General features: G+C 43.7%; 1 protein-coding gene and 1 long non-coding RNA gene across 6 annotated transcripts in view; both read left to right on the top strand.

Annotated features, from left to right (window-relative positions):
- LOC142576102 (calcium/calmodulin-dependent protein kinase kinase 1) overlaps positions 1-4,370 on the top strand; it is a 254,529-nt gene extending 250,159 nt beyond the window's left edge. For all 5 annotated transcript variants that reach the window (XM_075686047.1, XM_075686052.1, XM_075686051.1 and 2 more), the window contains one exon: positions 1-4,370. This exon is cut by the window's left edge and continues 187 nt beyond it. The gene's annotated coding sequence lies outside the window, so the exon portion shown is untranslated.
- A 31,547-nt stretch (positions 4,371-35,917) lies between these two features.
- LOC142574062 (uncharacterized) lies at positions 35,918-48,760 on the top strand. The gene is made up of 3 exons (XR_012826406.1): positions 35,918-36,033; positions 41,081-41,141; positions 48,599-48,760. It is a non-coding gene; the product is annotated as an uncharacterized LOC142574062 (long non-coding RNA).
- Positions 48,761-72,089: the final 23,329 nt, after the last annotated feature.

Raw genomic sequence — 72,089 nt, 5'->3', positions numbered from 1 at the left:
CGATGAAGCAAGGCTTCACGTCATGCGCGACTCTCTGGTGCAAACGCAGCCGCGACAAACAGACTGCGCGTTGCGACTGCCCGGTGCCCATACCTCCGTCAGCAGCATTACGCCTCACTCCGTGCATCACCCGCGGTTCGCCCGACTCTAGCGTGAGCTCTCTTCAGATCCGCGCCGGAACCACAAGACTCTCTGCACCGTGTCACATGTTCAACCCTCGCCCTGCACTCGACCATAGTGCAGTAGCTTCATACCATTGCCCCATCTTTTTTGATACCCTTCTCTTTATCGATAGACTCTGCGCAGCTGTGATGTCGCAGGATCCAGCATTGGTACAGCTACACACACACACACATATATATATATATATATATATATATATATATATATGTATACGTAGCGCTTTCGTGTGATTTCGATGAAAATCTTGCCGGGTCGTTCTCGAGCTGTCATTAGTCATGCGCCCGCAAGAGACCGCTGCAGTTTGCGAAACGACAGTGTTGATGCTTTCAATGACCTGCGTACGATTGCCTTTGCAATACGTGGCTGATTTGCGTTTCCTTTTAATGCAAGCCAGCGACGTGTAATTACCTAACCTACTTTCTGCCTTACTGGCACGAATAAATGGAAGCACCATGGATTTATATTTATATACCAGATGATATACCTGAGAACCGATCGCTAAATGACTCACCTGAACTGCTTGAATGCACCGAGGAAACGCTCCCTGTTATGTTGTGTTGAGCGAAAATTCCAATGACGAAACTGAAGACTGCAACCTAGTTGCTGTTAAGTGGGAAGTAATAATACGAAGACTGGAATCACGGACTGGTTTAAGAGAGCAGTTAGCAGGAGTAATTTTTTTCACTCCTTACAATGTACATACAGCGGACACCCTTCTCCTTGCAGGGGTTGCTCGGAAGTTTTATTAGCTCAACTATACCAAATTTCATCCCTAACTTCTAACGAAGCACACTTAACGCGAAACACATTAAACCGCACTCAACATTGCACAACCATTAATCTGTTCACTTGTACATAATCCGCTACGGTGTCTTGTGTCGAATAAGTGTTTCTGAAGCATTTTCTACTCGAGGGTATTTCCACTTATATACGGCAGTCTGTCACTCTCAAGTAACCTTTCGGTCCGTCGCATTCCGTGCGACTAGCGCTGCTCGTACCATGTGGCCCCACGTTCCCTTGAAAATTGGCGCTTTATTATAATATGCATACTAGCCTTCTGTCCTTCCCGACGTTCTAGCGCCTCGCTAGACAATACTATTCGTACTAAGGTATCATGAGTTTCATGCTTTCTCTGATGTGTCGCACCACAACAAAGCTTCGAACGAACAAAGAAAAAAAAAACAACTCGCCGTGTCCCCACAGCAGTTCAACACAATACAAGAATTTTACATTCGAGATCCGTTTCTGGGAAACGGTGCTTATATTCCTCTTTCCATTTTATGCACTTGGGTAAAAAATTTCCACGAATTTGCTTTCACACGTCTTGCGCCGTCTCCAAGAAAGATGCTGCTGCTACACAATAGGCGAAATGCGTGCGCAATAGCAGAGCATCCGTCGGTTCTTATCCTTAGTCTCTTAAGTCGAGTCACTGTCTCCTTCGGCGTCCAACACAGTTCATATTAACGTATACTGAAATGCATAGTACATGGCGGTATAGAACGCAGGTGGTTGAGGGAACAATATGCATGTACAGTCTTTTCGTACGCCTTGCACAATCCCAGCTCTCACAGATAAGTAGTTTTAAGTGTGAAGTGCTTTGGCCTGTTCACCTTTTGTAGGAATAAGCGAGGTTACCCAAATCTACTGCATAGCCCAACGTATCTTTCTGTATTGGTAATTTCGATCCTATACTAAACGGCACTGTAGAAACTTCCCGCTTGCGCCAAATGCAGATCCAATCAACACTTCACTGTGGTAATAGCGCCTCGCTAATTATAACACTAAATAAATCGCTAGCATAGCTGTGCTGTTTAGATATAGATTTTATGTGAAAGCGCACAAGTTCGGAGCAGTAAGTTTCAACATTATTGCACGGCATTGCAGCAGGTTTTTGCAGAGCAATAATGCATCGGTAGACGCAGGGTCGATATGTGCATACCTCGTGTATTTGTCAGCCTCTTAGCCTGTACATATGCTGTTGCGCTGACTAAGCCGTTACGAGTAATTCGAGGTTGCTGTATTCCTTTAGTGTCGGATGTACTTCGTCGTATCTAATGGAGAAGCTTCACTTCAGGTGCATGAAGGGTGCCCTTCTGTTGCTCCTAGCTTTCGTGGCTAAAAAAAATTACTTTCACTAAGGCAGGTGTAAAGGAAACACCAAAGTGCTATCTTGCCTGCAAAAAAAAAAAATGCTCTCCCGGTTTTCGCATTCACTAATCTTCCTTTTGAAATATCAAAATTGTCGTTTAGTCTATTCGCATATTCTCATTAGGCACTGGAATGACTATTGCTATATTGCGCTGTTTGGTAAGCTTTTACTCATCAAGAACTCCGTGATCAATGTTGCAACACAGCTTCTTGCTCTGTCCATATACCAGAGCTTCGTTTGTAGCTAATGCACGCCTGATTTATTCGGAGAACGTGGCTCTCCTATTATGCAAGTCGCCAATCCTTAGGCAGTTGGCTCTGCCATTCATGTAGACTTCTAATGGTTTTAAAACGTTCCCGTGTGTTTTTACCAATGTTAGGCACAGGTATTTTCCATAACCGCAGGCAGTTTCTTTCGCAACCCTGAGTAACGAACTCTACCGCTTGCTATGGAATGCGTTACGGCAAAGATTTGCATTGCAATTACCCAACGCTACTTGTTCTCGGGTATGCTCGGACCCCTCTATAATTTCATGTTTTTCTTCATCGTTTTTGTGTCGTGAACTGTGTCATGTCGGAGAACAATCTGTGCACTGTAGCTAGAATTTGCATATTAAGCACGCCATATAGTTATTAGGAGCACGTGTGTATCTCTACGCCACTTGTCACCGACGAGACGAAAACTACACTCGAACATGTCTTGTTCTATACGGAACCCTTCACTTATGGTGCTACAAGTAGAGTCAGTTTGATGTCACGTCCCACGTTCATCTCGCATCTTTGGGCACAACTTCTCAACCGTTCGCCTTCACGTTAGCGTTTTGTATTTATATGCGTAGCGCTCACTCCTGAAGTATCACTTTCTTGTCATATGGTCGAGGAGGTGAGGACACCCGTCACAGGCACAGTGGAGATTAAAGAAATAGTTGTAAGTACACGTTACCAGTTACAAAAAAAAGTTTTTTCGTAACACTACGTTCAGTTGGGGCGTGTTTTTCACATGACTTCGAATTTCGCTTTAGAAATGCAGGCAGGCATTTATTTTATATTGTCTGTCGTCTTGGAAACCAATAATACCCAGAATTTTGTTACTAGCCTCTCGCAGTATGCTCGGATTACGAGTACGCGTGACGGTAAGTTTTACTCTTTACGACCTTGGAGCACAAGTGATTCACGTGAAACACACTTTATCACTTGATCCTGAGCGTCTTTCACTTGCATTGCGTTAAGGTCTTTCGTGATTTGTTTACGTTTCAATGTTAACAAGGCTATGAAACTTTCTTTTAAACGCACAGTATTTTGAAACATTGACTGAATATCTGCAAATATTTGTGTCTAAAAGGTGCAGCATCTTCCCTATACATGCAAGGCAGGAGCAATAGCTGCACACGTTACGAGCACGTCGGCAATAGTCAAGTTTTTTTTTTTAATTTATTCCCGGCTAACACCTACTTAGCATTCTTGATTTAAAAACAAATATGTCATTCTGCTCGCTCAGCGTCACCCATGAATGTCTGTGCGTGCGAGTTGCGGGCAAAGTAATACGGTGAACAATTTTCGCTTTACTAACCCCTTTTCATTAGGTCAACCAAAAGACACGGCACTACTCAGTTTCCGGGAGTGCGCGTAGTTGAAACTGAAGTGTGAGCTGCGTATAGCATTCCTGTGTGTTCTTTCTTGCAGAAAGAAGCTTGGCTTGCCGAGAATTATGTTCATCCTGGCTGCTCGTGTCTCTCTTACCATCAATTATTTATGCGGATAGTTATTTATGCATTGCAAGAAAGTGAATGTGAATACATTCAATGTTTTTGTTGCTCGCGAAATTTCACCACTCTTTTATTTGGAGCACTTTTATACTAGACGTGTTCTTGCCGAGCTGTCGTTAGGTTTCCGAGAGAGGCGTCTCCAAGATTAAACATGTTGCACCTTCGCCCGACATTACTGCGTGATAAACTCGCGCGCTTTGTTAAGCCACCCTGTGCCTCCTGCTCTATTGTCGGATCCATTCAGACATGAAATAAAGTGAGGTTGCAATCATGTGTCCGATTTCGTGTGTGCTACCTAAGGCGGAACTTCGCAACGTCACTCAACCGACGCGAGTGGCGGCTTTCATAGCCTTCGCTCGGGGACCACGGAGATTGTCTTGTTCGGAGGAATTTGAAGAACACAAACGATATCGAGAGACAAACACTCATCTTACTGAATGGCATTGATCACATTTGAACTGAAGCCGATATTTAGTTGCTGATATATCTTGAATGTCGCTTTGCAAACTCAAGTATTTACAAGCATTGACTCCGGGTATCATAAGCGCTGAACAACCGTAGACATTGCAATTTTGCAAGCTGTTTACTAACAACAGGAAAGCGATAAATTTCATGTACTAGACGTCATCTTAACCTACTTCGACATTTTGAGATGTAAAATTTAGAAAGCTCGTACAACTGGAAAAGTAAGCCGACGCAAAGCGGCAGTTTCTTACGATGACTTTATACTCAGAACTCACTTGCAGTAATACTTGACATAATAGCATCTGTTTCCTTGGAGGAGTTCGAGAGCTGTAAGGTGTCTGTTCGAGCTCATATATTTAAACGAAATATGACGGATATTACTGATTATATGCAGTGAAATGTGGAAGTGCGTATGTCAATTAGCGAATAAAGGAAAATTGCCATACCGTCATTTACGGCCCATTTAGGGGCGTAATACGAAACACATATAAAGGTTCCTAGCTTTTCTTGGAGTAGCATAAAGGGCGAAACTATCACATTCACAGGAAATAGAGGCAACTATATCTGGAATGAGCACCCAAATTTTGACATTTGAATTCATCTTTAATGTTGAACTAATTGCGAAACAGTAGTCGTTTACAAATTTTTAGGCTTTATACGAAGGATGCAGTTGTTCTTCCCCGACCTCCTCTGTCAATCGTACAAGGCACGGTGCTTATATTTTGTTCAACAAGGAAGCATACTGTGAATGGCAAACGGTAAATTCTTAGTCCGTGTAGGTTAGTGGTAATCTTTCTAGAATGTTTCTCATTCAAACGCTCTGGAGTTTTATGGTGTCATTAACCGCAATGTTCCGTAGACTCCTAAACTACTGTACAAGAACCCTAATTATAATTTATTATTATTATTAGTAGTAGTAGTAGTAGTATTTGTTTTGAACACATATATACACAGTTTACAGGAAAGGGAAAGCGACGAGCAGGCTGGCAACTGCAACCGGAAGGGGCACAACGCCTGCCTACTCTTCACACTAAACATTTTAACACCCTTAAGGGTGTAAATCAGTTTGTCGCCAGACGAACACCCTAAGGGTGCTGTTGTCTACACCCTACAGTTGGGGTGCCACTATAGCACCCTAAAGGAAGGGTGTCCAGCAAAATAAATTTAGGGTGTAAGGGTGCTCGTCCAAATTAACACCCATCTGTGTGGGTGTTGGAAGGGTGTACACCCTTTTATTTCTAGCGTGTATGGAAGGCAGATTCGGCAGTACACGCCTTCAATTACTACTATGTACAGCGATCCACGTGCAACTATTGCGTGTGCCAGAAGGTTCAAGTTCGGCTACCAAACGCACTGTCGAACAGCCGGCCTTGAAGCTTCGATAGGCATACACAACACCTATACGTGTGGATCACATTACATATTAGTAATTCATGGTGTATATTGGAAAACCTGTCTTCACTGCACAAATACAACCTAGCAAACTTGACACTTTTGAGCATGTATATCAACACCAAGGCTATCACGATTTCCATATCCAAATAACATGCAACACAGACTGGTAAGATAAATGCTGCATTTTCAAGAAAACGCAAATATATTTATTGCATGCTGCAATACAGAGTACAACACATACATAAATCACATGAAATATAAACATCCACAATCACCAAACACATCAGTAAGTACAAGAACATGTACATTCCCCACAAAGGTACCTAAAATATATGTATTGATCAAATCTGTTATTAGAGAAGAAACTATGTATAGCGGCACTGAAAGAGCCTGGGTTGATTCGCAGTGTTTTGGGCCACATAAAGGAATAAATTTTTAGTATTAGGCTCCAGTGAACGAAAATTCAAGTTTTGATGCCTTAAAAACAGGCATATTGCAAAGGTGAATTAGGGAAGCAATTGAAATGCAGAGCAAACGCACAAGAAAGACACCTGTTATTTTGTACACTAATGTAATCGCAAAGCATTATGAAAAGTTTGGAAAGTCGATGTAAAGCATAACTGGCCAACATTTTTTAGACTGAAACAATACTTTCCAAGCACAGACATGCTTTAAGTGAGGTTTATGCCAGGAGCCTTATTGCTAATTTTCTATTTCCAACAAGATTACTTGAGCACAAAAGATACGTAGAATTTTTTAGTGCCTACATTGTTTGTCCTCTTTTGTGAAACGAGTTCTCTGGGCTAAAGGTGCTGTGTAGCGGTTTTTCTAACTACAATACCAGTTTCTATAAATTTTTGTTTTGTAACTCTAAGGCACTGGTACATATACAATATGTAGTTTGAAAATAGGTTCTTTTCTTACTATAAATCAAAAGAGTGCATATTCCACATCTACTAGTGCCTGGGTGCAAAGTGCAGTAGGAGGCCTGATAAAAACAAACCACTGTTGATTAAACGATTTTGCTGAGCACAAAATGTGGACAGTGTTTTAAAATACATAGTAAATTTCTAAATTATTTGCACTTAGATGCAGTAATTCAAGATTAAGGTATAGCATGTGAGCATGCAAATTAGCAAATATGGTTTAATAAATTAGCCATACTCTGGTTACTAAAAGAACACAGGCATAGGCAGTCATGCAAAAGTTCAAGTTAAATATCACACTGTTAACGTTTGCCAGCAAATGGTCGTATCAAACATTATAATTATACTGAACAAGGGTAGTTTCTTGGGATAGTTTCAATTATTGAGATAAAATTACGTACAGCTTGAATGACAAGAACTGCGAGAGATGACAGACTGCGCTGACTTCCAAGAATATTTAATTACGTTGCCACATCATGTGTATTTGTACAAAAGCGGGCATGCGCAGAATATGAGTCAAAAGGGGTGTCTAACAGCAAGTGACTGTACTAAGAACATCGTCCTTTGAAAAAAATAAACATTAGAATTTCTGTCTGTTGAGATACAAGACTTCACTAGGGGGTCAGCACGATAGAGGGGTCACTAACGCACACACTAACCAGTTTTCTAGTGAAATCTGCTTCTATAGTTTCCCGGATGACCTGTGTCTCGCTAAAGCTTCCGTACCTTCAAAGAGGGGCACGCAGCCGCAGTCGCAGCAATGGATGCCGAAGTGGCCTTGAACAGTGTTATGGACGTTGTTATTGTGCTCTCCTAAATGATTGTTTAGGCGCCTGCCTGTCTGTCCAACAAAGTCAAATGAGATATTGTAAAGCTTTGCCTCCTTAACAGCCTCAATAAATCTTGCTCCCACGAGATGCAACATAGCGTTGCTGCACAGGCTGATTGCCTTTCTTGGGTTGGCTACCCTTTGGCCTTAATTTGAGCCATAGCGGAACAGCTTCTGAAGTGCACAAAACATGATGAGCGCACTCGGTCAAGGAACCAGCCGGTTGAAAGACACAGGTTTGCAGTGCTACCGTATGTTCATGATGTCTCCCATAGGCTAAAAAAGATTAGGGAACCTGCAGAAATCAATCCTTTTCTCAGCCCCAGAAAAGCTGGCAAGGCTCTGTAAGTGTGTAAACGCGCCTAAATCACGTCAGAGTTGTTGCTCTGCCGGGCACAGAAAACGTTTTGCGATGTGTGCAACGAATGTGGTTTCCCAAATTCCCATTTTGAGGCAGTAAATATATTGGACAGATAGGCAGGCGCCTAAATGATCGTTTAAGAGAGCACTATAACAACATCAATAACACTGTTCAAGGCCACTTGGGCATTCATTGCCGGGACAGCGGCTGCATGCCCCTCTTTAAGATACGGAAGTTTTAGCGACACACAGCTCACCCAGTAAATTATTGAAGCTGATTTCACCAGAAAACTGGGTAGTGTGTGCGTTAGTGCCCCCTCTATCACGCTGACCCCTAGTGAAATTTTGTATCTAAACAGATAGAAATTGTGATGTTTTTTTTTTTCAAGTGACCATGTTCTTTTTACAATGACTTGCTGTTAGAACACCCCTTGTGACTGGCTTTCATTTTCTGCGCATGACCCCTGTGTGTATACACACACGATGTGGCAACGCAATAAAATATTGTTGAAAGTCAGTGGAGTGTGTCTCTCACAGTCCTTGTCCTTCACGCTGTACGGCATTTTTTATACTGAACAGCCTATATTGATTCAAAATTAGAAAAATATAGTACACATCTGAGCTGCAAAAATGCAAGTGATGCAGCAAATGGCCTTTAGCTTTCCAAAAGAAAAAGAAATGTTCACGGTTAACCACGAGGTGCAGGGACTTCATTCTCTGAGCATCTTGACCAATAAATGCAGCGCATGGCATTGCTGGAATCTTGAATCCTGCATTAGCAAAATAAGAAGAGAATCATGAGAATTCAGTCCGTGCAATTACACATGTACTTAGCGGAAAATTTGATAATGCAACAAGCTCCTCAAAGTAACAAACTTAATTAATGTGACTGGGCAGAATGCACCGCTCAGGCAACTGGGCAAGACAAGTGAAAGATAGAAGTTTCTATTTTGCAAATTAAGGAATTGCATGTTACTGTGAATGCTAAACCACTATGTCATTGTGAACACAAGGCACATACAGCAGCAAAAACATAAATTTACAGTAGCCTTTTACCATAGAAAATAAGAGTGAATAAAGTTTAAAGACTACCAATGACATCTCTCAACAACAGACATTTGTCCAAGAGTGTGTATGTGACCTTAATACAAAATTGCCATTATGAAATCTGCAATATATCTATCTGCATTACACTTTATATATAAGTACTGCAGGTGAGAAACTTATGGGATATGGCACATTAAGAGTGAAATGCACAAGGCATTAAAAAATGACTGTTTTTACACAACATTATCACACTAGGAGACAAAGAGAACTGTTTTACAGAGAGTGCACACAAAATGAAAATGAGGGAATCCCCACTGGCATTCTCATTTGCCCTGCAATACATGCATCCAGCCCAACAATATCCAACTCTCCAATGCAGTTTATTACACTTTCTGCATCCTAAAATTTATCGTGTATTTCTTATTTACTAATTTAGTAAGAATGGGCATTTTGGCATACTTTCCTCGAAAATTTAGCATGTGTTGTCAACTATTTTTCTTAGAGCACGCCCCCTTCTTTCAATGGCTTAGCTTGGCAATGCACTGACAAGTAGTATTCCCTTATTTAAACTTATGATCCTTCCTCATGCTCTAAACTGTGATGCCACTCCGATGCAGTTTATGTTAATCTGCGACTATTTACATGGTCCTTCTTTCTGTAGCCTCTCAACTAGAGCCTGAAATTTTTTGTCTCCTATAACAATCGTCTTTCTTGCCCAAAACATATTGCACGGTTACCCCTCATAGGGGGGGGTACTGTATATGAGTTTTCACATAATCGATGAACCTCAGAGACACAACCATTTCTCATCCTGTGTTGCTACTACGCGCATGAGTCACAATGGTTGTAAATTGGCTACCTGCCCTCTCTCGCTTAAAAGTACATTTTGCATGTGGAAAATAACCACAAGCATCACATTTCATTGAATGAGTGCTCCTGTGCATGTTTTTTTTTTCCGTCCTGTAATGGCTAAGTTCAACATGGTCAAGTTGATTGAAAACTGTCCAGCCTCAACCAATACTTTGTGTAGTTTAAAAATGATACATTCATTTTTCAAAACTTGTCCCAAATTAAGCATGAGACATTTTCATGATGCAAATGAGGTAAGGTTGTGCTCAGAGACTATGATAGGCCTGCTATATCCTGCAAAACTATGTGAAATGAAATATGCTTGCAATTTTCGTGAGCAGCTAGCTAGCTCAGTACAATTAGGCACATTACCTGCAGAAACGTTTTTTTAACGCTCCCGAGAGGTCCTGGTTTCTTGTAATTTCTTCAAATCCCTTGCAGTCTAGATTGCGATCCGGTGCATTTTGATTTTGATATTACATTCAAAATAAAACCAGCTGAAATTTTAAGGTTTTAATAATTATATGGGAACAAATTAAAGGTAGAAGAGTGTAATGCAATGAGCAAATAACAAGATCATTGCAGAGAGTAAACAAATATTCCTTTCCTGCAAATAAATTGGTAGCAGGAAGTCATACGAAATTAGCAGTGAATGCACAAGAATATGATGCTACAATGCCCCGGCATTCTGTGAATATTCTTGCACAAAGAAAATCCTCATTATGAAAGACCATCAAGAAAATGCCAATCTATACTTCAGCATACCTGCAGTCATACCTGCAGTATGCACTGTACCATCGGCAATATTTACAACCACAGACAACTGCACATCATATCAAGCTTAGGCGGCCAAGGAGCCTGAGTTTTAAATTATAACTTGAGTTATTATATTACACTACACAACTATATCTACTTACAATGTTGTCTTCTCAACCGCTTTCAAGAAGACATTAACCATCTGTCTGAAGGCGAACGCAAGTGGCTTGCTCTTGATGGGGGGCGCCAAGGCTGGGCATTGTGAAATTGCTGCTACTATCTGCATGACCTGCGAGAAAGGACGCTCTAAGTACAAGATAAACAAATGCTATTAGAACAAAAGGACAAGATCATTGGCAATGAGCCTCGTTTTGGTTTGCACGAGAAAAGCCAAGAATATGGACTTTGTGCTGCTTACTGAAGAAGCAAGCCTCCTTCCAGATGTTGCAGTCATGCATTAAGATTGTCACACAGCTGCACGCTTGTATGCTGCTGTTGCCAGTACGCCAGTATGCTTTGAAGTTTATAATTTCAAGTTAAATTGATTATTGTGTTTTCTTGCCAATTCTTGGCAAACAGACCAGCAATGAAATAGCTCTCTTACACACATACTCCCTTTTGAGGAGAGAATTCACACACACGCACGCATGCATGGGCGCACACACACACACGCACACACATGCTTCTACCACATGAGCAGCTTCCTGTGCTTGACACACATACATTTTTTTTATCCTGTGTCCCTCCTACTGCTAAGGCATAAAAAATGCTTTGTGTTACCAACCCCAAACTCCTCAACCTACACCTCCAGCTTAAACACTTTCTCGAGAGCCAGGACAAGCCTTCTAGCTTCCCCAGTGCTCCAAACTGTAGTTACGAATTTCAATAGGGCTATAGGCGACAGCTCTCGAAGGGCATGCAAATTACCCGGAGACCTAAAGCTTGTATATGATACCTCTAAAGCACAACACTTCAAATTTTCAAAATTCATTAAAGCTCCTGAAGACAATTGCTATATACGTAGAACGTCTCGAATAACCTGCCGCTAACAATTTCAGCGGTTGTCTGCATCACAAGAAATGTGGGCTAATGGGAAATCCACGTCTTTAAGATCGGAATTATTGTAATATTATTGTAATGGCGGAACACACTACCAGATTTCTTAATCATTTATTTATGCTCTGGATGTAACGTTCCTTTCACAATAAAAAACAAGGATATCGATTCATCAGGGCATGGGAGCAATTGGACGAAGCGTATACTTGGCGCCTTCCCACTGGTCCTCCCGAGAAACGACGCCTCATACAGCAGTTGTCCAGGTAGGCTTGAAACCAAACTCGGCTTTCAGGCGGGAACACTCGCTGCACCAAATCGGAAGAGTTTTATTGCGAGTAAAACTCTACCGGCCTCATGCAATACATACGCACGCACACAAAACGCACCCACAAGTATACGCACTCTCAAAGCGCAGACACAAAAGCGCGCACGCGCACATTGATGAACACAAACAAGCACACACACATGCATGCAGGCAGACACGCTAACACGTGCACGCACACACAGCGACCCACAGACAACACACTCACAAAACACGTACGCACTAGACACGCGCAAACACGCCGGCCCATACAAACCGGCATGTACTGAACGCAAGCGCGCGCGCACGCACGCACGCACGCACACACACACACACACACACAAACACAAACACACAGCGAGCCGAGCGCACGCACGCACACACACAAAGCGAGCTGAGCTGAGCGCACACACACACGCACGCACACACAAATCAAGCCGAGCGCGAGCACGCGCACACGCACAGACAAAGCGAGCCGAAAAAATGCGGAAGGCGTCCGGCAAGCAGCAAGAGCAGCACGCGACCGCATCAGGGAGAACCAATACCGCGCCGGTTCCTTCGAAAGGTGGCTAAGCCAGTCCTTTTTCTACGCGACGCAAAAGTGGTCGACCACATTTAACTGAAGTGCGAACGACCGTATTACAAGCAGCCGCGCTGAACGCACAAGAGAATCACATCAATGAACGTTCAAGCGCTGAGAAACAAAGCGTAACTATGCAGGCGCACCACGCCCGATGTAGATTTGACAAACATTAGTCACACGGGACGCGATCGAGGTAGTTAACTTGCCCTAGTAGGAGTGCAGCTGCTCTTGCTCTTACATTAGCGAATTATGAATTATGCTACGAAATCACAGTGATATATTTCTAAAGCGAACAAAACAAATACCAAATAAACGGGCACTTGCCTGAAAGTTTCGATCATGCCAGTACTACCGACCGGGCACGTTGCAACTTCTCGTTTCAGCCTTCGTGGATCCATCTTCCAGTGCGTACGAACGCTTTGCTTTGAAGTGGGGCACGAGTAATACACAAAGCATGGGCCACATCTTTTTCTACCCCGCGCGCAAAACTAATCACACGTTTAAAATTACTTCGCATAGCGCGCGACGCGAACGCACGCGAAAACGAGCATGATGGCGCAGCTTCCGCCTTCCCGTCCTGCCGCGCGCCGAAGTGATGGTACAGCGTTGGCCATCACTTCCGGTCGCTTTTCATTGGGCATGGAGCGGCCGCGCAAATTGAACGTTTATTCTGACAGGTTTGCATGCTCGCATGGCCGCCTGTTTGCTGCTGCTTCGTTGTGGTCTCTAACTAGAGCGGTGAGGCGGGTAGTTGCTACTACGTTTCGTGCCGGGCATTTTATTTTGGGGTGGGGGGCGCAGTCTGTGCTGCATCACTGAGGGTACAGTACACAAATCGGGACCGTGAGCGAGACGATCGGCGCTCTTCTGCTGGTGCGATTAGATTATTCGCTGCGTCCGAACGAAGCAACTTTGCGAGGTCACAGCGTAGTTTCAGCGATATCATGGCTCGATAAAGACGCTCACATCTTGGTCGTGTGACAGCGACGCGTAAACATTCATGAGGAGACTGAAGACTGCGTTTGCAAGTGCGTATGCTCTGGATAAGAAATTACAGCTTTGACGACACCAGCCCTTAATATATAGGCTCAGCCTTACAAGCTGTATTTGAGGATGCACTTAGAAAGGAGATCAGTAGCTTAGTAAACCTCTGAATGAATTAGGCAAGGTACGTGGAAATTCGGGTTTGAGAACTTCCAACGTGATCTCGCCTCTATAAGTCTTCTTTATGGATTCACCATGCAAATTGTACGTTGATGCCACTGTACAGCAGAGGCTCGTCCAACAGCACGTCCCTGTTTGTTCAGCAATGAATCCAAACAGCTTCTTCCATTTCACCACTTGTTGTTGGGCTAATAAGGGCACCGAAATATTAGTGCAGAATTGCGCAAGTTGCTCTCGTGTTTTCGCTCTGCTACTGCAGTTTTTCTAGAAGTGTTTAATTGCATGTTAATATTCCTGAGAGCACGAAAAATAATGATAATGGAATTTTAAGCGAAAGGGCGTTCTTTTTCTGGATGATACATTTTTGGAGTGGCCGTCATGCCAGTAACATCAGAATCCTTGAAGAAATATCGACAGTCACTTAGGAATGGGAAAACTTAATCGCTTCACGCATCTACACTTGGAATTGTCACGTGACCATGATACGTTAGTTCATACATTGTCGCGTGTTCTTGACAATTCTACCATAATCTCCCGTAATGCACCGTGCTACAGTTTGTACGAACCTTAATGCAATTTATTCCACCCTTATTCACATTATTTCACATTATTTACCCATAATCGCTCATACTTAACGTAGTTGTATTTACTACCTTCTGTATCACTACTGACGTCATCCAAGACGGTGATGACTTCACATTTTATTTATTTATTATATACATTCGAGGCCTAGTAGGCACAACAGAAAGAAGTGGTGAAAATATGCAATAATTGCAATGCAGCGCAAAAATAGAAAATCAAACCATAAGATAATTTGAACGGCGACCTTGAATTAGTGGTGTCACAAATTGAGACTGTGGAGGCGGGAAGGCGGTTGCATTCAGTGGCTGTTCTTGGCAAAAAGGAAGAATGGCACATCAATTTTGTGTTGATGGTCGATGCGAGACGAGAACTTGGTGTGGTGAAAAGATTTTCTTTACGAGAAGGGTTAAATTAGCATATTCTATGAAAAAGACAGAGACGAAAGTATTTTTGACGTAACCAAAGGTCAGGTTCACCTAGTGTTTTTTTCACGGACGTGACGCTAGAATGAAGTGAATAATTTGAGAGAATAAAACGGGCGGCGCGGTTCTAAATGCTTTCTGAATGCTTTCAAGGGAAATGACAAGATTGGCATGAGCAGGGTCCCGTATGGATTGTTGTTGCGGAGAACGCCACCTTTCCTACCTGAAAGGCCATGAAACGCTTTCGCATTAAAAATGCAATACATACACACATTGCTGAATGCGTGGACGTGTACACGTTACTCAGATTTATGCATCAATACGTTCAACACCCTTCAGGCTTCGACTTAACACCCTTCTTTGAGCAAAGTCACACCTTATGTGTGGTATCCACCCTTGTGATAGGGTGCTTTGGCCGAAAAGGGTGCTAGAAGGGTGTGAGCATGGGTGTAAATGCCGAAAGCACCCCTACTAACACCCATAAGGGTGTAAAAATGTTTAGTGTGTGAAGGGAGGTGACAGCAACACAGAAATGGAAGATAGGAAGGAGGGGAGGAGAGAGGAAAGGAAGAGCAACAAGACAAATCTAAAGTAGAACCCTAATTGAACCCCTATAAAAATGAGGGACATGTTAGATTTATTGTTTGACGAAAGTTTCATGTTAAAAATATTAAATTATGGGGTTGTACTTGCCAAAACCACTTTCTGATTATGAGGCACGCCGTAGTGGACTCCGGAAATTTCCACCACCTGGGGTTCTTTAATGTGCACCTAAATCTAAGCACACGGGTGTTTTCGCATTTCGCCCCCATCGAAATGCGGCCGCCGTAGCCGGGATTCGATCCCGCGACCTCGTGCTCAGCAGCCCAACACCGCAGCCACTGGGCAACCACGGTGGGTGAAGGTTTCACGTTCCTCGTTTATTTGGAAGCGTTGCAAATATTTACTGAACCATCGTGTTTTTCTATTTTCATACGTGATAAGGCATTCTTAGTTTCTTCCTTGTCGGTGAACTAAGCAAAGAATTTTGATAATATTTCGCAGAAATAAGGGCCACGTTGTGCGTAATGCGTACTCAAAATTCGTGCGTGAGACAAATGTGGCATTTGAAATAAATTACGTGTTGAGGTGCTTGTGTGGTTCTTTTGCAAGCAGCGCGAGATTCAACCTATACTGCACTGGCGTTGCTACATAACCCACCGGCATCAAATTTAAAGAACAGAAGAAGAATGCTATGGCAAGGTTGTGTGGGCATTTAGATAAATGTGAATCAAATACAGCATCTGTAAAAACAAGTTCTTCTACCAAGTGGACGAAAGTGACATGTGGCCATTTTACGCTCTTTGCAGGTGTCACGCGGAAACGCTGCGTTAGACAAAGCTTATATTTGGCCAAAATGAGCAAGTTATGGGTTAATTGCAGGAAAAATTCAAATGTTTGGATTATTCGTGGTCTGTCCAATGAGTTGTGTATTCGATCGCTAGCTTATATGGGACGCTGTAACGTAAAGCTATTCCAAACTCTTTCCATTCCATTTCTGTAGTCTGTCCTCCACGATTGGTCAATAATTTTTCGTGCGGGCCCCACTTCGCGTTGGTGTCACGTGGCGTTGCGAAAACCGGGACAGAATCATTCTAAAGGCAGTGCACTTCTTTATACATGGACGAACACTAAATCACACAAACACGTCAGTGCTCGCGCAAGTGTGCTTTACAGTTCGGCCATGTATCAACTAATGTGCGGCCTTTAGAAGGATTATTGCCGACCAACCAGCCCACCAACATCTCCTGATCAAAAGTGGGCATACCTTCACTCCACTCACAGTGCTATCGAAAAGAAAGTGCGGCTACGAGAAATTTATTTGCAGCTCAAGCCGTTCGAGTACGCCATTTACCTACTATTAACAGTCATAATTCCTGTAAGGCATCCCAGTTCACCTCGCGGTGACATCAAAATGCCTGACTCTGGCTTCGTTTTCACTATGACCTGGATTCTGCGTACTTAATCTGCAAAATTAACCTGAAGTGGCGTGGTACTTGCTTGAAGTAACTGTTTTCTTAATTAGGTAATTTCAGAAAGAAAGGGCACGTTGCTAGCACTCGCCTGCTTGTTTTCAAAGACGCTCACGTTACAGATATTTATGCAGACTATTTTTGCTGGCAGTATGACGTGAAACTATACTTTTTTTGTCAATGGCGATTTCAGAGAATCATAGGTCAAGTGCTGAATTCACGAAGCTTGTTTTCGTAAGTGTTCTTTGTCATTGGCTGGTTGCCCACCGCTACCAATGTGTCTAGCAACAAGATTGGCTGCAACTCACTTTGACGAACAGTTCTAGCCCAAGAACTTTTTCCTGAATACGGGCCCAGGATCCGCTTTCCCCAAAAGTTTCTTAGAATATAACTAATCGCATGAGAAGCAGCCAAACAATCGTCATGTTAAACTTTATTTAACGGAGGCGGCTAGTCAATTCCAGACAGCTGTTATGCGCGAAAAGTTGAGACCTTGGTCGGAGTTTTGTAGCGACTTTGTATACATCCCACTCTGATCCGTTTGAAGAGCCAGCGCTCAGGTAAGTTTAGCAAGGCGACAGATATACATGGATGCGTGCGGCGCACATATGTGAACAGGGTCGTTCTGTTTAGACGGGGGTATCACATGATGAGATTTCAAGTGCCTATATTATCTTCAACTTGAAGGCAACAGTAGCAGGCCCGTCAGTCACTTTTATGCACCCTTTTCACAGCGATCGTCTGGGCGCCACCCTCTTTGATCACATGTTGACGCGTCCATTCCTTGCCTCAACTGCCTCCATTTCCCCCGTGTTTACAATGGGTGCGCATGGCGCCCGGTGCAGCTCAGCAGACCTGCTTTTCGGCGGATTTCGTAGACAGTGATTGGTTGAACAACACGAAGTTTCGGCCACAGCTTCAGAAGACATGTAAGCACTTTGGGTGCTCATTACGCCATATCCAAACAGCGCGAGCCGCGTATACGATGCTTGTACTAAAAGCAGGTCTAGAAATGTATTTCAAGCTGTCCAAACTTTCCGCTTATGAAATTAATCAGGATAAGTGCGCTTCCCACTTCGTTCTTTATGAGAAAATTGCCTCGAAGAGGCGACTTGTCATGTTTCTGACTCAGTAATGTTCCTCGGTGTGGTCCCTACTTGACTGTTTATTTTTCTGCCTAATCGTTCGCAGCTAGGTGGGCTTAGTTGCGATAGATTTGTTTTTGATGTGCACAGGTACTCGCAACGTAGATGTCCTGTACGTTTTAACAGTGCGCAGCAAATATCAATAATCGCTGGTCTCTTCCTTACTTTGTGCGCCGTCAGGAAACGTTAAGCTTCGGACTTTCCTTTGTTGTCGGAATAGTCGCAGTCACCCATGCTTCAGCTCACTGATTCAAGAGGTGGCCCATTCACTTATTTTTTATACGTGGGTGATATAGTGGGCGTATGTGCGCGGTAGAGTTTCCGTGGATGTGTTTAGAAAAAAAGCGGCTAATTACTATCTCAGGAATCGGTGGTACCCCCTTTGTCAATGTGCTATGAGCGGTGCTCACTCTTGCCAGTGTTCCTGGGTTCAAGTCCTTTGTTTGGAGGTTGACGGAAGAGATTATTTTATTTTATCCTCGAGGAAACGTGTGCATCGCAAAGGGTGAAAAACATCACATCTAGCCCTAATGTAGCAGCGGTCAGTGCACTTAGTCACACAGATTCATTCCATTTCTTACTATGCCAGTCACTATTCAAGCGACCAATCACCGCACACATCTTCGCTCTACCGCTCCACATTTTGCAGTCTGTATGGAATGCACTGCATTAGCGAAAACCCAGTTGCTTCTCCGACAACTGATGGCACAGAAGCAGGGCAGAAGCGGTAAGGGTTTCCTCTTCGCGCGCTTTCGCTGAGGCAACGTGTGGGGTACCGCCGAAAGCGCCATCTCGTATCTCTGCAGCAAACTGCTCCGCGAAAAGAGTGTATACCTACATATAATACATATTCATTAGGCGTGCCGTGTACCACTGTCCTTCCATAAACTAGAAAAATATGTTTTAGCTAATGTAACTTTAGCATCACTACTGTTTCTTCTCTGAGAGCGGGTCGCTCAGCAGTTTATGGGCTGTAAGGGGCCTATACTGTGTTTTACTAATGTGTATCTTTTCAATAGGTTTACACGTGATTTAGGTCGCGCTTACTAACACAATCTGCAATAGATCCAGAAGTTCTCAGTAAATTTCAAGCCAGCCTGAACACGTTGTCTCGGTGTTCGTGAGAGCAATTGCGTTTGGCGGACCTTGTCGTGCTTAAGCAATTAAGCAAGGAAGCGGTCGCGCTGTCCTGCAGATCGATGCGGTACTTGCATTAATTACGGACACGCTGCCGCCCTCGGGACATATCAGGCCGTGCTGTGAGCTATGTCTCCAGAGTTTCCTTCTAAATCTGATGACAAACACACCAGCATTGTTGATAATGACTTCGTCAGTGCCGCCTGACAAAGCAGACGAACTTGTAATGAGTGGCATCGAATATTTATACAAACAAACCATAGACCTTCTACAGGATTTTGTTCTCATAGTCAAGAAGCGGACAATTAACGTTTAGCGCTTGGCCCGTGCATTCCCTGCCTAGCTAATCAAAGATATTAGGGTCTACTACAGGATTATGTGCCCATTGTCAGGAAGCAAACATAATGCGCCGCGTGCGTAGCATGCATAATAGCAATCCGCAAGTGTCTGTTTCTGTTTGAAGAAAGAATAAAGAGGTAAGAAGGAGGATTTAGAATAAAGCTAAAAATGCGAGCAGTTTTCTATGAATAGGGCGATCTTGATAGAAAAGTTGTTGCAAATAGTTTTTTATGGCCACAGTCCGCAAGAACAACAATCGCAAAACAATTCTTTGAAGGTAAGTCACTTAATTGTAGGCTTGACACACAAAAACATAGCCGAAGACACGCTAACTAAACAAAGACAAAACAAAACGCAAGCAAGTGCTTCTTCTTTTCATACTTTCAATATCGAGGCTTTTTGTTTAAGAATACCTAATTGAGGAGGGAGAACAAAGGTTTGTACATTTATAAGTAGGCGAGTTCAAGCAGCCATATTGCTCGCTATATCGGCATGGTAGCTTGTTCATTACCTGTTTTTTGCGAGAGCATTATTTGCAAACTGATGGTAGCGGAACGCGCCGTTTTCTTTTTTAGAAAAATGTATCCTCTCCCAGTAAGAGCTAGTGTTCATTCAGGACATCCTGTAGGAATACTATAAATTTTATTATTAGCGGTAACACGTAACGAAGGGACTCTAGCGATTGCCCTGGTGCGTTTCAAGCACAAAAAAAAATTACAGAGTTTTACGCGCCAGCACGAAGATATCAATAAGAGGGACACCGTAGTGCGGGACTCGGGAGTAATTTTGACCACCTGAGGCTCTTTAATGCAAAGAGTTGAGCAGCCTTGTCTTGAACGTGCCGCCGGGGCTCGGCTGAGCAAGGCAGCGCCGTGTAACGTTAGCCCTGGGTTCGAGGTAAGTGTCCATTGGGCGCTCGCGGCAAAAAGAGCCGAGTGCCTGTTCATTGCTTCCTTATTCCGGTTCCCACCTTGTGCGTTCGCTTCCCGCCACCAGGGCCGCGCTGCATGCCTATGTAGCGTTAAGGTGACGTTTCCACGGCGGCGAGTGCATGGCCATGCCGCCGTGTTTTGCACGTGTAACCAGGCGGACAAGGAAACAAGCGCGAGTGACAGCGGGTGAGCGCGCGTTTTCGTATACGCACCACGCTGCCCGGCCGTGCTGTCTGTTCGCCTGTCATTGTGCTGCGCCTCAGCAACGACGGATGGCGCATTTTGTATCTCTACAAGGCGGCGAACTTGGCCGCTTTGCAACAACGTGTGCTCACCCGCCATCACTCGCGCTTGCTTGCCTGGTAGACCCGTTTCACGCGTAAAACACGGCTGCAAGGTGTTCCACTGGCCGCCGCGGCAACGCCACATTAAAGCCAGATAGGCATGCAGTGCGGCCTTTGCGGCGGGTAGTGAACGCACAAGGTGGGATCTAGAACAAGGAAGCAATGAGCAGGCACCCGGCTCTTTTTGCTGCGCATGGGCAGTGGACACTTGTCGCGAACCCAACGGCTAACCTTAGACGGCGCTGCCTTGCTCCGCAGAGCACTGGCGGCGCATTCTAGACAAGCCTGCTCACCTCTGTGAACCCAGTGCAAGGTGCACGTGTGTTCTTGCATTCACCCGCCTCGAAATGGGGCCGCCGCGGCTAGGATTCGATCACGCGCCCTTGGGCTTAATAGCGTAATGCCATGGCTAGTTTTGATTTCCAGGTAATATAGATGCAATATAGATAACTACCGGTCGTTCGTAGTGATCCTCAAGTTCCCGTCGCCATCTAAGATGCAACACACTCGTTGGAGGACGTGGTGTCCGACCAGTTGCTTACCGCAATTCGCAGATTGATTGTAACGCACTACGCCACACTTATGGAGATCTTCGTTAGTAGACAGATTTTGAGCCGATTGAAGCCGTTTTGCGGCATTGTTGCGCAGGCTGAAGGGTTAGGATATATATATATATATATATATATATATACATATGTATATATATATATATATATATATATATATATATATATATATATATATATATATATATAATTTGTGCCGATTGAAGCCGTTCTGCGGCATATATATATATATATATATATATATATATATATATATATATATATATATATCCTAACCCTTCAGCCTGCGCAACAATGCCGCAAAACGGCTTCAATCGGCTCAAATTCTGTCTACTAACGAAGATCTCCATAAGTGTGGCGCAGTATATATATATATATATATATATATATATATATATATATATATATATATATATATATATCTATATATTTAACAGAACGTCAGTAAAAAGAAAATGTTCATTTATTTGCTCAAGCTTGCGGCATTAACAGCACACTATGCCAGTCTTGCCTTCCAACTATTCTACAAGAATCCCTTCATTCAGTATGCTCAAAACTATTTAATAAAAAGGAATTGTAAAATCCAGAAGAAAACGCCATTTCTATGCATATTTACTAACAGCAAAGGTGGGAGTCATGAAGAACAGCGCTAAAAACAGCTTTCACTGCTTGTATATTGGGTGCACTTCTCACAGTTATATGCAGCCCGAAGTTCGCGAGCGTCATCATCAAGAAAAGTTGCGTGGTAACAACTTAAGCGCATTCTTGCACTAATTGGTTGTTATACTGCTATCTGTTACCGCTGCTTGAAACGTATAATTTGAACACTCCTTGGTAGATGTAAGTAAGGAGAAATAATTATTAGGCGTGTCCGAGCATTAGAAACTTCTGAATAAGGAATAGAATAGTGCCCTATTCGATTCGAAAACCGACTCATATAGTCACTATATGTAAATGCAACTATTTTTTGAATGCTTTTCGAATATTTGCAAACGTCAACTGCGCCAAAGTAAACACAAAATTGGAGCAATAGTATGGTTAATTTTCACCTCCGTGGGCATAGTATAAACATTATACACGAGAAGTTGTGTAGTGACGCATTCTACGTCGCTTAGGTAGCAGCTGTTTACAGGATATACAGGGATCATTCGCATTCTCTGTAGAGTCCTCTGCATGCAAATAAACTGTTTGTTTGTTCGTGATGCTCAATTTGTGCTTTTAATACTACGATTCATAACGTACTCTTTAATGAGAGAAAGTTGCTAACTTAAGAATACGCGGATGTGAACATCGTTTTACAGTAATATCGATAACGGCTCTTCATTATTAGAAAACTACTACATATTCGATTCGCTTTTGGCACTATTTGATTGGTAATTGATTCAGTATAAATAATTACTAGCCAACCACGCCTAATAAGTATGACAAACAATCTTTGGTTGTCGAAATAGTTCTGTATAAAATTATACTGATCAAATTATGTCCTCTAAAAAAACGGGCGTTGTTAATAGAAAATTGGGCAACATAAGTGCTACTATAATATAAGGTCGAAATATTCCATATAAGGGCTTATTGCACACTTTCATTACACATGGGATTCCCCACCAACCTTTTTTTTTTAATGAATGACAGCCAGATGCTATTTTTACCTCTCTGGCTTTCATGCTATGCAAAAGAAATAAATCGAACATAATCTCACATAATCTCACTAGTATGAAAATGACTGCTGTAAATTTTTTTGGTATCACATACCTTAAATATAGTATGTTCTTAAATATATTCTCACCCATATATAAAATTTTCATTAACAGTTATTGCTGCGCAGAAGAATCTAACTAAAAGTATAAACGTACTTGTAAAACTGTTCTGCCCTTCCAAGTGCCATGGCTGGTCTCCTTTGTTTCTTAGAAGAAACAATTGGTTCAATGATTGATGCAATCTTCCTAGTAATAGAATAAAAAAAAGTCGAGGTTGTGAGAGGAAAGCTTTATTTATTCAAGTTACAGGTGTCTTCAGCGCATAGCAATAATTTGTAATTTGAATTTCGTTTATTGCAGTTTGCCTGACGCAAATTCCAACTTGCTCTACAGCGAAGACACATAAGCGTCTGGAACGAGAGAGGTGCATTAGTGCAAAGGCGTGAAGGGGAAACAGCGGCACATATGGTTTGCTACTCTGAACTGAGGAAAGAGGATATAAGGACTAAATAGGCAGAAGGAAAGAAGTAAGAGCAGGAGTTGCCCGCGCCCGTAAAGATAACTAGCAAGTCTATAAATGTTTAACTTCGAAGACCTTAAAAAAAGTAACAAATAGTGGTCGAATCCCGTCCCTACACATTGACTGTGCGCCCAGGCAGGCATCATTTGCAAGAAACACGAAAGTACTTCTAACACTTATTGAACTAATGATAATAATTAGATTACCAGACAGAAGCCTTATTGCGCACACTTATAGAGGAAAGTTGAAGGAAATCGCCTTGATGGTCTTGTTTCGCGTTCGAACATTTGAAAACGGTCATGCAAACCGAAATAATAGGCCTCAAATTACTAGTTGAGTTGATCTGATTAAGCAGGCGGCATTTCGAAGCGCTGCTAGCAATTCAACTCTCCTGTTATGCGGCAGGGCGGTGTAGAATGAAGTTGCCGTCGCTTTGCCATCTTCTTGCCATTGGCGCCGTGTGCAATTCCCGACTGAATGCATAATCACTTTAGCAGGAAAGGCATGATGGACCACTCTATCGATCCGTGCTGCACAGCTCCATTTTCGAACATACTTCACAGGAGAGTTGCACCACCAGCAGCGTATCGTAGTGCCGCCTGCGTAATCGAGTAAATTCAACAATTATGGCGATGCCAAGGATCTTTATTTTAATTCTAGTGTTGAACTTGCCAATACCATGATCATGTTATGAGGCACGCCGTAGAGGAGGACTCGAATAATTTTGAACACGTCGGTCTGTTTAATTTGAAACCATTGCACGGTACAGTGGCGTCTTTAAATTTCACCCTCATTGAAATGCCGCTGCCAGGACCGGGATTTGACCCCCTACTCCGTGTTTAACAGCGCAACGCCCTAGCCACGAAGCAACCACTGCGGATCGACGATTAATTCGGTTGACAGGACCGTTTTGAAGAGTTGAAGCACAAAACTAGACTTTTGTGACGATTTTCACCAACTTCCCAATATAACCCTGGGCCGAAATAATTATAACTAAGAAGTTATTAATGTAAATAATTGGTCTAGTAAAGCAATTCCTTCAGTTTTTCTAGCAAATTGTGCCCGCTGGGGACATAATTATTGTGTGGAGACGTGATTCGAGTAACTTTCATGGGCTTTCTAAAGAAAGTGTTTGTTCTTTAGAAACCGTTTTTAGCAGTCGGTTCTGGCGGTATCCTCAGTCAACCAAGCAAGGTATCTTGTTGATATTTGGCGAATATAAGGGCAATATTACGGGTAACGTGTAGGCAAAATTCAAAGTCCGTGAATGAATTGCGGTTATTCTGCAATACATTATGTATGCAAGTGCTCCAGAGTGGTATGAGTGTGTTTTCGAAACCGCGCAAAATTTACGCTAGTGCGCTTGTTTAACTAGATATGCCACAGTGTTCCCATGCAGCGAACACGAGATAAACGCTATGAGGAATACGTAGGCGAACTTAAATGGGTGCGGCGAAAGTACAGTTTTTGTAAAAAAAAATTCTTGTTAGGTGCTTGAAAGTGTTGCTTGTAGCGCTTTTAGTGAAATTGTCGAGAAATGAGCGGGAATTGGCAGAACGCTTTCAAGAATTTGTGTGCGAAGTTACTCTCGTGTGGATTAAATACATCGTTTCCGAAATTTTCTTAAACAAATGTCTGAAAGCACCACAAGGCCGTTATCACTTATAGTTTACAATGTCGCGGGTTAACCACACATTTATGTATGGTGAAACTAGTCGACACGCGAAGTGAAATGTGTGGCAAAATTTCAACTTTGCTGGTTTATTGCAAGAATTGCAAATAATTACAGAGTCATTGATTTTTATGTGTTGTACGAGCTTCGAAAAAGGTTTCGCCTTCGTTCTCTGTGAAAAAGGCAAGGTGCATTGTTTATATTTGTTTATTAATAGGAACAGAAATATGCAGCCTTATAACAGAGAGATTATGGTGATGATGATGAAATAGAGGCAATGAATTAAACCGTAACGAGGCTGGCTTAAGAGGCAGCCATTGAAGTGGGAGGCAAGGCACCAAGGCAACAAGTAGGCAAGTTCTCCCCAGTAACAAAGGACCTAATAAAGATACGACAAAAAATGAAAGTGTCCAACTAAAGAGATAAGATAGAGTGCGCGAAACTGTCAAAACTAATCAACAAGGCGAAAATAAGTTACACTAGAAATTATAATATGAGAAAGACTGAAGAAGCCGTCAAAAATGGACGCAGCCAAAATCAGTGAGAAGGAAACTTGGCATAGGACAAACCAACATGTATGCACTGAAAGATAAACAGGTTAATATCACCAGCAATCTCGAAGTTTTAATAAAAGCAACGGAAGAATTCTACAGTGACCTGTACAGTACCCAGAGGACTCAGGAGTACTCTATTCAAAACAATAATGAACAGTATACAGAAACTCCTTCTTTAACTACAGATGAGGTCAGACGGGCCTTGCAAGGCATGAAGCGGGGAAAGCGGCAGGAGAAGATGGAATAACAGTCGATTTAAGCAAAGATAGAGGAGACATAATGCTTGATAAACTAACGGCCCTTTATACGAACTGCCTATCGACTGCAAGGGTGCCATACAACTTGAAGAATGCAAACATTATACTAATCCACAAAAAGTGCGACGTTAAAAAAGTGAAAAAAAGTGAAAAGGAGAGAACACCCTCCAATTGATCACATCTATTTTATTATTCAGGTTATTGAGAAATACGCAGAGTACAATAATCCTCTTTGCATGGCTTTCATAGATTACGAGAAAGCATTTGATTCAGTAGCGAAACCAGCAGTCATAGAGGCATTGCGTAATCAAGGAGTACAGACCGCTTACGTTAATGCCCTGGAAAATATCTACAGAGATTCCACAGCCACCTTAATCCTACACAAGAAAAGTAGGAAGATACCTAAAAAGAAAGGTATCAGGCAAGGATACACAATCTCTCCAATACTATTCACTGCGTGCTTGGAAGAAGTATTCAAGCTATTAAGTTTGGAACGTTTAGGAGTAAGGATCAACGGCGAATACCTCAGGAACCTTCGGTTTGCCGATGACATCGTTCTATTCAGCAACACTGCGGACGAGTTACAACAAATGATTGAGAACCTTAACAGGAAGAGTGTAAGAGTGGGGCTGCAGATTAATATGCAGAAGACAAAGATAATGATAAACAACCGGGCAAGAGAACAAAAGTTCAAGATCACAAGTCAGCCTCTAGAGTCTGTGAAGGGGTATGTTTACCTAGGTCAACTAACTACAGGGAACCCTGACCATGAGAAGGAGATTCAAAGAAGTATAAAAATGGATTGGATCCCATACGGCAAACATTGTGAGCTCCTGACTGGGAGCTTACCGTTGTCATTGAAAAGGAAAGTATAAGATCAGTGCATTTTACCGGCGCTGACATATGGCGCCGGTGCTTGAAGACTGACAAAGAAGCTTGAGAACAAGTTAAGGGCCGTTCAGAGAGCGATGGAAAGAGGAATGCTAGGCATAACTTTAAGAGACAGAAGAGAGTGGTTTGGATCAGAGAGCAAAGGGGTATAGACGATATTCTAATAGACATTAAGATAAAAAAATGGCGCTGGTAGGTCATGTAATGTGCAGATTAGATAACGGTTAGACCATTAGGGTGACAGAATGGGTACCAAGAGAAGTGGTGCACAGTAGAGAATGGCAAAAGACTAGGTGGTGCGACGAAATTAGGAAATTTGCGGGTGCTAGTTAGAATCGGTTGGCGCAGGACAGGGGTAATTGGAGATCACAGGGAGAGGCCTCCGTCCTGCAGTTGACCTGAAAGACTGATGATGCTGCTGCTTCTGCTGTTGTTGTTGTTGTTGTTGATGATGATGATGATGAAAATGATGATGATGACGATGATGATAAAGATGATGATGGTGGAGACCATGTAGTTGAAGTTCAAAGTGCGTGTACTAATTAGGGTGATTGCTATAAATAACGTATGCAAGAGATGTGCACGGACATACGTGCGTTTTACGGACAACGTTAAATTTATCCCGCTGCCCGGGGAGAACTATGAAACCTACTGAAATCAAATAACGAAAGAGAGACGGAGGGACATTGTGAACAATCTTCTGCGAAAATATAGTATGTGTGGATGAATTACTGCCGATTGTGATATTTCCTTAAGTGCTTGAAAGTGCTATATGGTGGAAAAGTATGAAATGGACCAATAATTACACAGGTTACGTCTTAATGTACCTCATTTAAATAAAAGGAACTGAAATCTTATGGAAACTGCTCGAAAGAAACAGTTCCATTGGAAATCGCGTGATGATACTAAAAGTCGCAGAAGTCTGCTGTTTTCGTTTCTTTAAGTGAGATAACCATAGTTCTGCTTGGACAGTGGATGTGCCAACACAATACCTATTGAAAAGTTAAACTACCGAAGGCACGTGTTAGAACTAAACAAAAGCCAAAGAAGTGTGAAAGGGAATATGTGCTACCGTCTGCGCCAGTGAGAATGCAGCTCAGAATTGCAAACGTGGTGAACAAACGAAAAGAAAAAGAAGCGCCATTTGCATTGGAAGAAGCCTTAAATGGTATTTTGGCAAACGTTATGCATGATAACGTCAAAAACATGAATATAAATTAACACAAATTTACATTTCGGGTTCAGAAAGAGCCCCGACTTAGTATCAAAAATGCTGCGGTCGTTTAAAATGTGCGCCAAGTGGTTAATATTTGTTAAAGGAAAAGTGATCTCCAGGCGTTCATGTATGACTAAATCTGCCAGCGAAATGGGGCAGCATGAGTGCAGCAAACCAATCTGGCAGTGAACACACATGAACACGCTCAGATTTATAAAATAAGCAGAACGCGGACATTTGAATGAATGAGTGTGAGTTAACATTCCCTCAGCAAAAAGCATACAGGTGCACGAGCTCTAATGTGTCATAACGTGAAGATATTATCTGGGCTTCTTGAATTCGAGTGATGCAAAAGCCCACAAGTATTAAATTCCTGCAGATATTTTAGCTTTATAAACGACAGAAAATACACGGTCATTGTCTTATTTTCAGAGGCGGGCACACTAAGAATTTCGCACTCTCAAGGGCGTTTTCTTGTATTTATAAATCGCCCCATTACATGCGAGGAAAGGGGTGTTTGAGTGAACTAATACACCCATAAGAAAGAGTGATTTCTTGGAATTGCACTGTATCTCTCAATGGCATGTTTTGACGAAATGCACACTTTGTTTTCTTTTGACAGCGATGTTTTCTTTTATTCTATCAATACCATAGTCTTTACAATGTCCACTGAAGTGGTTACAGAGTGCCTTTCTAGACATTTAATAAAGGGAAACGAAGAAACATAATCCCGCAATACTTGCCTGAATTCAAAATGTGAAACCGCAGAAAATCCCGTCGGAAGCGTTACCTATCGGCCGTGCCACTGACACTACCACGGAGAATAAGACAGTGCGTAAAGCGTTCGCTGTGTTATTCTAAATCACCCAGAACAGTCTAAACAATCTAGGTTCGCTGAAACAATTTAGGCGACGCTAGAGGTCAAGTATGAAAAACAGGAAGGAGACAGGCAGACAAAACAATTGTGTCTTGCCCACTTTAGGAGGCCGGGCACGCCACGTCCCCAGAGAATGGAGTGATCTTGTCTGTAGTATGGCGCTCCACATTCACCTGAAAATGCCAACCGATATTGAATGAAACCATGCTATGCTTATTGCACATAATTTCGCCGGCACAAAGGCTACACCAGAAAGAACATACGTCTGAAGAACCATGGTTTGTTGACGTGCTATGATTTGATGATGCTTGGCAGCTGATCTAGAAAACAGCACCGAGCTGAAGCCATTTAATTGGAGCAAGTGGTCAAACTTGAAAGGCAGGATGGAAAATAAGGGCTCCGTCTCTCTAACTGATCACCAGGGACGCCATATAGAAGAAGCAGCAAAATGATATCCATAGCCAACTGTGACTGCATGAAGTGCTCAAACAATGATGTGGCGTAAACCGCTGGGGAATAAATGCATGTGCCGTTTTACTTCCTGCAAATATTCGAGCGCCCGTTCAACCTCTAATGCTGAAAGGTGAGGAAACATAGGGAAGACTGGGAGCAAATTCAAGACGATGAGCAGAACGAGGACACGGTAAAAGTGGGAGCGAATGTTTCGATAAACGGACTTGTCATATATTGATATGTCGCCTTGAAAAACACAAGTCCACTTATCGAAATGTTTCCTTTCACTTTTACTTTGTTCTCGTTTTGCTCAAATCTTGGAAAGGTGTATGTTTCGTATAAAGCCGCCTAGTAGCGCCTTGAAATTAATGAAAAAAATTGCTAAGGTTGTTCTGCTAGCTAGTACACCCATTTTCAAAATTTTCGATCTAAGAGCGCAAAAAGGGTGGTTCGAGATGCACTCCAAACTCGAGGGTGTAATGTTTCCTGTTGTGTACTTCAACAACAGCGTTGAAAAAGCTGCTTTTTAAAGAACGTGTTTTCCCAAGCATTACTCGCGATCAACCGCGCAAAAAACAGTTAGGTTTTATCAGGAACACCTACGCAATTCTAACTCTGTCTCTATGCTTGATGTTGTGATCCCAACGTTACGTTAAATAATTTGTTTGACATTCTTCTGGAGAAGACAGAAAGAGCGTCATAACATTCATTTATTTATTTATTTATTTATTTATTCATTTATTTATTTATTTATTTATTTATTTATTTATATAAATGATTTCCGTGCACGAGGGCATTATAGAAAGGAGTGGTACATAGTAACGTACAAAAACACACGCAGCAATAAAGCTTGAGAGTCTGTTGTGCACGGCTGATTCTAAGCTTGCGTTGTCCAGAATAGTGATGTTGGAAGCAGGCACGCGGTTCTAATGGAGAGTTGTTCTTGGAATAATGGAATCCTGGTACAAGTCTGTTCGACAAGAGAGCGGACAATTTTTTATGCTATGATCAAACTGGAATTACATATGTGACGGATGTGTCATGAGTGGTTGATTTAGAGTAGGGTGGAAATAAAACACAATCGTGTACATTTGTGAGGGCAATAAAGTTCGGGTAGCCTAAGGGCACGTCATTTTGACGTAACATTGTTGTAACAGAAATGAATAAAATTTAAGAAATTAAAAGCACGGTGTTGAACATTTTGATGGGTGGAATGAAAGTGAGATGAGATGTGTCTCAGGTAGCAGAAGCTTACTGGAGTTTACCGTCAAGAATAACTGATTACACAGGGTCATGTTAAGTTCACTTGGTACAATACTAAACTTATGACTCAGGAATTGAACTACACAATTCGTGATTATGTAATAGGGGTGCGTCCTCTAATAAAGTTCATTGGTGATGTCGGTAACAAAGTACTTGAAGCAGTCAACCAAGTCCAGCACAGTATCATTTAGAAAATAAAGGTGTGGTTAATATAAGCTTTCAAACGACAATTCACATCCAAAGGTAACATCTGATAATACTTAGATTCATGCGCCAATTATTGCACAAAAAAGAAATTCTGTCGCTGTAATCTTATGGTCTGTAGGATTCATCAGGTCTAGTAATACAGAGTATAGTGCATAATCGGTGACAAATTATTTAATCGAGAAAAAATTATGGCATAATCAATATCTCGATGACTATCCACAGTAATGCGAATAGCCTTCGAGCAATGTAGCGACACACCGCATTCCTGCAGTGACGTTTATTAAACACGCATAGTTGCGATTCGGAGGCTTTCTTTGCCTCTGATAAATACGCATATTGTGATGAAGAAGAATGCCTTAATGGAGGCAGCAGCATGGCCAACAGAATCGCGTGCCGCAGAGGCCACATTCTAAAGGATGTTGGATAACGTTCTGCGAGGCCTTAAATGGAAGATCTATGTTACCTTGACGGCGGTTTGGAACATCTTCTGCTCTTGTTGCACGTGCCTCAAATTTGCACTGCACCTCACAGGCGGTAAACTCCAGCCCCTGCCATACCCATCTCAACCCTTCGATCTTGTCGGTGTCAATGTATATGGGCTCTCTTCCCTTGACTACGTTCAGCGACCAGTGGATTATTGTTCCCGGCGACCACCGAATAGGCCATGCGGAGACTGCTGCCCTCCCAGCTGCTACAGAGGAGTGTCCTTCCGCGTCGAACGTTCCAGAAGGTCTTGTAGATGGTGTCTGTATACACACGTTCTTGTCGACACGGGAGCTGCTGTTTCCATTATCGACAAAAGGGTTTGCGGCATGCTGCACAAAGTGACAGCCTCTTTTAGTGGTCTGTCCCAGCGCAGAGCGAAAGGAGAACCTGTTCAGCCTTTAACTACCTTTTCTGCGCGTGTGTTTATTGAGCGCTCTATCAAAATTGGTGAGTTCATTGTTCTTGCATCTGGCTCTCACGATATCAAGTTTCGCTGGTACTCTCCCTAGCGTAACAACGTAGTCATCGACTGCGCTCGCATTGAGCTTGAACTATTTCCCCTGTATGACGAACGTTTCAACAACACTCCTGTGTTCCATTACCCCATTAAAGAGCAGATCATCGAGGCCCTGGTGGTGCACCGAGAAGGAAGACAGAAATTCCCCTAAGCATGTGGGTTCGGCCTTATTATGCAGCGATTTTCCTGCCGGAGTTTTATTCCGTGAGCGTCGAACATTATCCTGACTTACAAAGCTCTTTTTCTGTCTTATGCGACCCTCGCCATTTCGAAAGTTCCAGTACCCTCTTTGTCACCAATCCCCTTCTATTTAGCGTCAAGCTACTTAGAGCTGAATCTCTTGGATGTGTGCAACTTTTTGATTCCTGTAACATATTCAACGTGCATGAGTCGCATCCATCTGAACATGATGCGCTGATTTCCCTCAACATTTCCTACTCTTCAGCTTCTGATCTGTCATGTTCACCTATCCCCTGCGGACTCTCTGGTTTTCTACGCTTGCTCTTCTCTGTGTTCTGCGCCAATACCGCGACTTTTCGACATCACTCCAACTTGGGATTGACCGCACCACAAGTATTTGACACGTCATTGACACTGACTAACTCGCCGCTGTGCCAACGATTATATCGGTTTCCGCCACAGAACTCCTAATTATTGCGGAACCGGTCAATGACACGCTCCACCGAATCACCGCCCAAACATCGCACAGTCCATGGGACTCTTCTATGGTTCTTTTAAATAAAACAAGATGTTTTCATCCGCTTGTGTGCAGGTTAACGGAGCCTTAATGATATCTGTCCAAAAAAAAAAAACGCATGCTATCAGGCTGTGCAATGCGCCTGCCACTTTTGAGTGCATGATGGACTCGGTGCTGCATGACTTGAGGTAGCACATATGTCTTTGCTATCTGAACGGCGTTTTTTTCTTTGCTGCAGATTTCTAAACGCACTTTCAACGACTCAAATACGCCCTGGCTTGCGTAAAGGACGCAGGACTCCCACTAAATCTCAAGAAGTGTCTCTTCGCTGCGCTGAATTGACGATTTTTTTCCACATCGTGTGCAAGGACGGTACACTACCCGACCTGGCAAAACTCCACGCTCTCGCTGAAATATTTAAACTGACCACACTCAAGGAGTTACGGTGCTTCGTAGGGCCCTGCTCCTACTTTATCCGGTTTGTTCGTAATTTCGCCTATATCGCGTGACCTCGGACCCAGCTATTTAGCAGCGCCCGTGATATTTCGTCGTGGTCTTCTCAGTGCAATCACGCGTTCGCCACTCTTGCTCTCTTAACATGTCGCTCTATATTGCGCCATTACAATCCCACGAATGCAACGAAGTACACACGAATGACAGTGATGTCCTCGGCGTGATTCTCGCACAACGAACACCTGGCTTCGCCGAATATCTTGTCGAACATGCCAGTAGAAAGTTAGCCAAATCTGAATCTAACTACAATGGTACTGAGAAGGAATGTTTAGCAATGCTTTGGATGCTTGGCAAGTCTCGTCCATACGTATTTGGTTGTGCCTTCAACGTTATTGCAGACCGCCACGTGATCTGTTGGTTGTCTTCATTGAAAGACCTATCGGATCGCCTTGAATGTTGGACTCTTTGTATTGAGGACTATGACATCCGTACTCTATACCGTTCCAGCCGCAAGCATTTTGATGCTGATGCAGTCTCTCGGTCAACTCTGCCTGCCCACACTGCAGCCCTCTCCACCTCCAAACGCACGCTGTCATCGGTTGAGATCGACACCGTCTCCTCAGCGCAGAGAAAAGATCCAGGCATCGCTTTACTTTTTTACGTTTTCTCCGGCGCGGCCACGACATCTTAGAAATTGCGTCGTCAGTTTTCACACTTTGTCATTCGAGGCAGCCTCCTGTACAGGCGGCTGGCTGTACAGCCAGCCGCCTGGCTGTAGAGCTGGCTGCACTGTAGAAATATTTACACCGTTAAGGGTCTTTTCTTGTCGCACTGCCGTTACCATTAGGGCCGTTACCATTAGGGCCTTGCAAAAAAATCTATGAGGGGCGACAACAGAGCTCCAAATGGACATGCGATGACAAAAGACGTAGTTGAAAACTACGTCTTTTCTGGCAGCCTTTGGAGCACACAGATATCCGAGAAGAAATTTGACAAGGAGAGATATGAAACTCTCCTGTCGGATATTACGCTGACACAAAGCGCCTTCACGACATTTTTTCTTGTATTTAAGAATGAGATTTTCCCCCTCAGCTTATGCATCATAAAGTTTGTACCAGCTAAAACTTCATCATTTCTCAAGTAACTGTCTGCAAAAGGTAACAGTTAATTGCTAAGTAATTAGGTCTACAAAAATCGACAGGACACAAATGTGAAATTTTTGCTTGCTGTTCTCGAGTGAGCAAGAAACGATGAATTCGACTTACCTGTCACCTCCCAGTGGCAGTGGAATAAATGGAAAGCAACTGAGCACTGACCATTGGGTGTACAGTAAATGAACACGCCACAGGAAATTCGCTACTAATATTTGCGGTGCGAATGAAAGCTGCGCGATAAAAAAAGTGCACACTACAATTATGCATATTCAAAAGGTACCCGAATATGTAATGCATTGATGTTGTCACCTGTGAGCCTAGTAATGAAATATCATGACACCAAACATTTCCTTGAAACCAGAAAGTTAGGTTCTTCTGGCTGCATATCGTCATGCATCGAGAAGCACCAGCTGCTTCCGTGAACCAGTCGCTGTAGCTGTGTCATTCCTTCAGTATTTTGCTGAGGGTTTTTTAACACTTGTACCTCTTACTGGACTGTTGCATTTTCGCACGCAAAACGGCTAAAACAACGTGGGATTTCAGATAAGAGCTACACGGTGGTAGCCTCATTGTCGGACCGAATATGCTGGGCCATTGTATTCGGAAGGACTTGTAGCGTCTACTTGTTTTCGGTGCGATGAGAGAAGAGGATGATCAAGCTGCGTGCGCCTGGTGTGCCCCTTGTTTCCCGATCGCCATATGTTCTCCAGAGTGAGTGTTAAAATATGTTATTATGTAGTGGGACTGAATGCATAACTCCATTACCTACAGATATGTACAGTGTATGTATCTGAGCTGTGCCGTTCTCGGGTCCGATCTGGTTGTCTTTGATATTCGGTTTGGCTTTTTGTGTGTTTTGCTGTTTCCTTTAAATGCATGTGTTACGCACGTGTGTATTATTTGATAGGCCCGAAACAGTGCAGATTTTTCCTAGACGGGACACTGCCTGCGGTGAAACCGCTAAAGGCCGAGAGATACTTTAGGAAATAAGCCAAGCAAAGACCATCCCCTTGAGCGATGTTTTTAGGAACACATTGTCGAGGACGTTGTTTAAACTTTTTATTTTTACTCATTAATATTTCAGTGAAGCAATCCGGGTCCGAATTAATCTAAAGCCCTCCACTGTGGTGGCTCTCACAACCTTTTTATTCCTTTGAGTCCATAAACAGAATGAATCTACCAGCTCTATGCTCACTTAGTTATCACCTTACACCACGTCATAGAATCTAATAAGCTCCTATTTTATATTCCCTTACGCCAGGTGAAGCAATGTACTACTGTTCGAGCAACCCGAGATGTGACTCAGCGAGCTGCGGATACTTTGCATTGCAGGGTAACATATTGCGAGCTGGTCTAGTTTTTTGCATTTCCAGTCACCACTGAACACCATAACACCACAACACTACGCCTGGATTTTAAATATTTATAGGATTTATTCGTCTCGCTCTTTTGTTTCGTAGACGTTTGCAGACGGTGGTTGTTTCTTGCATAGCGAGAATTTATTGCGTCCCTCTCGACATGCTGCAGAACAGCGGAGCGTTTGGCCAATATGGATGTTTTTAAAACACGCACCTGCGGCTGCACACGGTGGTACAATACGCTATTCTTATGTCATAAGACTAACGCGTGTAAAAAAAAATGGTACGCTACGAGAATTGCTTATCATTGATCTCGCAATATTAGTATATAAGAGTGTAGAACTTTCACGCAGTGCCAGGCATCTTTTGTCCACACACGAGCTGTGTCAAATCTTAAAATGTCTCCATTCAATACTCTGGCGATCGTCGTCATTTCAGTTGCTATCACCTGCGTGTACGTATTGCAACTATTGGAAATTTTATTTCATTGCTTATTTTCGTGCTTAAGTAATGCACTCATTATTTAAAAACTTTTTGTGTCCAAAGAAACAGGGACAAAGAAGAGGAGCAACACAAGGACAAGCGCTCATCGTTGTGTTGCTCCTCTTCTTTGTCCCTGTTTATTTGCGTACAAAAAGCTTTTAAATGATGAATCTGTTCCAACTAGGCCGATTCGCAGTTATGCTTCAGTAATACACATTCGTAATTGAATCTAGCCATACCTGAGGCAGGAAAGAAGCCGCTGCCTTTGCATGCCAGCCAGGAGCGGGGAGACGAAGTAACGTTGTACAAGAAACGGACATTTATTTCTTTGTATTATTCAGTCGTCAACTCAAAAGGCAGCTCTAAAGTGAATGCTCTTAAACAACGTGCGCAATGACTTAAAAATAACACCGCTAACTACTACTAAGGCAAATTCGAAATGTTTGTGAAAATCTGTGTTGTTATCACAAGATCGTTCTAACAGACACTCTCCGCCTATCCCAAACTCTACTATACTTGTATTCTTATACACATAGTACTCACAGATCCTAACAATAAGTAAATTATAATTAAAACAAATAAATGCGTAAAAAGAAAATTGAATTCTATTTACACATTGGAAACTATTTCTTTTTTGTTGCTCTTGTTTAAGCTATTGAGTAAATGTTCCTTGCTGGCTCTTTCCAAACTTCTGCACTGCCATGAATGCTGACATTCCTACAAATGCTACAGCAGAAGTTCTGTAAAGCCACGTGAAAAACTTATTTAAATACTATTTCAATTTAGAGCCCTAGAATTTATCACGTGATCATCAACGCTGCCACAGCTGCTTATTTACTTCTTTATTTTTACCAAGTGCAGTCCCATCGGTCTTTAGCAGGAGGGGGAGGGAAAGGAACATTGTACTGCTTGATGCAAACAATGGATACCTAAAAAAATTCATTCGCTTCTTGCGTATCTTTCAGAGTCGTCTGTTTAAAGTAATAATATGGGCGGCGGCCTCCATCTAGCCCACTAGAAGGCATCATAGCGACTCAGGATGTTCGTCCTATCGAAACGTGCGGTTCATGTTTAATGGATCCTTGTAAATCTCAGTGAATGAGAAACAAAGCACATGTCTAGATAGTTTTCGGTATGTAAAAATGTGACCTAAACTGCTTCGTTTTAAAGTGAAGACAATTTATTATAGATTATAAAAGAGCGCGTACAGACACAGGCCACATAGAGGTATAGAAAGCAGCGCTCCCGTCCTGTGTCCTCTTGTGCCCTCTGTCCTTGCGCGCATTTTAATTTTTTTGTGCATCCGCACGAACTAGCCCTTTGTGCTATGTCTTTAAAGTTTTTATGTCCTCTAGGTAAAGCTGTCGCGCACAGCACGCGCGTTTGCCCGTTCGTATATCTTGGCTTGCGGTGGTCTCGCCTCGTCGCCGTTCATGGGTTGTAGCTCCATCATCGAGAGTCGCTGACGAGGATGACGCTCGATGCTATTAATAAATAATAAAGAAAGCATCCTCAGATGTCAGATGCCGGCCTGAGTGTGCCTTTCCAACCTGCAGTGCAAGCACGAAGCCATGCAGTGGGTTTTGCATAGGAACAAATACTCACACACAGACACCTTCGCACGCGGACGCGATTACTCATGTTTTGTAGTTTTGTGCACGCAGCTCTCGGGGCCTCGAGCGTCAGAAGTGTTTCCACTGCCAGAATGATAAGCTTTAGAAGCACGCCTGGCATGTTTCAGGCTCTGTGACATGTACCGTTGCCCCGTGATGCCCCGTAAAATAGGGCTGCAGTGAAATTATGTATGCGTTGTTCAAATCCTGAAACTATAGCAGCAGTTTCGACATATTGGGCGGCAAAATGTGCTCCAAAAGGCATCGCCGTTCTTCTCAATAACATTAAAAAGCTTCTTCAGTCATTGCGCGAACACTATAACACCTAGGCATTTCTTGCATTCAAGGTTTTCGGCAACGCGAATCCTGGAACTGTCATTTTTGTCAGCGTGTTTGTTTACTAAATGCAGGTTGCTTTAGTATTAGCTGACTTTATTTATGAAATTGCTGCTCGCGTCGGTAGCTTAATAATTAAAATCATAATAATGAGAATCATGATTGAAGCCTCTGACTTTTAAAACTGATAAATGCTCTAAATCCTGAAGCTCTGTTAAGAGGGCAGCTGACAGTTACGGCATGTCATTCAAATATTTTCTGGCTCTGCCAACAATCCTTCAAAGAAGCCGAACTGTGTTTATCTTTTTTTTTTTGCTTCACACGCCAGGTCGTCTTAACCACTGTCGTACTTGATCTCATTAGAAGCCAAACTGGCCACAGAATATGCATCAGTGTTTGAGAGTGTTTATGGATATGGAGAAAACAATAATTGCAATCCAATATATACGGCAAGGGATTGTTTGTAAATGCATGTCGAAAAGAGTGCCTCCTCCAAAAAAAATGGCAACCGCTCAGTCAGGGGCTCTATAACGTAAAACTATTCCAATGCGTTTTTACTCCAATCTCCTGACGTCAAATTTGCGTAACCGCCGACGCCAACATCGGGCGGTGACCTGCATGGTTGTTCAAACTGACCAATCAAACGCTCTCCTCGTTTATAGGAGGCCACTTTAGCTTGCTTTAAGAACGAATAACATTTCCTACACTGAGCCTCTTGTCTTATCTGACTGGCTTACAAGAGGCGAGGAGCACGTTCAAGTGGAGAGGGATTCAATGGGGCCGAGCCAGTGCACTAAAAATCGATAACCGAAGAGGGTTGTGCCGGTGACTGCGATTGGTCCGCTTTCCCTTACTTAGCTTGCGGGGGCTGGTACGAAATCACAGCGGCACGCAACGGAAGGTTAAGAATGCCGCTAAAGCGGAATCTCAGCAAACAAGAGTTGGCAGAGCGAGATCGTAAACAAGCCGGAAGTGTTCGAAAACGTTACACTGCCACGCAAAAAGCTTTATTGTACGCAAATACACCCAAGCTCTCCGGCAGGTGCGAGTAGCCAGTGCTTGAGCGATCGGCGACAGCCATCTTTTATTCCTTTGGGAACAGGGTAGCCTGCGGCTTTTCAGAAGAAAATTCAGTTTTGTTCCGTATAATAATGCATCTTTAACGCGTACGCGTAACTTTGACGCAGTGAGTTTCACGGTTTTGTGACATCACGTGACAGGCAGATGAAGTGTTGCAGCCTAAAACGTTTGACCAATAACCGAGGGTTAATGACGAAAAGGCGTCGAATAAGAAATAACTATTTTTGTTTTGTTCGGTCCTTAATGCATAATCAGTGTGTACACGTGATATCAGATGGGGAGCTATCGCGGTTTTCGTGACGTCGGGTGACAGACAGGCGACATGGGGGTGGTCCGAAAAAGTTTTTGACCGATCCCGGAGGGCTGATTGCACAACTGAAATAGAAAAGTTTGAAATAGCTTTACGTTAAAGCGCCCCAGTATACTGCGTCCATCGCAATTACATTTATGTCACTAGGAAAATGTAAAACATTTTATCGTGTACACTATTGATATCAATATGTCAGTGTGAGATAATTATCGAAAAGAGCTTATCCAAAGAGGTAGAATGCCCAGCCATGCACTAAGATCCATACATCGCGTCAGCCCATGAACGAGGTCTGTCTTAGAATTTCGCAAATAGGATACTATAAGCAGCTTGCAAATATTTCCAAATAGTAATTTCGTTGCAATTCAAAATGCTCCCTCCTGAGTATCTGCTACTTTCAATTTGCCAGTTATGAGTGGCCATTCTGGTTTCATACGAGGAGCTTCTGAATACTTGCTTTAGAATACCACGCCGCTCTGTTAAAGTCATGGTTCCGCTTAATGCCACGTGTAGATAGACGCTCGTGAATTGGAATTTGTACTTACTAACGATTGTTTTAATTTTCCACTATTGGTGCCTTTCCTTATTGGCATGCCTGAACTCGCGCCCGCGCCATAGGCCACTCCATGAAATAGGTTATAGTTATAGAATGAAACAAAACATAGCCAATATGAGGTCTTTGGAGAGTAAACTTCAGTTCAGCAAAAACAAAGACGGCTACGAGAATAGGTGCTGCCAGTACTTTTACTAGAATATTTTTTTCAGAAGCTACACATGAACGGGCACCTTGTCGAGATGGAGCATTCCACACTGCCGTCATTGTGTTCCTGTGTTATGCTGCTCGAGAATACTACTCAAGGAAGATTTATTTGGTCTGGATAATACTCGACACAGAATTACTTCTGTCCTAGACAAAATTACATTACGAGCGATACCTCGGCAACCTTTCAAGAGACGGTGACGCCTTCCGCGAACGGAATTATCGACGAGATAAATGCACGTTTTAAATAAACGTGTCTTCTTGTGCTTTGTAGCCTAAGCTTAATGCATAACTTCGGGCACTATTTCTTCCAATATTACCTTGAACCTATCGGCGAGAAAATTTGCTCTTTGGAGACATGAAAACTGGTGGCTAATATTATGTAAGACATGACGATATCAGATGTTATGTTCATCATGTAGTTGCGACCTAATTTAGGATCTTACAAACATTCTGAAAAGCGACATATATCCATCACCATCTTCGTAGAGAATGCTTTAACCATTGACAAGCAAGTTGGGGCATCGCGTGTTCAGCAACTCATCAATAAATGACAAAAAAATTTAAATTATAGTGGTTTTTCCTGCCAAAACCACTTTCTGATTATGAGGCACGCCGTAGCGGGGATCTCCGGAAATTTGGACCACCTGGAGTTGTGTAACGTGCACCTAAATCTAAGTACAAGGGTGTTCTCGCATTTCGCCCCCATCGAAATGCGGTCGCCGGGGCCGGGATTCAATCACGCGACTTCGTGCTTATAAGCCCAACACCATAGCCGCTAAGCAACCGCGGCGGGTGAGGAAATGACAAGAGCTTGGATATTTTACTGGGAGTATGCAGCCTAGGTTTGCCAGATGATGTATGCCGCGTGTCCTACGTAAGCGGAAGAAAATGGTGGAATCTTCTTTGTCTTTTCTTTTAGAGCGCACAGCAGAGGAGTTGCGCGGAGCCACAACACTGGTAGCTGTCCTGCTGTTGGGCGGGTAAGGTACATGATAGCTGCTAACTATATGGAAACAGCACCATCCAACATCAAACTATTGGCCTCTAATGCTTTTATGCGACCCAATTTAGAATATTCAAGTGCTGTGTGGGACTCTCATTTAGGAAAGGCATTAGGAAACGAAATGGTGCAACCAAAAGCGGTTCGTTTCATCTTTAGGCTCTCTTGCAATACTCGCTGTAGACGGCTAGGTAGACAGCTAAGCGGACAGCGGTCATCTTAAGTCTCGTTCCAATTCTCACGAAGACATCAAAGTAGACAGCTTCGCGAAGACAGCATCGAAATCAAAAACGATGCGGGCTACTTTCCTTTCCGAACAATATGGAGCTGAGCAGGACGCTTGGAAAGCCGAGAGGAAGGTTGTATGTGCACAATAAAACACAGACGCTCTATCCAACGCCCTTAATGTAAGCTACATCGTGTTTTTTCATAGCTTCGCAGGCGCAACGACTTCAAATAAATAAATAATGTCTGCATTTCTTAACTTGTTCTTGTGGTAGTGAGGTAGCGTCACGTCGCAGAAGCGTATTTCGTACGTCTTCCGGACGGCTAGAAACGCGTTCCCGAAGCTCGAAGATGACCTCGAAGCTGTCTCGGCTGTTTCCTTACCTGTCTACGTAGACTGTCTCTGATGCTAGCCAGAATTGGAACACACCCTTAATGCCCACAAGCGGAATCATACCCCGACAACGCTTATGGAACACTAACAACATAGCTGTCTTACAGAACCCAAGAGGGTTCACTAAAGTTTCTCTAGTCCCTTTCCTTCCATAAAGTTAATATTAGTCCTGAAAGCAACTTAAGATGCCGCCATTCTAGTCAAACTTCACATGCGCATGCTCACACCCTTGAACCGTACTTCACGCACTAATGTTTTGATTTATTCCTTTCTTCATCGGGTTATCTTTGTTTTACCATCTGAAGCTTTTCTGGAAATGGATAACCCTGAATTTGAAAATTATGTGTCTTTTTCTTGATGACCGCAGGATCGTAACTATGATGGCTGTCAAATGAATGTCGGTGATTAGTGCTTTGCTGTGTTGCGTGACCTTTACCTGTATATAGTTAGTATAGTGTGCTCTGCTACTGAACCATGTTTCCACCACTTCTAATTTTGTATATTGCTTTAATTTATTTGTCATTTTTCTTTTTATTCTGCCACCCTGCTTTGTCTACGGACTTCAGCATGTTCTAAATAAATAAATAAATAAATAAATAAAATATGTCATTTTGGAGAGTGCTCAGGGTACTGTACTTATCTGGTGCTCGCTGCAGAAAGAATGTGCAATCAATAGCCTACCTTTGGAGATCATGGAAGAACAATAAATGTTTTGGTTCCGTCAAGTGCGGCAGTGAATTGTCCCCGCAGAGAGACATACAATGCACTGTTCCAGCGTACGTAGGTTACTGCAACGTTCAATTTCAAGCCACATATCTAATGGCTGCGCATAACGTTTTTGGGGCCACTGTAGTCAAAAACTTTTGGCTACGTTTATACACGGGCTGAGGTATGAATTGTTAACAAGCGTCATGTTGACATCATCGTTTACAATTTGCAATTTTAATTGCTACGCTATCAATCTGTCACTTAATTACTCGAATATTCAGCATTATACTATCGACTAGGCTTCTTACGAAGGCTGCCACTTGCGCATAGTTCCACTTACAATAGGAATTATTCCCATTATTGCCAAATATAAGGACTACGTATGTCCACCTAGCATGTAAGCAAATTCAATTTAGTGAAATAGGCACCACACCCATTATATAAGGTGCATTAGCTAGCTTGTACCGAACCTTATAAAGAAAATAGCGTGCTCTATGCAATTGCTACCAACTTGTTATGTGCGCCCAACTCTTGCAAGTCAGAGTATTTTATACGTTTAAAGTTTTTAGCAAATATTACCAAAAATAATGAACCACTTTTTAAAATAATAATTTAATTATGAAACCTTTTATAGCGAAGTCACATACCCTATTGAAGAATATCCAAAATATTCATTTCTTTTATGGTAGCTGCAGTGGCTTTCATTTTTTCGGGCATTGAAGGAAATTTCAGCAGATCTCAAAAAGCACCACGGAACTAGGCGCTCGGCCGCTATGATATTAGGGCTGTGCGTACGCAAGACGGAAAAATAGGTTGTAAGCAACGGAGATGGACCAAAGACAATGGTCTTGGCTTTCCCTTTTGCCAATACATCTATTTAATGGGGGCGTGCCGTCGAGAATATCTTTCCTGCCAGCGTGCAGGCAGGCAACGTTTATTTCCTCCTATACACCCGTCACTCATGGCCCTATGGAGTCCCAGATAATTTCAACTACATTGAATGAACAAATAAATCGTCTCATCTGGCTGGTTGAGGAATATCACAGTTTCTCTTTGTAGTGACAAGAGTACTTAACTGTCCCGGGAAAGCACAAACCACGTTCCTAGCCAAGCCGAAGATACCCCACGAACAAGTCGTTGAGAACAGGCGCTAACAGTTTAGTAACACCTCGGATCAAACGAAACCGGATGGAGCACCCTATACGCTGAAAGATATAACTCATCACGCCTTGATGCCTGGAGAGATCTTTCTCGAAAAGCACCCCTTGGGGGTGCCTGAAGTGACTTGGAAGTGACTTGGGGATGGCGACCTTAAAGCGGGTCAGTACACAAGTTTACTGAAGTGCTGGCTCTCGCACGCCATTCCCGTAATCATACCATAATCAATGCGGGGACGAGACAAACAAAATCGATATCACACAAATGAGATCTGACAAGAAGGTGGCTGTGAAAGGGCAGAAATGCAAGTTTGTATGTGTTATTTGGCACTGATATAGAACTGGTAACCAGAATGAAGTACTGGGGTCAACAATAACATCACATTTATATGGGACGCTCAAAATAGCCAAATTTCTGCACGTCCATTTAAGCAACTAGGTTCCTTTAGAAAGCTTGGCAGCGCACTTGCGGTCTGATCCGTCGCGAGGTGAAAATTGCCGATATTTTTATTGATAGATAATGAATCAATTTTTAGATCAATTATTATTGTTAACATACTTAGTTCGATTGGCGCCTTGCTGCTCTCGAAACGTCGCTCTCACTTGCGAAATTGAAGAATTAAATTATATGTCAGACTAATGAAAGTAGGAACGCGTGTTCTTCTAGCTTACAGTAAACACAAAATGTCTGACCGCTGATAAAAGTGTCCCATCACCTCTTTAAAAAAAGTCACCATTTTCATTAAAGGGACACTAAAGTGAAGCAATAAATGAGTTTAGACTAATGAAGCATTGTTTGAGAACCCTGTAGGCAGTCATTTAAAAAAATTGTTTTATTATTAGATGAGAAAATGAAGGTCCAAGTACAGTATTTGAATGTCACGCCGAAACCCCAGTGCCGGTACGTGAGCGTGACGTCAGGGATTCCAAAATATGTTTTCGCTTTTGGGCCACGTTGGCTGAATAAAGGTTCCCGAAACTTGCCATGTTTAATATTTGGTTTCTTTAGAACACAATGTAGTCAATCTGTACCGCTATATATAATTAGTAGGCCCTAGAAGATGCCATCAAAATTCAAGACGTCACAGCCCCTAGGTGCGGGAACTTAAGTAGGCGTCGCCACCCGTATTTCATTCTTGCGCTTTTTCTGGCTTACCAAACGTGTTATCGTTGTAAGAGTGGTGTTTTTGGTTTCGTAGAACGGTGATCTACTGATGCAGAAGAAATCACTTTTCACTTTAGTGTCCCTTTAACTAAATACTAACACGTTACATGAGCCAGAAAACACTACCTTCTTAGTAAGTGGAGGTAGAAAATGATGGTTAATACTGTCACTACCTGCTGAAGCTAGAAAAAAGCACTAACTTTGTATTAAGTAAATACTACCTCGATATGTGCAGTTACTAACGCGGCTCAAATATAATTACCAATAATACAATGGGGTCTATTCGATTTATAGGTGGTGATTGCAGTGACATATGAAGTCGATGGTATTGTAAAAGTATCAGGATGTAAAATAATAAATATATATATAAAAAAAGAGAACCGCGTCATTTCTCTACGTATAAAGGCTTCAATTCAAGGTGTATATACATAATGCTTACCAGGGACATTAAAGGGCCCCTAACAAGGCCCGATTACAAATTTTGGTTATGCGCTGGAAGTTGTTACATGTCCTCTAGGAAGCGTTCTGCCGCAAAACGTTTTCACATCGGCTCAATAATAGCCTAGATAGAAATAGTTCAGTGCCGCGAACCAATGATTTAAGCAGGCGGGCTCCACTGCCAAGCAAGATACTCTCTCCGCTCGCCCAGTCTAGCCTCCGCAAGTAAAAATTCCGTCCCTGCGTTCTCCCATACCAGACCTCGAGGGTCGCGGGACGCATACGTTACAGGCACCGCCTTCATTTTTACAGCGAAGATGTATACCTCTACCCTCGAAGGAAATTTTCGTGTCGTAAGCAAAAAACCATAGTTAGTGCAATGCCGGCCCGATCCGCGGCGGAGGTCAAGGCGTTGAGCACTCCCCATACGTGGGGCGATACCGAAGACGGTGCAATACCGGCCCTACCCGAGGCGGAGGTAAAGCAGGCGTTAAGCACTTCCCATGCATGGGCCGATGCAGAGGATTGTGCAATACCGAACCGATGCGCAGCGCAGCAGGTGAAGCAGGCGTTAAGCACTCCCCATATGTAGGCCTATCGCGCAGTTAGTGCAATGCCGGGCAGACCCGCGGCGGAGGTGCAGTTCGCCATTAAGGGGCCCACATACACAGCTTCGCTGGTCATGCTTCTTCACAGAGTGGAAGGGCACTGAGATATTTTTCTCCTCGCTTTCTTTTTCGGGGCTACGCAGTTCCACTGACGGCGTCATGCGTGAGCTGTTGTCTCGTTCGTGCAGCGCACAATTTTGCGTGCTGTGCGCAAGGAAACATGACTAGCGGTATAATTCAGTGCTACACGAATACTGAGGCAGAACAAGCGGATCCCACAGCATGATCACGCGCTGCAGGAACACGGAAGAAAATGGCATAGTTTCGGTACCTGCGCACGCGACCGCACGACCGTGGGAACAAGCAGACGTTGCGGTAGTACATGCTTCGGTTTGAAGTATAATAAAAGCATGCGGGCATTCCGTTTGTGTATTTTATTATTTCTCTAAATTTCAATTCGGTCAATTCAAGCAACAAGTCGCACAGATAACAGATGTTATCTTGAATAATTCTCAAAATCACGTGTCACCACGAAGGACGTCACACTGCGGACACCAGTACGTAGGCGGAGGCACACGAGTACGTCATCCTTCAGCTTAGAGCGCGGTGGCCGCGAGGAAAAGGAAAAACAGCGTTTGGTTTGAAATTTCAGATCTTTCCGCTGCGCGTAGCGATGTAGTACTTTGCAGACACGCGCGTTATCGTGCAATGTATGCTCTGCGCTTGTCATCTCAATATTGGCAGACCTGGTGAGGGGGGCTATAAGGCGCACTGACTAAAAGTAAAAATGTGCTACATATATCCACGAAGCAACGGTACGCAAGAACTACGAAGGTGCTTGGTGGCACTTACTCAAAAGAGCCACTTCGAGAATATTTATAGCCTTAGTTTGAAGGAGCTGAAGTTGCACCGGTTAGCACCTATGTATTTGGTTAAATAACCAGAGCTTCGTGGCCAAATTTCTAAAGCATGCTATCTACTTACATGTGTGTTAAGACGTCGCACATAACTGTTGTCCAGCATAATGTACAACACTACAGTTTATCTCAGTTTTGCATAAGACTGTCACAATCACAAGATAGGCCACGGCCAAACGAGGTATAGTTGTGGCTTACTCGTTACTTATCAAAAACTACTAGAAGCCTTTCTAGCTAGTAAAGGTAACACTTACTACCTTTACTCGCCGCTGGCTAGTACAGAACTATTCAGAAATTAGTAAAATACATAGCAATCTAGTAAACGCCTGCATTTACTAGCTATTTACTAACTTTATTTTTAAGAGTGTGCAACTGCGACTTAGCTAGTTAATTAGAAGTCAGATATGCTAAAATACAATTTTACGGTACCAGTGGCGTAAAAATGACTGTGGTGAAAAGGCCGCGTTTATTGAAGCTTTATTTTTCGGCTTCCAAAAATATTTGGTGGCACGGTGGCAAAAGTGTGTATAAAGGCGAGTAACATCCTTAGCTTACATTGGTTCGTGCGTTGGTTTCTGCCCGAAGTTCTTTCCAACCTATGCGGTCAGAACTTCGAAAACAATAAAAAGGAAACATTTGAAAACAAGATCTCGAATGTAGGAAGTAGAAAAATAGTAGTAGGAAGTGGAGAACACATTCAGGTAGCGAATATCCCGGGTTATATACCATAAATAGGCGGAAATATGGCCAATGGAGAAGAATAAAAGTTATGCCGAAAAGGTTAAGGAAAGAGAGGGCAATACAGGATAAGATGGAGTGATTGGACAAGACGACTACAGGATCAAGACGGGACAGTTTGACGCAGGACAGGAGTAGATTGAATCCAGTGAGACAAGCTTTTGGTCTGAAGTGGGCTTATATTGCGGATGATGTCCGATATTGTACAGTACAATTGAATACGGTGTTCCACTCTTAGTGGGAACAATGAGTCCCCTTCTTACGTCCAGCGGTGCCGTAGGTCAATTTGATATGCCCGCGAAATTGCAGGTGCTTGTGCGCTCCTACTGACAAAGTCCGACTTCGTTCCATACACTTGTCCGAACTCGAAAAATAAAGACGAAAAGAAAAAAGAACCTAAATAGGTTATCTCACGGGCATGCATGGCCTTTCGGTAAACCTGCGCCCATGAAGAAGTGCATGGGCTCTAGCTTGTACGCGAAGTATATGCCCTAGAGCTACGTCGTGGTAGCCTAATTTATATACGCACTCTTCCAAAACCGTTTTTGTAGCTGGCCATTCTAAATTCAGCGTGCAAAAAAAGAACTTTTGAATCTAAGGTTGTTTATAGTTCCAAACAAGTACATGTTTCAGGAGAAGAAGAACAGGCAGCACAGGTGCGGCTTTACAATTTCAATTGGGAACATAAGAAAAAATTTTCTGCAGAAGAACGACACTTACGCTTTAGTGTGCGGCTTTCAGCTTATGTTTCTGTTAGGAAGAACCAAAATCTTAACGACACGCAGGGTACGAGGAAGGCGCCACGGACGGTCATAGACTGCTTGGTTCCTCCACCACAAATGCAGCTCGCAAGCTCCTTTACCAGCTGTGGTAGCTAAAAAGAAGTACAGGTGCTATAAGGTGAAGTAAAAGATCTAAGTTTGCGAATATGATGAATATTAAATATAAGTACCTTGAATGAAATCAATGTATTGTTTCTGTAATTTGGTGCAACCTTGGAATATGCTCTCGCATTGTGAATAGTGTCATTCTACAGAAGGTTATATTATTTATTCTATCAACTTCATGTTTTTCTGTATGTTTACAGTATTGCCTTACAGGCACAAATAGCACTTTGCGGTGCCCTGAAGGTTGCGAGTGTACCGTCATGGAATTGGAAGGAATCAACTCTCAACAAGGAAATTGCTCTAATTCTAAGAGACCATGATGATCTTCTTATGCGGACATGAAATAAAGCGTTTCCTTATAACACCTGCGTTTAATATATTCCGGAGTTCTGCTTGAAGACATCATTCAGTTATTACTATTATTGTTCCAATTCTGCTACGGGCACATAGTATTGCTGAAACTCTGAAACAGAAATTGAACTTTCCTTCCTTTTTTTTCTCAATAAACTAAAATTCAGCCACCATATTTTTGTTAATGTATACTCTGTTACACCTTTGTACTACTAGTATGCAGAACCAAAAGACGTACCTCATCCCTTCCGAACGACACAGACTCCCCTGCGCTTCTAATGTGCAACTCTACTGAATTATTTAGTGTTGTGGCACACTGTTTCATTACGGCCGCATACGGTCTTGTGAACTGCGTGCCTGGTGTTCCGTCACTATGTGGTTGTCGGTCATCAGCTGCGTGCCGACTATGGCCTTAGTTTTTCATTAAATTCGGAGCTGCTGGTGTACAGTGTTTCTCAGATGTCACATGGTCCATCGGTTAAGTACCTGAGTAGCGTAAACCATTATCATTAATCATTGGCTATGAACCCATGAGAATGTTTTCTTCGACACAACCTCAGTAACTTTCAACACGCTCCCAAATTCCTAATCGCATATATTTATGAAAAATGCCCTACGCGTTCATGATCAAGGAGAAGTGCTCATGTGCTGCAGTTAATTTTAATATAAAAGCAGTTGTCCTATAAATGCAGCTAGTGTTATTAACCTGATTCAGCCACTCTGCATCTATCTATATCTGTCTTTCTGACCTCTTTAGGTCAATATTCAATCAAATTGTTCTTGTATATTCGGTACTGGGTAGCTTCTCATATGTATCACACGCATTCGTCAAGAATAGCAGCCACATGCTTAAATGCTGCGCCATGAATGGCTGCGGGCAGCGAGGGCGCACCGACCGATCACAACCATCAGCATTAGCACGCGCCAGTGCGCCACCAGCGTAGTCTTTCATGGGCGCACTCTGGAAGGCGCTGCCTGTAGAGGAAAAGCGCGAGACGAGCTTGAATGCAGTACACGGCGCATACATGATGCATTTCGGCGGTGGCAGTGTGGTGCCGCTGGATTGCTTGAGTCATAATTGCATGGAACTCGAGAGCCTTTCGGAGATGGGTTCTGCTAGAATTGTCTACTTTTGGCAGATCCGTTTGCCCATTTTCACGTAATTCTGCGGATGCACGAAGTGTCAACTTTGGTTTTCACTGATTTTGTCAAACTTTGTCCGCTTCTTTCCGCGCATATTTCAAGTGAAAATTGAGCAGGGTTTCCCTGTTTCCGCCTCAGATGCTTCGATACCCGCAGCCATGCCTTATTAACGTCTGTCGTGCCTGAGAGGGGAGATTGTCTTTGTTTTTGCCTATGCCACTATCGGCGACTCGGACGCATGTTCGAAAAAGCGCTTCTTGAAGTTGTGATGCGTACTGACACTGGCTCCATGCCTGTGTTTACTGCAAGCTTTCGCTTACCAGCTTGCGCGCCTTCTCACCTTGTACTCCCTCCACCCCCTCCACCCAACCCTTCTGCAATACTGTCCCCCCTGTCTAGACACACGTGGTCCTCGCTTGATTTTAGGACCTAAACGCCGATGAAATCGTACAAGAATACGGCGCCATCTTTGCATCTATACTTAAGAGCACCGTCGACACGGAAAAAGTGTTGAATGTGGCTGGTCCACGTTTGGGCAATCTCACAACGCGATGAGGTGAAACTCGCAGATGCGACTGATGAGAAAGCTCGTTACCACTTTTTTGGTTCGTCCAGGCCTGACAGAAACTCTGCACGCGTGCAAGAAGGCTAAAGTGTCTACATATAAACTGAGGCTGGCAGCAGACTTGAATGAGCTTCTCTTCCCTGTAGAGAAAGCCGCGAAGTTCCTGCAGAAAAAGCACGAGGAAGCCGGGCTGTTGCTTCCCGTCTTGCGAAATGCCGAAGTTTCCCTTGCGGAAATCTTAAAGGGAAGCTGAAACATTTTCCAGAAAAAATGAATGAAGAGCTGTACGTAATGGTTTTCAACCCTCCGAATTCGAATATCGCATCGAAATTGAGTGAAAGAAAGCGCAAACAGCTTTTATTTCAACGAAAAGTGGAGCAGCAGACTGGGGGCAGCTCGCGCGCCTCGTTTCCGCCTGTGATTGGTTGGGCGCCTCGTGACGTCAACAATGGTGCTCGTCCGGACCGACCGCCACCGCTACACATGAAGCAGGGCGCAAGGTGGTTTGGCGCTGTTGTTTTGCCGAGACGGTAATGGTAAATTTCGAGATCTTGCGTTTCTCTTAGGAGTTCAGCGTTGCTCCCTGCATGTACGAGCCGATTGCGAGGAGCCGGCATCTCCAAGAAGCAGAAGATGCCGGTGCAAGCAGTGCTTTCGACGCGAGCGAAGGCGAAGTGTTAGCATTTGCTCGTGTTAGAAATGTTGTTTGGTGAGTATGTTTTTTGCAAAGCTGCTTTCAGTGAGTTCGTTTCCAGAGAAACAACTGTACTGTTATGTTCCTGCATGCCTCCTCTGGGAACGTAAGCGAGGGTGCGATCGTCGGCATTCGTGCGCTACCCCAAAGCTGTCGGGAATCTACACATACGGTTTACATGCGGGAAAAGTTTTCCGGCTCTTGTGGCACGTGTAGTGACCTTGATCAGCGCGCCATCCGCACGCTACTCGTAACCGGAGCCATAAAGGCGGAGAATTCCGTCGGCTACGTGAGACGGCTGGTTTGTCTGTGCGCTAGAGAAGGGCGGGGGGGGGGGGAGGCGCAACGTCATGGCGTGCGCCGGCTTTCAAACACATGCAAGCTTTACATTGCACTACGTTATGGTAGCTGCATGTAGGCTGTTTCACAACACACGTTCGAATAGAAAATTAACCGTGGTTTGCGACAAAACCTGCGTCAAGGCTGAGAGATAAACATGCACCTTCCGTTGAGCGTGCTAACACGAGGGAGCTAGCAGTAAATCAAAATCCAGGTTTGTATGAGTTCGTGTATTCATAAGGTATTCCAAGACCAGTTACCATCCGTCCGCCCGCACCCGCCCCGTCTTTGTGTATTTGTTGCCCCGACCTTTTCGCGCTGCCTTTAGAAAGCCTGCTAGCAGCAAGTCGTACTCTCACTCATTCACGCATTATTGACAAACTCTGGTAATCATTGTCGTCACGGAAGTGGTTAGAACACAGCGCAATTGTTCTTGAGCGCTTGAAGTTCTTTTGATTCACAGCAGCCTCCCACTTAGCTGAAAGCTTGTCTTGCGGGAACTAATGGAACATCGGAGCATCCTCGCGGCCGCTGGTGTTCGTGCAACCGTAGGCTGCACAGAACGCCGGCATGATCGGCCTACCAGTTCAATTGATGCTGCGCACGTCAACTACCACGTTACATACGCACAAACAAAGGAATGCAGGGTCAAGCGAAGCAGATTAAGGCGGCACGTACGCAGAAATAAGCACCGTCAGGGACGGTCGCGGAGAACGGAACACCAGTGCTGACGTCTCTACGCCGCGGTTTCCGGTCTCCACTCCCATCGTCAGCGTCAGCAGCAGCGCGCGGCGCTCGACGGGGGGCGGAGCTACAGTGCAATTTTAACCGACGATTATGTCGCTCCTAAGTGAAAAATCCACCCCAAAAATTTACGTGCATGGTTTATAAGGTTCCCGCATCCGTATATGAGCGTCTTATTGAATTCGACAGACTCGTCAGCTTCCCAGAGGTGGCTAAGGGACTACAGCGTAGCATGGAGAAGTGGTTCGCATGCATGTGCACTGATTGTGTTTATTTGATGGGTGCCCTCCTAGACCCACGGTTTGCCTTCTTGGTGTTCAGCTTCAGCAGCCAAGCATATGCGTTCTGCTTTACTGGGGAGGGGGCCTCTTTTATTAAAGCAGGAGAGTGGCAGCACCATCGCGAAAGCAGACTCTGAAGCAGGGCCAAGCAGACTGATGTTTAAAAACATCTGGCCAAATGAAAATGCCCACGAAGACAATATGTCTGGATCCACTGCAGGGGAAATTTCCCTTTACCTTACAAAGGAAAATTGCGCCGACACAGTCAAGCCACTCACCTATTGGAAAGTGAACGCTAGCCGCTTTCCCTTGCGTTCCCGCCTAACAAGGGCAGTTTTCACTGCGAATTCGACGTTCGCCGACGTGGAACGAGTGTTTTCTACGGAATCCCTGATATTGGCAGCGAAGCGAATTCGGCTCTCAGGCACCTGTTTCGAGCAGTTCATGTTTCTGAAGCGCAACACATAGTTACGTAGAAGGCAATTGTTCTATCTCAGTTTTTTCTTTATTTTTAGAACTAACCGTTGAAGGAGCCGTCATTTACACTTCGAGTTTTCAAAAGTAAACGGGGAAGCGCCCATTTAGCTCATGACATTTTGTTGCCAAAAGATTAATGAATTAAACCAAAATAAAGCTTCTCTTTGCACCTTGCACAGCTTGTGACGTTTATTGCCGCATTTAAAATCACGAGGATACCTAAGCAAAAATAGTCTATGTCGTCATTTTAGCAGTAACAGATTTCAGCTGAAAGAATATTAAAACATCATAAGCCGTTAAAACATGCTGGCCATGCTAACAGTAGAGGTAGCGGGAGAACTGCCCCTATGGGAATTGGTAGGGTCGCTGTACTGCACGAGATATGACTCCAAGCTCCTGTCCTTCGACCTTGGTAACGTGTTTTGCGTATTTTTGCAGTTCTTGACGCGTGTGATGACATAAGACTTATGGTTCGTTCATCGGTAACTCGATAATACTACCAAGATGCCTTTCCTAGGTTGAGGAATTACAGGAATGGAATTGAACTGCCCGGTCATTGCCGGAGTGGGAATGAGCTAAGTTTTTTCATTCCGAGGAATTGAAAGGAATGTAATTGCGGCAAGTTCTAATTTCGCGGAATGGAATCGGAATGGAATGGGGCGCCTACTCCACAACACTGGACCAAAGGGTGCGTGTCATAACACCGAGAGGAAAATAGGCATATGGTACAAAAAAAAAGGTCTGACAGGCCGGAAGTCTTCTGTTTAACACTAGAATTTCAAACTCAGGGGACAGGAGCTGTAGGGCTGTCTTTGCGTTATGACAAATTCTGGATGATATCAGTGTTAGTAAACCACCCCCTCGCGAAGATCAATAGAATCGGAATGAACGATAATTTTGAAATGAACATATCGCTCTGGCGTGAGCAATGTTTCTTGAAATAATATTAGTTCAGAGTTTAATTTAAAGGTCAGACAATGTAAATCTGTATAAGCAGCAAATATCGAATGACAGTTCTATTGCAACAGTCTCAAGGGTCCTATTTTGAGAATAGTATGACAGTAGCAACTACCTTCTCCAAAATGTTCTCCTTGCGAACCCTTACTGGGGGGAGACTTTTTGGACTTATTCTGAAGGCACGTAGAAGAAGCTCGGTTTATTGAGGACTGGTTCCGTTTCTAAGCCCGTGCGTCGAGTTCAGCGTCTGTAGAGACGTGCAAGTCTACGAATGCTCTTCGCCCGGATTTGAGGAAGACTCGCAGGTCTCGTGGCCGTTTCCCGAGGTAACCACGCCAGTGGTATTTTTATGTTTAACTTCTCTATTGGGCGGCCGTGTAGAGGTTACCTGCAGGTTAGCAATTTGGAGACTTACCAACTGATATATACAGTCCCATAGGATCACTACTGACCTCTCCATTGCGTTTACGATTGCTTTTTTACTGCAACGTCAATTGCCTGCGCAATAGTCGGGTCTGTCAGAGAAGGCTGACGTGCTGTTACGTCAGCGTACCCGTGAGCCCTCTCCTTAACAGTGGCAATCGCTCCTCTCCTAGGACATCTCCTCTTGTCAATAATTTACAACAGCTGCATTTATTTCCCTCGAGCAGGGCAGTTTGAATAGTCAGCTGGGTGTGATCCACCACAAAAGCAACCCTCCTTATCTTGGGCTGTACAATCACCGTAGAGTGACTCTCACCACATGTTAAGCAGCGTGAAGGAGACTTACAACCACCAGCACTATGGCCCTAGAGCCAGCAACACGGGCATTGTAGAGGAAGTGACGCCAGCGGATCGACTCTGAAAACTAAAGACCACACTTTAATTTCCGATGGACAAGTAGTTCCGGCAAAAGGCGCAATCACTGGCTCAGTCGGGACTCTCTCTTTGTTCACAACGCGATTGCAGTGGTAAGCAGCTACCACACCTGCCATGCAAAGCTTCTCTAAGGTCTCAGATGGATTTAGTAGCGAGTCGACGCGACACACGACGCCCTTTCTGCATGTGAGTGGGGTGGAATATACGCACTCACCGTGATGGATATAAATGAGGAACACTTCAGCAGCTCCGTTACACATGCCTGGTCTGTCTACTGCAGCGTGCAAAGGCAGTGCGAGCGCCGTGAGCGCGTAAGCCCAGTATTTACAGTAAAATAGCGGTTTTTGAACCTCGACGTGGCGGATCTCCAACAGAATGTAGACACCATACCATGGAACACAGTGTCCATTAACTTCCACCGGGCCACCGTCACGCACCCAGTGAACCGAGTCCGTGACCCCGTCTTTAAGCATGGCGTTACGTCTTGAAGCAACTGCGGTCTGCTGTCTCAAACCATGGCAGTTCTCTTAGTTCTGCTTGGAAGTGCCACCATCTGCCTCTTCAAGCTGTAAGCGGGTTTCTAAGTTTATGGCATTAGATAACAGCATGAAAAGTATTACATCACGGTAGTCATGCTCCATTCGGATGTGCGCTGCGACGTCCCACCTTCGAGATGACGAACACATGACGCGCTTCGGGTGCTTGAGGTAGGCTCAATGCCGTGAAACAATGACGCTACATGCCAACGTCCGTGATAACGGCTCCACCTTCGCCAGCCACATCAAGTGCTTCCGAAAAGCCAGCAGATCCCACGCCCTGCGGGAAGCGATGTCGTGCGAAGCAATGTGCGGGGAGCCTTCCAAGTTAACGAAACGACCATGAGAGCACCAAGACGTAGGCAGCTGTTTGATGACCACATGAAATGCATGTAATGACATTAATCTCATGATGTGTCATTTGTGTTCGTCATACACTCTTGTCATACTATGGCAATTTTGGCACATACCAAGACGTAGGCAACTGTTTTATGACCTATATGACACGAATATATTGAGATTCATGCCATGAGCTATCCTTTATGTTCGTCATACGCTCAGGTCATACTGTGGCAATTTTGGCACTTTACAAATTAGGGAAACGACCATGAGAGCACCAAGATGTAGGCGGCTGCTTCAAGACCTACATGGCACACATATCGTGATATTCGTCATGACCGATGGTTTATCTTCGTCATACACGCTTGTCGTACTGTGCCAATTACAGCAAAGCTGTATAGCGCTAGCGAATTCGTCCGTCTGTCGGTCGCCTGTACGCCGGAAACACCTGCGGGGCAGCTCCATGTGCATGCGCGAAAAAAACAGAGAGAGAGGCCAACTTCACCTAGATGGCACAAGACCTCTTCGTTGCATGACGACGCGCTACCTGGCTGGAAATTTCCTTTGACAATGTTGGCGTTATGAAAACGGTGACGTCACAATCACTGTTGCCTAATCGGAAGCATACCCATTAGGTTCTATGACAATCGGAGCAGTTAGCATGGCGCCATGGATCGGAGTGACAAGGCCTCGTGATATCTAGACGGAGTTGGATGAGCTGCGTCAGTAGTGACGTCGTTGCTCTCCGTTGCAGCCGAGCGCGCGCAGCAGTTTCTCTGCAGCTCCGAAATGTGTAGTCCGCACGTCATACGTACTAATGAGGAGCAGGCAGCTTTCGATCAGAAACGCCGCGAGCAGAACCGGGAACGAGTTCATCTACGCAGTGCCGAGGCTGCAGCCCTACCAGAAAAACACGCTCGTGCAGCTTAGTGCAAGCAGCAACTGCGGACGGAGGATTTGGAAGCCTACCAAGCCCTTTACGAGCATTACATAGGGGCTTAAAAAAACCCAATAAAGTGATCATAATGCATAACGCAGTGAAAAATCAGAAAGGCATAAACAAACATGCGCTCACGAAAACAGGGAACATATCTGGATAAAAGAAGTGTTTTAGAACACGTACACAGGTGGACCACAATGCTCAAAACAATGTAAAAAAGAGTACACTTCTGATAATAATCTATAAACAATCATCACAGAGTAAGCACTTCAGTTTGTTCACAAATGCATCGTAATTATTTTCGGGAACGACTTCTGCAGGTAGTTTATTCCAATGATAAATGGCAAGGAACAATGGCGAATGACGCATAAATTTGGTGTGAGCTATCTTGGGTTGCACTTTGAGGCAGTAGTCTATTGGGGGAAAATGCGATGTGCTGGTTTGATATGAGATTCTTTGAATGGTGAAGTATTGTGATAGAGCTTGTGAAAGTGACATAGCAGGGTGACCAGTCTTTGCTTTTCAAGTGAGCTTAAATTTAGAGATGATTTAATATCTGTGATGCTGAAGTAGCGAGCGTATTTCCATGTGAGAAACTTATATACCTTATTTTGAAGTGATTCCCATTTATGGGCAAGATGAGCTTGATGCGGGTTCGAGATGAAACGGGCATCTTCTAGCTGTGATCTGACTAAAGTTGTGTATGCTAAGAGTTTCGTCGCCTAATTTGCAAAGTACAAGTTAAGCCTAATGAAACTGAGGGCGTTGGATGCTTTGGTGGTTATATATTCAATTTGTTTGTGCCATCTCAAATCAGAAGAAATGTGGACACCTAGGTATTTGATTGTAAGAACTTTTTCAATGACCACGTTGCCGATAGGATAAAACATGGGTACGGTGACTCTAGCCATCGTAAATGTTACAAGTCTCGTTTTCTAAACGTTTATTTCCATATGCCATTGTTCGTACCACTTCGTGATTTTGTCAAGATCCGATTGCAAAGCATTCGTATCATGAGGGTCAGTAATATTTCTGTAAATAACACAGTCGTCCGCAAATAGTCTAATTGTAGAAGTGAGGTTCCTGCTTAGGTCATTCATGTAATTAAGGAACTAAAATTAAACTACAGGAACTAAGGAAATAAAATTAATGAACGGTCAGGATTAACCCTGGGATAAAACAGGGACCGCACGTTACAACTTCGCTGGTTAACCATATGTACTGAGTGCTTGGGCGGTGACTTTTTTGTATATACCGCCACGTGGTAGTGACGTTAAAGAACACAGTTGGCAATACTGTGAAAGACAAAACTAGCTTTGATTGGGCGAACCTGTGCCCACAAAGAAGGGCTACTCTTAAAGCACAACGATAGCGGCGAACATAGTCGGCGATCGTCGAAAATCTGATCGGGTCAAGCGCGTCGGCTTTATACAGCAGTCGTCGAATGTTCCAGACTAATCGTTGGGACCTGCGTGCCTTCCACAAAGTTCTACACAATTCGCGTCACGCGATGAAATAAGATAACGCAAGGTTCGGCGACAACACACAGCGGATAGAAGCATCGATAACTTTCCAGAAACTTCAGATACATGCAGGCGCATCCCGCGCTGTGCGATAACATGTGTTAGGCGGCGAAACGTGGTCGCCCGATAAAGATAAGTACACGTGTCAATACCAAGTTAAGAAAACGACCGTGAGAGCACCAAGAAAGACAGACACTGTAAAAGTGGCAAATTTTTTCCAAGAAAGTCTTCTCATATAAAAGTGCTGGATCCTTCCAGTGGGCAACGTTTTAGCTCAACAGCACTACGTTCCCCACTGACCTGAATGCCATTACTAGATGTGTGGACTTTGCCACGGCGCCCATGATAACGCTGTGAACAGCCGACGCCTTGATTCTATATAAATCCTCGTGACAGCCGCATTGCTGAAACTATCGCCGAGGCTGCCGTTCTTTCGGCACCTGGATTTCACGGTACAGATACCTTTGCTTATGCATCGCCGACGGTACGCGCGGCCACAGAATAACGGGCCGCGTCTGCAAACCCCTTCCCATCTGGTTCAACCGCCAGTGCTGCGTAATATAATCACCTTACTGCTCATGCCGTCTCAACGCCCACCACTTGTGCATTCCACGGCTAGCTAGAGCCAACGTGTGTAGATCCCTGTATTTCCTGCGACCGACCTTCTTACCTGCTCTTCGGTAGGCATCACGCGTCACGCTGCACATCGTGCTGAAGCCTATGCTCGATCTGTATATGTAAGTTAAGATCAAAACGACAAGGCCGGCACCGTGTTGCTCTCACGAAATCCGCCAGCAAGTTGCCCACGAGATTGCGGGCAGCGTTGACTCTAATCGTTGTACGCGGTGAAGCTATCCGGTGACGTGCTCATCCCGCCATATCGCACATATGGCTTTGGTCAGCGTGGGTAGCTGTGCACTGTCATAGCGGACCTCTCTAGCCACTTGTCCTTGTCCACCTGAACCAGCAGCGAACTGCTAGTATGGGCTTATTCCTTCAACGAGCTGACCTGCGTAATTCATTGCGAATCCCACTCTGATCATGCCGTCGTGGCGGAGTGCTCTGCACATGTCTCAAAGTGACGCCGTACGCCCGTTACGGGAGTCCCAGGTGAGCCTTTCTCCATGATTCCCATTTATTCAATCGGTGCGCCTCTTTCGGCCCTCATTATCCCCTCCTCGGATTGTCTGAAGCCATCTGTGCCTAATCAGTAACATATACGCCGCGTATTATGCGAGAGACTGTCTGTAAGGCGGTGGAACACCGTGTGAAAGGAGCGACACTTTAACTAAAGGCGATGAACTAATTATTTCTTGTATGTCGACGGGAACACATCTCGTTCTCCGCTACACTTTCAATATATCGTACATAATTTCTTATATATTTCTTAATCTCTCTCGCACTTAAGTTACTATAGCGAAACATCATAAGAAGCCAACAAACACTGACACCAAGGACAACATAGGGGAATTACTTGTGCTTAATAAACGAAATGAAGAAACGATAAATTAATGGAAATTAAAGTGGATGAAAAAACAACTTCGCGAAATGCGAAGGTTGTGGGTTCGGTTCCCACCTGCGGCAAGTTGTTTTTTCATCCACTTTAATTTCCATTAAATTATCGTTTCTTCACTTCGTTTATTAAGCACAAGTAATTTCCCCTATGTTGTCCTTGGTGTCAGTGTTTGTTGGCTTCTTATGATATGAGTAATAAAAATTGGGCCCCTCGTTTAACCCCCTTTCTTCTCGTTTATTACATAACGAGGGTCTCGAATCCGGCAACATTGATGCCTTCAGGTAGCATATGCGGGTTTATTGACCAGTTGCCTTCACCCAGAAAGATCACGTTCTCGTGACGCCTGCGGCAAGAAGGACGTTCCACGTCCGCCGCCAAGGTCTGTGAGTGGTGGCGCTGGCTAACACTCCCAGGGCTCTACTAGGACACACAACTACCCAAGAAAGTGGATGGGGAAACAGCGCCGCGGTAGCTCAATTGGTAGAGCATCGCACGCGAAATGCGAAGGTTGTGGGTTCGGTTCCAACCTGCGGTAAGTTGTTTTTTCATCCACTTTAATTTCCATTAATTTATCGCTTCTTCATTTCGTTTATTAAGCACAAGTAATTTCCCCTATGTTGCCCTTGGTGTCAGTGTTTGTTGGCTTCTTATGATATGACTAATAAAAATCGGGCCCCTCGGTTAACCCCCTTTCTTCTCGTTTATAGAGAAACATGTGGCTTTACTTACATAGCACGATTACAGAAATTCGCTTCGAGAAGTAGAACTTTATCTTCTTCTCAATTTCCAAGCAGCGAATTGTTTCCAAATGCTCGCATATTATCATTCACGTCTGATTAAAATCGTGAAACTTTGGTTGTGGTAAATAAAGTAGTGAACATAATTTTTTTTTGTCAACGCATAACTAGAAGCCACTCAACCAACCACAATTTTACTCTCCATAGCTTCGGAAGCGCTAACAACGAAAGTTTATTTCAATTCAAGGTCACTTAAATTTATAATTACCCTCCCGGCGAAATAAATATTGCAATTTTAAAACTTGGAACTCCCGTTTAAAGTGCATTTGAGAGGAAGTCATATAGCAATTGAACTAATAATGCGAGTACTTTGTTTGTGTCCTTCGTGTTATGCCTTTAGTGCTTCACTAAAATGTTTCCAAGGGGGATGCTTTGTAGTGTCGAATCCATAATGGTTTTGAGTTTCTTTTGTCTGCTTGACATTGCGTTGAATGCTGGACAATTCTATTCTATTTAGTATGCGTATCTCCTGAATTTGCACATGTATTATTTTCAAAGCGATATCTTTCTTTGGTTCTTCTCCAGACTTTGCGGTTTGTCAGTTTCTGACTGTTTACTGCCTGTGTGGGACGCTGTGTGTCACTAGATGCTGCTAGGCAGTGATTTGAAGTGCCAACGCACAGGCTTATATAATCCATGGGCTTACACTGCTGACCATGTGTGACCAAATCTGTTCAACGTAAAAAGAAATCGTACAGAAACCTAGAGCTATAATGACAGCCTACAAGGTACCTCGAAAACAGTCGCGTAGCCAAAAATTTCGCTCGGCGGGGGGAGGGGGGGGGGCACGTCGCAGCTCAGCCTCCTCCTTATAGAATTTGTCGAGGGACAAAATACAGCCATATTGCATTGCAATTGCCAAAGATGCTGCAAACGAATTTATGAGCGCTACGCACCGTCTAGGCAATCAAAATATGTATTTTTTTCTTGAAACAATATACTCGTATATCCCAAAAGTTGTGCCCAAAATAACTGATATCAATACTTCAATGTGTTTTGTTTATTTAATTAGTAAAGAAAATATCTTACGAACTTTTGAACTATATCAGTTCGAAATCAGCAAAGCAGTGCATGCCGCTGATATGAACAATGTAAGGGCCCTGAATTTAACAAGTTGAGGACAAATTTATTAATGACACTTTGTCATCCAAGAAACTTGTTTACATTTTCGTACATAGGCAACGGCCAGGCAAAAATCCCAATGACGCTGTCCTTCGTTTCAATGTATTGCGCAGGAGGAGCTATCACCGGTCGTGTATTGTAATTGCGCCGAAATTATAGTCGCAACAGAGAACACATATAAAAAGAAGGAGTTCTGCAAAATATACGAGGGCGAGCCCAATGAAAGTGAGCCAATGCGAATATGTGACAAATGTGGCACTTTATTTAAAAGTGATCTCCATGAGCATTGGGACATTTGTTCTACTGATTAACGAGCCGCATGATTCCCATCTCATAAAGCTCCTTGGATTGCTGCTTCAAAAAGTCTGTAACCGACTCCTTCCGGTCATCGATCGGCGCGAATATGGTTCTCTTTAGCTGTTGTTTCAATTTCCCCAAATTGTAGCAGTCGCACGGCGACAGGTCTGGGTTGTATGGCGGATGTTGCAGCGTCTCCCACTTGAACTTTGCCAGTTTTGTGTTAACAACATGAACGAAGTGGAGACGGGCATTGTCGTGGAGCAAGATGACCCCATTCGTCAATTTTCCCCATCGTTTGTTCTTGATTGCGACACGCAGCCAATCCGGCGTTTCACAACATCGTAAACAATTGATAGTGTCTCCAAGGTTAACAATTTGACCAGTAATGGCGCCCGGTGATCGAAAAAAAAATATCAACACCTTTCCGGCGGAAATGACGGACTTTGCTTTTTTCGGGGGTGGTGAATTCGAATGTTTCCAATGTAAGCATTGCCGTCGTGTTTCAGACTCGTGATAGAGGCACCATGATTCATCCCCGGTTACATGTGCAGACAAGAAGTCGTCACCCTCGTTGTGATACGGGATCACATGTGTCAAGGCAGTGCCGAACCTGTCAGTCTTCTGGCGCTGGTTCAAAATCTTGGGCATCCATTGCGCGCACAAGAACCAATAACCGAGATGTTCATGAATTATGGTGTGAACCGATCCGTGCGTGATGTTCGCACGCTCTGCCAGTTCTTCGATGCTTATCATCCGTTCTTGTCTAATCAGCTCCTCAACCATTGCAATTGCGTTGGGGGGGATTGCCCGGTGGCTTTATCCCCGTCTTGGATCGTCTTTGCAACTTTCACGTCCTTCTTCGAACCGTTTTCTCCGATGCTTCACAGTGACCAATGAAATGCAATGTTCAACGCATACGGCAGCCATGCGGCGACTAATTTCTTCTTGGGAAACACGTTCAGCTGTCGAAAACCTCACGACACCACGCTGTTCAACTTTTGGAGCGTCCATTATGTCACGCAACCATGTTCAGCCCAGTGTATGTGAGCATTAAATAACATTTATCCTCACACCTGCGTTTCACTTTTCTAAATGAGAGCTTACCGTGAGTGCTACGTGCACGCCTGGCAGATAATGAACTGAACCATTATTACGCGTGGTGGGCTGGCTCACTTTCATTTGACTCGCCCTCGTACATTAGAAATACGAAGATACAGCTTGATGAAAGGCAAAAAGTGTCGCTGGAAACAAAGTTCACGGCGCGTATTATACACAACACCTCGCAACAATAAAGATATTTAAATATACTGATGTCTCCAGTAAATCTACGTATCCAATAAATAGTCACTGTATATTATGCGTCAAGCAAGGCAAATAAACACGTTGCACAACCAAGATGCTCAAATTAAACCCCCCCCCTCCCTCCACTCCCCCTGATGCATCGCGCGCGATAGGAAGCGGCGCGCTTCATGCCAGCTTTTCTCCCTTGCGTACACAAAACTGAGCCACCATCGTCGTCTCACCCATGCCACTCCTCCTCCCCCTTCGCTTTCATTCGCACAAACAGCATGCGTCACATGGTCACATTATACGAAACATGAGGGCGACGGCGACGGCAGGAATGTGCCTGGAGTGTCCTTATAATTGCTATGGTAATAATATAATAAGGGTATCGGGCAACTGAAGCGTCCCGTGGCCCTTTACTTTCCGCAAAAGAAGTAACGAAATCGAACTTTCAGCTTGCGGCAATTTGCTGCGCCGCCACAATGTCTTTTTTTTTTTGTAGGGCCGGAGCACCGAAATGAAAAAAAAAACGCAAAGGAAACTATGTTGGTCACAATCGAATGCCTACTTTGGGCACCTAATGTGGCTACCGAAGGAATATCGAAGAAAACGTGAGGGCCCACAGAGAACCAGACGCATGCCACTCGGTATACTACACCGGTGAGACAATACTCTCCGGAGAGTTTGTGCTCGAGCTAACGCGTTGCAAGCCGTCCAGTCCCCACAGTGATAGCGGCGAGCGACCATTGTTTCTTTTACTCGTCCGCTATCGAGAAAGCATCCTAAACTCTGCCAGGCGAAAATCCACTCGGCCAGACGAAAACGACCGCGTACCGAAGGGCGCCACGCGGTCGTCGGAGCAACCCGAGAAAAACGCATGCGCTCTGTATGGCTCGGGCAGCCCGCGATTATCGAGAACAAGAAAATTGAAGAACCTCAATGTGTACTCGCGATTCAATGTCGAATTAGAAAAATAAATAAGAACCTAGTTACCTTTGTTCGCTTTAGTGTCTTGACATGGATGCTTTGGCGCAGTGGAAATGTTGATATTCTTTTCTTTGACATGACGGCACAAATGTAACATCACAACGCTTCGCCTCATCGAACCTCGTTGCATGCTTTGCCAACTTGTCTGATAGTGTGTTGATTTGGCTTCTCTCATTGTATGGTCCGATGTACGACTTTAGAAAAGTTAATGGACATTTGACGTCAAATATTTATAACAACATTAAACCCACAAAGTTCCGGTACAGAAATCTAAAACGCGACCTTGGAAATGTCAATGCACCTTTCATATCAAAAGTTTATGAAAACTTTACACCCATAATGTATAGAAATTGAAATCCATGCGCTCCGTATATTACGCGGCCTCCGTGAGATGCCGCGACGACCCCTCTCGCCATTAAAGCACCCTTGAAACTTTGTTCTCAGATGGGTCTCCTTGCGTGATGTGTCTCCTGGTGCATGGCCGTTGCCAGGAAATCCAGCCTGAGTTTGCAATGTTCGCGCTGAAATTTCTTTTCGAGTGTGAAAAAGACCCCATTGTAGACAAAATCCGGAATTATTTCCGGTGCCGGAGGTGCTTTTAGTCGGCGGTGCGTGACAGCCCGGAAAAATTTTGCCCTAGGCGCCCCCCACCCCCCTACCCCCTTGCTACGCCCCTGCTCTTAAGCACATCAACTTGTTAATGAATATACTTTGATTCGCGGTAATGATTTACATTATTTACTTTGATGTAGCCCCTCAGTGCGAGACAGTGTGTGTGTGACCGTTGTTGGCCAATCCCCGAGAATGAGCAAAGCCCACTAAGATTTTTATATAAAGTCCTCCAAACCAAACCAAACCAGACTTTATATAGCATGAAATATGTACCACCAATGAACAAAGCGTCGCTTGACATTGACTCTAACATGTGCCTTGGATGTGCATGCAAGTTGATAGGGTCAGTCTGAACATGTAACGGAAAATCAGACAGAAGAATGAAAAGATAAAGCCATGGACTTTTATTGAAATCTATTTTGAAAAACAATAAATGTATGCATGTGCAAATGTTTTATACACATATATGAGTGTATGTGTGCATTATCAGAAAACATGATATGCTGAGGGACGCTTACAAGCCACTCCTATTGCGTACAAAGGTATCAAACAAACGTTGGTTCTGTCAAAACTTTTTTATTTGCATTTGCATCATTTCCATTTGTATTTTTCATGTGATCGCAAAAGGCGCATTGTTATAAAGTTGACGCACACGTACGAATAACCTATTCATTAAATATTGGTAATTAATCTGGTTACATGGGCATGTGCTAATTCAACGGATTAGACATATGGGCTATATTTTAATATTTGAAATATTTTTAAAAATATTTACCCTTCCTATTTTTACATAGCCTCTCATTTGATTCATTCATATTCAGCAATTTGCACAATAACAGGTAGGACCATTACGGACAACCCGCCATGGTTGGTTATGGCTACGGTGTTTGGCGGCTGAGCACAAGGTAGCTGGATCGAATCGCGGCCACGGCGGCCGCATTTCGATGGGGGTGAAATGCGAAAACATCCCTCTACTTAGATTTAGGTGCACGTTAAAGAACCCCAGGTGGTCCAAATTTCCGGAGTCCCCCACTACGACGTGCCTCATAATCATATCGTGGTTTTGGCACGTAAAACCCCATAATTTCTGTAATTTTGATTCAACCATTGTGGACTGTCAGCCAGAATTGCTATCCGTAACAAATGCTGTGAATAATAAAAATTTGGGGATTGCTCTTCCTCACATGGCTTCACCACAACAATATATTTAATTTCCTTATTTATTTTTATTATCTTGTTTCTACATAATAAATAGCATAATGAGTACTCGTTTGCACAGTGTTCCTACCATTCTTTAGCCACCATTATATCTTACAAAGCATAAAGCCCACGTTTTTCCAAGGCAGCAAGGTTTTGCGTGTCGACAGCGATTAAGATAATGCAAGGAGGCGAGCTTTCAAGAAGCGCAGTAGCAGTAATAGCACTCCACGAGCAGGCACTTTGGTTTCGTAGGCACTAATTGTCCTCTGAAGTTAGTCAACTTTGCGACGCTCCTGCCTCCAAGAACGAAGCCACAAGAGAGAATCTGCTCAGATGTGCTCCAATACGGACAAGCAAGCCTGAATAAATAGCTAATTATGTGCAATAAGTTCCAGAGGCAAATATGTAGTTTCTTTATGAAGAAGGACGGTAATAATTTATTGAACAATATTATGCCGTAAAGGAAACCAGGCGATTAAAAAACCAAAGTTTCTGCATTGATGGCTTGACTCTCGAGATTGTGTCCCGCTGGGTAAGTTTGTTACGGTGACGCGTTCCGGAAGACGAAATTAAAGTCCTTAGTAGAGCAAATTTGGTCACTGTCGCAACGACGGAGGAATTCTTGGAACGAGGAAACTTAAATACCTACGCGCACAGCTCTCCCGATAGCATAATTGGCTTACGTAAACTATGTTTACACAAGACAAGTGAGAGCTTTGCTGGGCACAGCCCACGCTGGCATTCCCCGACGCGGCGATAACTAATTAGAACACGCGAGCTCCGTCTAATTAGACGCGAAGCTGTCCGGCTCATGTTTTAGTGTTGAATAACCACGCGGACTTCTGAGCACTTCGTCGCCAACCAGGAAAGTTGAGACGCGAATTTCGCAATCTAACCTTCGTCCAGCGAATTCGCAATACTCTGGCAACTTCGGCAACAAAGTCAGTGCGGGGAGAGAGCAGTCTCATTCGGCGAGGACTATACTGTAACTTTATTGACGCATCCCGGAACCAATGAACGCGTGAATAGTGATTATTCAGCTGAATGGTGTCGCGGATTACTCACCGAGGTTGCATGTTTCAAGAGACCAATGACGCTGATTTCACAGAGTATAGTAATATAAGATTGCGAACACTGCGAAAGCCCAAGGTTTGGTAGTTCCGCGACAGCAGAGCGTCAGCGCTCTATGGCTGCCAAAATTTAAATTTATTAAAGCTACTTTCCTAAGAAAGCAGTGACAGATGCTCATTTAAGTAGTGCGTGTGATTTAAAAAAAAGCTACACAATAATTAAATAAATCTGGAAATCCTTATGACTATTTGTCTACCTGCCAATCGTGTTTGGTTGATGCATAGTATAGCACTGGGATAGGAAACAACCTTTGCTGATTGTGGTAGTTAGACAAAAAAAAAACATATTGAGCTGTAGGAACATCCTCACCACAAGGTGGCTGCATGTGTTGTAAAGAGGATGGTGCGCAAACGTATACCTATTTTGCTAGTGTCAGATCACGTACGTATAGAGACTAAATGCGCAATAAATAGAACTGTAAAAAGAAAACAACAACAAAAAACAGGGAATACATGAAGATCTTTGAAGCTCACACAAGCCAGTCCGACAATTAAGTTACATGTTCTTGTGGCATATTCCGCACAAATAAACATTCACAAATAAACATTAATATGCGGAACAAATTTGATGCTTGTCCTTTATATATAGGTGATGTGATACTCAAAAACCAGCTGTACATTTGTACTTCAATTGTTTTCTTTTGTGAGTTTTTCTGTTATCATCTCTTCGTATATTGCGCCACAACAAAGTATAAGGATTAGTAAGGCACATCTGTACGCACTGTGTGTGAGGTACTTTTAGACCATAAGGTCTGCCTAATTTTAAAGTATATCCTCCAGTATATCTTGCCACTAATGACCTCTGGAGCCAACTTGGAGGGTAACGACAAAAATAAACTTGAGAACAAGCTAAAAGCTCTGCCACGAGCGATTGAAATAAAAAAAATATAGACAATGTTAAAGGTACGAATCCTGCAGTAAGGATCGGATGGCATACGCGGGTAACTTTTAATGCAAAGAGATTTTTTTTTTATTGGATTTGGGCAGGTAACGGATTTTAACGGATTGTAATGGATTGTAACGTAATGCGTATAGAACGCTTAACCGGCAGTCTCTCTGAGTTCAGTTCAGTTATAGCTTATTTCCTTCCCGACACTTGTATTAGGGGTATAGAGTAGCAAGTAATAGAAAGCTTGGTGGAGGGCGGCGCAAAGTGTTGGCATGATAAAATTTTGAAATTTACCGGCATATTATCACACTGCTGTCGTGAGGTGAGGGTAACGCAGATTTCTGGGGAAAAGGTGTCGTCCTACAGTAGACATATATTCATAAACATGAGAAGGAGCTGGGCCGTGGGAATACGTAGTGCTAAAGTTTAAGCCAAATATTTGTAACGTTGAAGCAAAAAGCAAACACCAATCGTAATAACTTCATTTTATCCTCTAAAGCCATCGCAGCAGAGTCAGAGGAATGGACGTGAGAACCCTTTAAAGTCTTCAGTACAGCAACCTCAATTCGGCATGAATGTTTCCAATACGGGTTAGTCATAGCGTGCCGACAGCTATCCCGCTTGTTTGCTGGTTAGACCCCAGGTTACAGAAGCAAGCTTGTACACTCTTTCCTTGCTGAATTAAAACCCCGCTTTCAATGTTTTTGATGGAAACTTTATTTATTTGGATAAAGGCGTGTGGATGGATTGTTTATATTGTATCTAGTGCCTCTCTAACCATAAAAAAACAAGTATTTCGGTATTTTATTACACTACGCAGGAGACACTGCGAACATATAGAGGGGCACTCAGCAACGCAAAGTCTAGTTTTCATTTCAGAGGTAACATACCTCGATCAAAAACAAAGAAATGCAACTCCTTGAGATACTCTATATTCTAAGATAAGTAGCATCACGTTTCACGCGTTTATTTCTCAGTCCCTCCAGCGTAACACCGATTGGAAATTGCGCAGTCTCTGCAGGTTCGGGTGAGGAACGCATTCGCTAAAACCGTCCCCTGCCCCTTACCAACTGGCCTAAATGATGGAAACCAGAGCTCAAAATATCCAAGCTCCCACGGGAGCTATGAAGCGAGCCACCATCGGCACGGCGAGCTTGCACAAAGTGCACTTCAGCGCAGTTTCCCAAAGGCCCGCGAAGGCATTGCGAATGCGAGGCCAGGCATAAATCCTTACTTTAGCAAGCTGTGAAGCTAGTTACAACGGCTCACGTGGGAGAGAGCCCTCGTTAAGGGGTGTCTGGAGACGGGCGAAGGCTTGTCAGCGCAGGTGCCTGTGCTTTTCCAAGAACAGACCATAATGGCACGTACGCATATGCTTTAACGAGCTTACTACACGTATCAGCTGCGCGGCGCACTCAAGGGGCTCATTTTTCACCGTGACGGTACTTTAATCGCTGAGCAGGAAGCAGCAATTGCTTTTTCTCCGCTGCAGTGTGTTGTACTTGGGGCGCGCCTATTATGCGAGTGGTATATGGCGGACCGCTCGTAGCCCGCTCCGCTTTCTTTCAACCACGTCCGTCGTCCTCCCGTCTTCGTGATTGTCTCGCCGTTCTTTTGTTGCTTCAATTGTGTGAACGAAAGTACAGCGGCCAGACATTCGTAGCGTCGCCTCCGCTAAGTTTGCCATTCCTTTAATGCGGCAGAATCATGATGCTTCTTGGTTACGATAATACAGGCTATCATTGCGTACAACACCACTGCTTAGATGAGCCTCCGGACTTCAAATGGGGAGTCGGTAATGCAATTTTTTCTAAAACAGTAGCAGGGTCGGCTTTGCTTATTTGTCGCAAAGCTGCTGTTCCTTCCGTTCCTCAGTAATCGTAATTGGTCCAATGAGCTTCCATGGGATTATGATAATAATGATGCAATCTATAACTGTCTGTAAGCCGCAACATGAAAACAAATTGTAGTTCAAACTCTTTAACTCGGTAAATTTCTTTACTTGAATATAACAGTAGGCTACTTTTTGTTTCATAATGTGGAACCTTACCTACGAGTATACCCTGGACCTAAGTATTGGACATATTGAAGATTATTGAACTTTATTTAAGTTTATTCACATTTTCTTGCGTGCATGATAACAGCATCAGTGACGTTATCACATTCGGTGGTCCCATAGTGATGAAACTGTCAGGGGGACGACCTAATACTATACATTTAAAGTATAGATTGCAGCGTGCTGTAAAAGAGATACGTGAGCAATAAATATTAACAGAAAAGCTAAGGCCAAATACTTAGGCAAACAAGATAAACATTATATGAAGTATAGTACAGACCGCTCTTAGGAGGTGAAACATTTTATCCGAATCTAGTTGCGATGTACTAATGCCAGTTGGTTTCATGCCTTGCTACGTGGCAGACAATAGGGTGTATTCGTGCACAATATCCATAATTATAAGCAACCATATGAAACACGCGAAAGAGGTCACAGAGATGCAGGTTACGCGCATTCGCTGCAAGCCTGCATTTAGAGATTTGTAGCAATGCCCTAGTTATGGCAATACCGAAGTCGTCGACGTCCAGTAAAAAGAAAAATACCCTCCTGCTATAAGCCGACTGCTACGACAACTCTTATTCAGAGGACCCTGACTGAAGTGTAGTTCTTGATTGATATGAACATAATAGTTAATTTAACCTGGCCATCATTTTGCAATGGACACTTTTCGCGGAGTAGTTTGTTCTAGAGATATGAGATGGCGCTCCCCGCGGCGCGCCGCGCGTTGCCTCAGCGACAGCGCACGAATACGAAACCATTGCCGCCTTCATCTTACTTCTGTGAAATCAGTTTTCGGAAACGCAACCGAGTTTTCGCTAACCAACTGTGCTCCAATCATGTTGAATTGAATCATGCGGATTGAAGACGCGTGCCGTAGTTCGTTGAAAAACAGCGACGAGTATACTAAGGAATTAAATGAATCTGCACGGCCAAGTTCGCACACCGCTTCTGCAACCGTCCGTACGTGTCATGGTTGAAATGTGCGGCTTTCCTCGAGAATTCTGAAATTTTCTCATCTGCTACTGTTGCATGTCTAACCTTTAAAGAAAGAGCTTCAGCCCCGAAATGTCGGCAAGAGTGAGTACCGCTTGTTAAAGGATGATAGAGAAAGTAGCACCGATTCCTGTCATAGTAAGTTTTGCGCACAGTATCTACACACATCTACCCCAACTGGCCCGGAAATGTGCGCCCACTCTAGCGCCAGCGTGTCAAGAATAAGGGAATGGACGCACACTTGAATATATGTGCGCTATATGCTCACAATAAATTAACGACTACCCCGATAGCATACGAATGCTCGAAGCTAAATCGTGACGGTCCATAAGAGTGAGCGTGCTACTAGCAATAAACCATCTCTGTTACAAAGTATTACAGTGTACAAAATAGTTACGTTTCAAGCTTTGTGCGCAGCGATAACCAATCTATCGGAACTGACAAGACCCGCTAGTGATTAGGCGGGAAATAATCAGATAGTGACATCCCCGAGAGACTTGATTGAGTCAGAAACGTGACAAGCCTCTGCTTCAAAATATTTTTCAAATAAAGAACGATGAGCAAAACACACTAATCCTGATTCAATTCATAAGCGGAAAGTTTCGATGGCTTGGAATGCATATTTAGCCCCGCTTTCAGAACGAGCACCATATACACTGCTCGCGCCGTTTGGACAGCTTAGTCACCTCCGAAAGCTCTTTTGCACGTTCTCTGAAGCTGTGGCCAAAGCCTCGTGTCATTTACGAAGTCACCGCCCTACGACGTCTTCCGAAACAGAGGTTTGCCAAGCCGCACCGACGTCATAAGCATCCATTGTAAACATGGAGGCAACGGAGACAGTGGAGGCAGTAGAGGGGAGGCTATACCGGGAGTGTATAGAGGACGCATGTTGTGCAAGCGTTACTGCTAGAATAATGAAAGAAGGGGTGACATAAGCGGTGATGCAGCGTGCCGAGAAATTCAGACACCCAAGCTTGATGCCACTCGGAATTTAACAGCAACTTTTAGTTGTAAGGAACGCAACAAATTAAGTAAGGAGCTAAGAGTTCCAAGGATAA

Source organism: Dermacentor variabilis, chromosome 3 (genome assembly GCF_050947875.1).
Source record: "Dermacentor variabilis isolate Ectoservices chromosome 3, ASM5094787v1, whole genome shotgun sequence".
NCBI lineage: Eukaryota > Metazoa > Arthropoda > Arachnida > Ixodida > Ixodidae > Dermacentor > Dermacentor variabilis.
The sequence above is the reverse complement of the archived record's forward strand: the minus strand, read 5'-3'. Positions and strand labels throughout refer to the sequence as shown.